Source organism: Theobroma cacao, chromosome 3, assembly GCF_053813885.1.
Source record: "Theobroma cacao isolate CCN51 chromosome 3, ASM5381388v1, whole genome shotgun sequence".
In the NCBI taxonomy this organism is placed as follows: Eukaryota; Viridiplantae; Streptophyta; class Magnoliopsida; order Malvales; family Malvaceae; genus Theobroma; species Theobroma cacao.
In genome coordinates, this window is record NC_142641.1 from 7,788,045 (window position 1) to 7,860,133 (window position 72,089).

General features: G+C 32.6%; 2 protein-coding genes and 1 non-coding gene across 5 annotated transcripts; all 3 read right to left on the reverse strand.

Annotated features, from left to right (window-relative positions):
• Positions 1 to 370: 370 nt before the first annotated feature.
• Positions 371 to 16,026, reverse strand: LOC18604391 (tRNA synthetase beta subunit family protein). 3 transcript variants are annotated; one of them, XM_018118043.2, is made up of 20 exons: positions 15,835 to 16,026; positions 15,688 to 15,743; positions 15,505 to 15,605; positions 14,974 to 15,103; positions 14,775 to 14,890; positions 13,889 to 13,955; positions 13,253 to 13,294; positions 10,247 to 10,288; positions 9,983 to 10,059; positions 9,643 to 9,769; positions 9,381 to 9,548; positions 7,722 to 7,844; positions 7,514 to 7,615; positions 7,238 to 7,372; positions 6,748 to 6,822; positions 5,591 to 5,698; positions 3,481 to 3,576; positions 3,242 to 3,325; positions 1,408 to 1,498; positions 371 to 744 (listed from the first exon to the last, which is right to left on the reverse strand). In XM_018118043.2, the coding sequence occupies exons 1-19, from the start codon at positions 15,890 to 15,892 to the stop codon at positions 1,430 to 1,432; spliced, it is 1,776 nt and encodes a 591-aa protein (XP_017973532.2). In that variant the 5' UTR covers positions 15,893 to 16,026; the 3' UTR covers positions 371 to 744; positions 1,408 to 1,429. The 3 variants fall into 3 exon arrangements, with proteins under 3 accessions (XP_017973532.2, XP_017973531.2, XP_007036912.3); XM_018118042.2 differs by lacking the exon at positions 371 to 744 and adding an exon at positions 808 to 1,174 and having other exon boundaries at positions 15,835 to 16,025; XM_007036850.3 differs by lacking the exon at positions 371 to 744 and adding an exon at positions 808 to 1,179 and having other exon boundaries at positions 15,835 to 16,024.
• Positions 16,027 to 17,224: 1,198 nt separating this feature from the next.
• Positions 17,225 to 32,603, reverse strand: LOC18604392 (Molecular chaperone Hsp40/DnaJ family protein). The gene is made up of 11 exons (XM_007036851.3): positions 32,192 to 32,603; positions 29,120 to 29,188; positions 28,716 to 28,811; positions 28,497 to 28,621; positions 27,133 to 27,328; positions 26,008 to 26,183; positions 25,121 to 25,250; positions 23,331 to 23,491; positions 18,360 to 18,433; positions 18,156 to 18,249; positions 17,225 to 17,535 (listed from the first exon to the last, which is right to left on the reverse strand). The coding sequence occupies exons 1-11, from the start codon at positions 32,501 to 32,503 to the stop codon at positions 17,346 to 17,348; spliced, it is 1,623 nt and encodes a 540-aa protein (XP_007036913.3). The 5' UTR covers positions 32,504 to 32,603; the 3' UTR covers positions 17,225 to 17,345.
• A 31,976-nt stretch (positions 32,604 to 64,579) lies between these two features.
• LOC148763546 (small nucleolar RNA snoR8a) lies at positions 64,580 to 64,672 on the reverse strand. Its single transcript, XR_016025630.1, has one exon. It is a non-coding gene; the product is annotated as a small nucleolar RNA snoR8a (small nucleolar RNA).
• Positions 64,673 to 72,089: the final 7,417 nt, after the last annotated feature.

The window sequence follows — 72,089 nt, forward strand, 5'->3', positions numbered from 1 at the left end:
AATTTTTATTTTTTTATTACATTCAATTAAATTATTTTACTTTTATCTTAAAATCAAATAAACTCTTATGATTAATGTTTGGTTAATTACTATAAATTTAAAACTAAGGAAAACGAAAGTAAAAAGAAACTCTGGAACTGAATATCCTCATGCAGAGGAGAATCAGCAGGGGGCGCTGGTCCAGTGTTAGATTGATTGAGACTGAGCGGCAGAACCAGGCAGATGGGTGGCCCTGGAAAAGATGGGAGTGCCATGCTTATACCTTTCGTCCTCTGATGCCTTTGGCTGTGCTGCTGCGTACTTGATATCATCCTTGCACTTTGCCATCTCTCTTGTTTTTCTTTTGGTTTTTTGTCATTTGATCACATCCTTCTTTTTATCTCGCTAATCGTTTTCTAAGCTCCTTAGAGCTGCATGTGAAAGATTTTGACAGCTGTTGCTTTTGTTCAATACACGACCCTCCCATTTCAACTTCCAACTGATAGAATTGAATGCATTGGACAAATAAAAATGAACGCCTTTCATAGCTTTTCCACACAATTGGGAAGAACCAAACCTTTGAATTCCCGGCCTTCACCCCAAAACTTAGCCATTGCTGCATTTATATCTTCAGAACCATCTTTGGAAATTTGGAAGCAGTGCATGCTAAACAGCTTAAATCAGAAATAGCATTCTAACATTTTACTCATTAGTTAGTGTATGATCCTCTTGCTTGAAGAACCGGATTCAAATCCCCTTCCCTAACTAAAAAAAGAAAAAAACAGTTTAAATCAACCAGCTTTGATAAATTATAATCAAATTCGATCATGATAAAAATCAGATCTAATGCTTGATTTCGACTGATTAATGATGAATGTTTGTCTACACGATATGTTTAAAAAGAAAACAAGAAATCTGCATCGCAAAAATTGCATCTGCCTTGAAGTAACAGTCATAACGCAGTCAACATTATAGCAACTTAGGCCTCAGAGTCAACTAACATGGAAATACTTAATAAACTGTACTCTAAACTTAGCCAAATCAGGTCTGACTGCCATGTCCTCAAATTGATTAACAAATTCCTTTCCATCAGCACTTCTCAAATCTGAAGCAAACATTGTAACTCCAAAGTAAACCGGCATTGAGGTAAAGTACCACTACTGATGTACCAGTTTGCTCAATATGCAAGATAGGTCTAACCTATGTGAACACAACATAAATTATTAAAACTTCAAAGCAAATTAAATAAATAAATAAACAAAGAATTCTTATATAGAAAATAAAGCCTGTAATGAGAAAATAAATCAGAATATTTCATCATAAAAACTGCAAAAACCTAAGTAGAGGAAAACATTTGAGCTTTGAATATGGTAGAACGACTGAAACACAAAAAAAAAAAAAAAAAAAAGAAGGGCGGAGCAAACTTACATCAGCTGTCATGGAACAAATCCTACAAAAAGCTCTCCATGTCAAGTTCCACGAAGGAGCATGGATCCGGAATATCAAAATTGTTCAACACCTGAAGACCATATCGAAAAATATGATCAGATATATTAATTACTACTCACCACAACCCTCAAATTTTCAAGTCATGTAAGTTTGATCCTGATGCAGTAACAGAATATGAACCATAATACGTGAGAAAAATATAAAGATACCAGGGAGAGCAACCTGCTAAAGTAAGAATTTCAAATTAGAGATTTTCAAAAGAACGAAAATGAGAAAAGAAAAGGTTTCTACAAAGTCCCTCATAAATTACATGGGAGCTGAATATACACTGATAAATTGGCAAAACATTTAGAACAAATGCACAAAAGAGAAGTATCAGTCTCATTACCTTGACTTCTGTTTATCTACATAAAGTTGGAATTTTAGTCCTAGGATGGGCTATAAAACAAGATTGTTGTCCTCCCCTTCCCTTAAGCCCCCAAACCTTGGGGAATGCAAAAATTTGATTCCAAGTCTTGGCACAAGCAGCAAAACTATACCAGCCAAGCTAGCTGGACTTATTCTTCAAGTTTGAGGTTAGTTGTTTAGCATAAACAAATGAATTTTCAAAACTTTAAATTAATTCATTTCAATTCCATGGTTTGATATGTTTGGAAACTTTAAAAAGGAAGATGTCAGATTTCAAATCAGTGATTTTAATTGGCTGATTTATGTACGCTCACTATTTCAGCAAGGTTGCTCCAATTGCCACCAAACTTATAGAAATTTAACTGGACACAACAAAAAGAAGAGGGTAGACATTCTGTAAGTAAAACCCAGCCCTCAACCCCCTTAATAACCTCTATCCTAAATTTAATCTCTAGTTTTTTTTGGCCAAAATTTCTTTAGTTTACCACATGGAGTTCCAAACATGAGAAATCTACAGCAAAGGCATGGCGAATGGAAATGCAGGATTTCAACACAAAATTTGCTACAAAATTACAAGTGAGCTTTCAACAATCTTTCAAATACCCAAAAAGGTTATCAGGTTATTCCTACCTTTATTTCAAATTGAATGTCTATCTTACTGTTTTAGGATGTTTCAAAATAATATTCACTTTCCAAAAAAATAAAAAACATTTTGTTAATGTTGCTTTCATTGAAATACTAACTTAGGTGGATCTCACTAGCTTTATGAAACTTAAAAGAGTAAAAGTTGTCAAGAGACAAAATACTCATACCTAAAACTTTGTGCAATTGCTCAAAAAAAATGTGTAATTTAAAAAGTAAACATTAAATTAGAAACAGAGGGTACAATTAGAAGTTCAGGATCTAAAGTAAGTTGAGTGAATGTTAAATAACTGATAGGGTAACGCAACCTATGAATAAAACACCACAAAATTCGATCCTACAATTTCTTGTGTTTGACATTATATTAAAAATTCAACGCTTTTGAACAATCAACATAAAACAAAGGAAAACTTAAGAAAATGACTAGCTGAAATGTAGGTCATTTTTAACCAAAATCTAACAGGAATAAAAATCTCCAATGGGATCCTCTTCACTGGCAAAAAATTGTATTGATTAAGATAATTTAAAAAAAAAATTTCTTGTATCCAAAAAAAAAAAAAAAAACTGAGAGAAAAACACCTCCTAAGCTGCAACAGTAACAGACAATACATAAATTCAAAACCTTTTGCCAATGGATTCCAAAACGCAGAACTGAGGATTTTAAATCTATCGCATCCAGAAAGGTTCCTGCATGACCCTTGTTGATAGGACAAATAAACAAAAATCAAGAGAATGCACATTATCCCAGAATGGAGAACAATACCTCAGGCTGCACAATACCAAAAATGCCAATGCACCTTCCTTTGTAAATTATTTTGGCTTGCCTACCCGATAGAAATTCAGGTTCCTTCAGCAAACATAAGTGTCATGAGTACAACATGAGCAAACAATAGGTGCTTTAAGAAACAAGTTGAAGAACACATCTTTTTCCTTGTATTCTCTCTCTCTCTCTCTCTCTCTCATGCAACAAAGAAAATAGAGAACAGAGAACTAGAGACTCACATCAGAAAGCTCTATATAGTATCCTGTGTTATCTCCAACTTGAACAAAAGGAGTCCCAATTACTTCCATAATTCTGTCCACTAGGCTATGAATCAGCTGTAGACAAGAAGTCATATTATTAGATTCTATCAAAGCAGGAGGAACAAAAACATAAGTAAATAATAACTTGGATCACAGAACAAGATACTCCTCATCCCAAGATTATAATCAATTTTTCTTTTTTTGACTATCCATACAATTTGTCAGCTTTCAATATTAAACAATAATATATAGTGAAATCTCACATAATGTATCATGTCATGCAATAAAATTCAACTTCAAACATTATGCACAATTAACCAGTGTTTTAAAAGCTGGACCAAACTGGCTGGTCAAATCAGTTTGACCCCAACCGTCAACTTCTCCAGGTTGGATGACCTAATCAGGCTGAACCAGAAAAGTTACTCTGACCATTTCAAAGGAGATAAGATTGTTCAGTGTCTAGAAGCATGACATACCAAATCTATGAAACCTTAAATAAATTGGATGAATGCGCATAAAGAGAAAGGCCTCAAATTTGATATCCAGAAATCATTGCTCTGTAGATTCTCATATCAGATTTATAATCTATTTCATCATAGAGAAAGGAGAAGGAAAAAGGGGAAGAAAAATAGGAAAATGTAATCTCTAGCCTCATGCAGTGATGATTCAATGCTGGTTGAATTCTTAGTGACCATTGCTAGCTTAGATATTGACATGGAAGGAAGAAGGCAAGAAGCTGATTGCAGTTTGCAAGATAGCAACTTAGAAGGGGATGGAGAGTAGAACCAAAAAAAATATGGAAGCCAATTGTGGTGCTTTGAATACCCTAACATTATGAAATGTTTAATTGTTAGTGAATAGCTAAATCATGGCAGATAGCTGTAACCACTATAAGTCATGAAGAAATATAGAGGTGTTGGAGGTCTAATATAGCATATAATAAAAATTTTATTTGGCCTATGAACTACTATGTAATGCTGACATTAGCATAAATGACCTGTTCGGTTACACCAGTTGGACCAGAACCCACTGCTTAACTATGCAGTAGATTATCACTTACATGGAACTTTATCCTGTTTTGATTTCCATAGAAGTAAAAGGGGAAGGGAAGTAAAGCAGGTAGAGAACAAAAGAGAGTAGAGTACTCCCTTTCTCATTTGGAAACCTTTTAAGGGTGGGATAGAGGATTTTGAGGGCATAACTTATACCATTTGTATCTCTCCAAACTCTCATTGCCTTTTTTTCCCCCTCAAACTCCCCCAAACGGAGCACATTGGGATGAAGAGGATTCCTCTTCTAAAAAAAAAAAAAATTTTGAGGATTTTTAAGGCATAACTTATCCCCTTTGTATCTCTCCAAACTCATTGCTTTTTTCATTTTTCCCCTCAAACTCCACCGATGGAGGAGATTGGAACGAAGAGGATTCCAATCTTAACAAAATTTCAATCCTACCCCTCTTAGTCAATTTACTTTCAACCAAAAACCAAGCGAACGGTAATAAAAGGCAAGATCACCACATTGGACTCTCAGACTTTAATTGATCAACATTAACAGAAATTGTATTTCACCGTTTTGGGCATTGCCTGCAGTGCAGATTTTAACCAATAGTTCACTTAACGAATTCCACATGTTGCCCAATAATTTACTCCTCTCTTTTTAAATAACACCATCAGCCCAGTGCTACTTAAAGGCAGTAAGCACAACTTAGAAGCCAGTTTTTACCCTCACCTACTTCTTAAATTTGCCCTGCCAACATCATTTCATGGAAGTCTACATCCACGCTTCATGCTCCACCACCAATGTCCATATCTATACCCAGACTAAGTTCACCACAGGCTTCATTCTCAAAGTTCCTTGCTCACTTCTGTTTTTTTTCTCCATTTTTCCTGTTTTTTCTGGATGGATATGGCGGTGAGTTCTTAACCAAAGACCACTCAGAAACATTTGGCAATATTTGAGAAATTCAGAGTTGGAACAAGAACTGAAAATTGAAGTTTTAACTAATGCAGTATATGGAGTCAACTATAATAACCACTCACTGGAAAATCAAAAAATTAATTACGAAGAGCATACAGTGAGCAAATTGTACCTCAAAACCTGAGTTAGCACCACAATATAGTGCAGCAAGTAGGCGACGGTTTGATGCACCGACATCTTTCTTCTCATCCAGAAGTACTACATCACCCACTTCAAAAATCTAGAAATAAAGCAATAAATGTCAAAGTTTCCAAACAAATGGGTGAGAAATAAAAGCAGCAGTGAGCATTTACTCCATCATAAGATAAATAAAATCAAATTTGAGTAGAAAAACACCAAAATAATAGTAAAAGAACAGGACAGGAATATTTCTGCATTCTTGTGTTTGTGAACACCTGTTGATGGGACGGATTAGACTGGGGCAGTCCATCAAACAGGGGTTTCTCTAACTAATACCATAAGAATGACAGCAACAAATATGTCTCCCATAATCAACTAAACTAGGGAATACAATAAATTTTTCCGGCACAATAATACTAAAAGGAGTTCCATTGACAGTAGGCACCATCTTCCAACAAAAGATGATGAAAGCAAAATAGTTAAAACACCTCCTGTTCACAGAAGGTGCCATAGTTTGACGAAGTTTAAATTGCCTAAACTTCAGTACATCACCTACCAAACCAGTTGGGGGAAAGGGATTAGACTGGGGCAGTCCATCACATAAGGGTTTCTCTAACAAGTAACTTAAGAATGACCAAGAAATATGTCACCCATATGCTAACTAAACCAGGGAATACATTAAATGTTTCCAGCACGATAATAGTAGAAGGACATTTCATTAGGAGAAGGCACCATCTTCCAACATAAGATGTGCAATGCAACATAGTTAAAACAACTCTGCATCATAGAAGGTGCCATAATTCAACGAAGTATAAATCACCTAAACTTCAGTACTTCACCTACCAAACCAATCCTTCTTGCACAAGACATGATTATTCTCTCCCCACATCAAGAACAAGGAACAGCCACACTTTTAACTATTTGGAAGGAGGTATTATGCTCCTTTCTGTAGTATTTATATGTTACCAGGAACTGGAAACTGGAATATCAACCAACAATAACAATTCCTCCTACTAAATTTCAAAATAAATCAAAATTTATCAACCATGTGTTCATCCAATCCATCAACACTGTCAACTGCATGTAAAATTCTACAACTATATTCAGCAAGCTTTTCCTCCATGAACAATTTTAAAACCAAAGATGTACCTTTATGGGCTTTGGATGGTCTTTGTTATGTCCAACAGTCTTCAACATGCCAGGCATGAGACTTGTACGTACCACCTGTGCAAACAGAAGGAAATGTTCATGTATTCTTTTAGCAGAAATAGTTCTAGTAAATGCTTTTGAGGAAAAACAGAGAAGAGGAAATTCTTTTTTTTCTCATCCTTCAAATGCACCAAATATGTTTGTTGCTTATCTCTTGAGAGCATTCAGAAGAGCTCCCCTCAAATGGCTGTTTGATTTTCAAATATCAATCATGCCAATTATCAATTTGATTGCCACATATAAGGGCATGCATGATATTTCAAAGAGTCTCAACATTTAAGGTTGAAATAGAATTGTAAAAGCTAATATTCATTCTCCAGCAGTCAAAAACACATCCCTAGTGCAGACACATCAATAATGAACCACAGAAAACTGGAATGCAAAAATATTCTTATACATAATACATGTCATCTGACAGGGAAATACAAACCTCAAAATCAGAGGAGCGGGGGTTTCCAATAATCGCTGCAGTTGATTTGTCATCCTTTCGATTTAACATTTCAAAATTCTCTTTCTTAGAACATAAAATCCATGTCAACACCTCCGAAAAACCGTTCATTGCAATCTAAAAGGAAATTCAATCAGGGCTATCTGAAAAAATTTACAATGGCAAAGAAAATCTACAGACCAGATAAAAAGAACTACTAGTTGCAAGAAGCAGCAGAAAGCTCAATTATTATGCATAGGCAAGTGTGTATATAGGCACCTCATATCTGACAAGATCACTGAGCTGGTTTAAGGGAAGTGGCTTCAAAGACGAAAGCTTTCTCCTTGGAATATTATTGTAGCCATAAGCAATTGCAACATCCTGAAAAAGAATAAAGTGCCATGTCAACATTATGCACAAGGTATGAGCCCAACAACCTTTCACTACAAGATTTGTCAGCTAAATACTATTCCATCACTACCATTACCTCCATAACATCACATGGGTGAAGAATATCACTTCTGGTTGGAGGTACAGACACATTGATATTGTTGTCACCCAATCCAGATTGTTCAGCATGCAATTGCATTCGGTTTAATAGACTAGTGACCTGTTTAGTGAAGACAATGGAAAAACATATGAGCAGTAGCTATACTGCAGTAACAACAAAAGCTGAAACAAATACAGGTACAGTTATGAGATTACTATCATTAACTTAATGACAGCAATAGATAGCCAATGTCACCAATGGTGCCATCAAAACAAAGCAGACATACATGATCATTGAAGACAATGACCATGACCATATCAGACTGATGTAACCTCATCTCAATGCTCCTCCTGCCAAAAACCCCCACCCCCACGTAACGCACGCTCACATACACACAGAAGGATTACAAAAATACTAGCTTATATGGCATGCAGTACGTGTGTGGTAAAAATGAATAAATATTTATATAGTTTTTACTTTTGAGTTCAATTCACTAGAAGTTACAACAGAGTGGAGAATTAAAATACGAGAAAACTCAGTTTCTTAACATACAACATTCAAAAGAGAGGAAAGAGAGAAAAATAGGAGAGTCAGTTTACTAATTTAATTAGAATTTAAACTCAATTTAAATACTTAAAAAAATAATTGAGACCATAATCATGAGTACAGACATAATCTAAAGATCTGAGACCATAATTACCATGTCACACTCTAATCCATGACAGCAATCCAAAAGCACCCTTGAAGATACATTGTTCCCTCACTATCATCAAAACCTTATAACATTATACAAGCAACTATCATTCTACAAGTACTTCACTTCATACCTAAAATATTTGATCATAGTCAGCCCACTGCATTCAATGAGAAGCTTATGAAAAAGTTAGCTTTCTACATGCACACTGGGAAAATCCTCCAAAGGTGTTTACAAGGCGTGCTAAGGCTGGCTTTAATGCACAAGCCTTAATTTGGCACATGCTTAGAGTAGGCCTTATCAGTTGGTTTTGGGTCTTAGATTTACATTGCTTTAAATTACAGTCACAGGTTCTCATTTTATTTTATTTTCTATTGTTCAGTTTTAACTGTCAATGGTATTTTCATAATTTTCAGTTTTGCTGGAATTTTCAGATTTTGTCGTTTTAAGTCAAGTTTGCTAGTTTCTCTATTGGAGTCTAAGTATTTGCCAAAGTTCCAATTGAAATTGGAGTTATATTTCTTTTAGCATTAGGGATACTAGCAGTTTCTATAAATCATTTCTGTTCAGATATGGCTTAATATCAGAGAATTTCCAACACTATTACTTCATCATTGTCTTATGCAATCAACCTTAACTGTGAAACTTAAAGAACCCTTTGGGTGAAGCTTAGGATTCTTCTCTGTCTATTTACTCTATTCAATTTTCCCTGTATTTCTCAGGAATTCAGGAAATTTCCATAAATCCTACTCACCTAGCTGTCCTACATCACTAGAGGAATAGCAATATTAAATGAGCAATTTGCAGAACAAATTCAGAAAAAATTTGACAAGTTTACAGCATGTTAGAAGATCAAAACAAAAACAATCACACCATCACGAGTGGAATTCAATTATTTTCACTATATGATGCCATAACAAATAACAAAGAAGAAAGTGAGAAAATGAAAATGGTAGAAATACCTCATCTACCTCCAAAGGGACTCCAATTGAACCAGTAATATAAGATAGTGGGACTTCCATATTATACTCTGATAAATCAGGATAAACACTTGAGTTTCCATCAAAGGATATCACTTCAACTGGTTCCACCTCAAATTTCCTCTCACAATATGCTGAAAATGCCGTTACCTAAGAAAGAAAGGGAAATTATTCTTACCATTACCCACATACAGGTGAGGACAGAAACATACCAGCCTAATACAATCAGCACTCAACTCCTTACCATTGTATTTAAAACAATTTTGGCCTTTGTTAAATCAGTGGCTGTGCATTCAATGAAGACATTTTTTGTCTTCAAAGTGATTGCTGAGTGTGCGCTATTAATAATTGGTGGTAAGGACAAAACAGTTCTGTGTAAAGAAAAGAAAAACAGAAAATTCATCCAGCTGTAAGCAATATTCAATATCTTTAAACCTAACAAGATTTACAGTATAAATGAACATTGAAGGCATCAAATGTAGGGTAGAAAGCCAAATAGCTTTAATTTAATGTTAAACTGATAGCTGTCAGAAAAGCTAAAAAAAATCCTTAATAATCAGATAGGTATTACCAAAAAACTATACCTGCTGTGGTCATATATAACAGGGAACACTTTCGACTTCTCAATAATGTGCAAGAACTTCTTCAATTTTAAATCTGACTGTTAGATATTTCATAGCAGAACATATATTAGTATAACTCTTCAGTGCAACAAAAGTAGTCCAATGCTATCTAAAACTAGGAGATAGAGATGCAAAGGGTACAGATAGAAACACCAACATAATGATTGCTAAATAAAGCAACTTCACAGGTACGCACAACAAATAAGCTTCATATGAAAGATTTACCTTGTAAAATTCCATCAGCTCATCAGCTCTGAAGTTCTTCACCTAAATTAAATAATCAATTCCAGGACATCAGTTTCAGCCCAGACAACTAAGAAAAGTTTTTCCAATGAGTAGAAGTGTGCAGATGGCTAACAAGAAGAGGAATAGAGGAGTTGATTATAAACAAAGAAATGGTAAGAAGTAAAGCCTAACTCTTTGTTCCTATAACATCTAAGCATTATGTTGCAAAGAGGTGCACACCCAAAAACCCAAGGCACTAATTTCCAAAAAAATTTCCTAAATTTAAAATATACATATACATGAAAACTTAGAAGGGATCATTAGCTGTTGCAGCGATCAAGGTCTTAACCTAAAGTAACATGTACAAGGACAAGAGTACAGGTTCAAGTCTTGAGGTGATTACTTGATGTAAAAATTAAAATGTTAAAGAAAAAGGTGCTTTCCTACTGGATCCAAATTTGTAAGCATAACTTAACAATGATCATTCTACTTAAGAAATTAAACAAAATCAAGAAGGATCTAACATAGTTAAGTCTGTAAATTAAGCTACCACTGTATTAAACAAAACCTTCAGCAAAAGTATTGACATATTAACTAATGCAATAACAACACAAATAGCACAAAATGAGCATCAAAGTAGCTTTAAGGTTACATAGCATAGCTATGTTTGGATTACTTTAAATTACATAGAAGAATAAACTAAAGAAAAAATGAAAAAAATAATTGAGACAAAAATTAAGATTCAACCTGTAATACTTTATTAGGACTGTTCTAAAAGAGTAACACAAGTGAAAACAAGTGACCAGAAAACACTATTATTATTAAAGATAGAAAATATGGCATTACATTTTCTTCATTAATTCCATTGTTTAAAATAAAATTAAATGAGTTTAGAGATCATAATTAACTTATATGAACCTAAAGTTGATCTGAACTCAAGACCTGCCCAACTCAACCAATCTTAGCCGACCGAATTTGACAAAACAACAACCAAACCCGCCCAATCCATACCTGAATTGATGCAAAACCAAATCAACCCAAACCCATTAGACCAAAAATTCGAAACTACCCAAACCCGAGATGATCATAACCCGAAACAACTGAGCTTAAATTGAATATAATTTTATTTTTCTCTTTTAAATATTGATTTAATAAAAAATAATAAATATAACACAAACTATTTACCTATGAATAATTTTCAGAGATGATAAAAATATAAAATTTGTTTTTTTCACTGTTGTATTTTTGACTTCTATATAACTTTTCTATTTTACAAGATCTGTCTTTTGATTAAAAAGAAAGACAAATAACACATTCTTTCTATTATTATAAATTAAAATCAATTTTTACCATTATACATAATAGAACAATTGCATTTCCATTTTTCGTTCTTATTTTTCATTCTTAACAAATAATAAAACAATAAAATAATAATTAGAATAGATAAATAATAACTTTAAAAGAAAAAAGTGATCCATAAACTAGAATAATTAACAATAGAGTTAATTTAGAATTTTTCTTTATAACTATATTTACATTCAAATATTTTATCTGTCACCTCTTAATAAAATTCTGATATTCAAGAAAATAATTAAGATCACTTTTAACTTTTGGAGTTATGATTAACCTCGTATGCCACAACATTAATTCATGGTAAATTTATCTAGTGAATGGTAAACTACGTGGTAAGATCAGTACAATAAAGATGAATATTAAATAGCAATCAACCAGAAATCATTAATGACTTTTTTTTTGGGGGGGAGTTGGGGGAGTGGGGTGGAATTTGTTATTATCTTATATAAAATAATTCCAAATAGATGTTGTTTGATAAACTGGAAAAATTCCCACTAAAATATTAAGCACTGAATTCTAAGTTGAATTTTTACTGTAAAAATCGTTTGGTATTCTACTTAAATTTAAATACTAAATAGATGTTTTATTGATTTATTTTCTATGTATTTTACATTAGTAAAAGTTAAAAAGGAACAATAAATACTTAAAAAGAAAATAATATACGGTTAATGTAATGAAATAACCAAATTTCCTTAAATAAGGACTGAATACATTAAGTAGTTTTAAAATTTTAACTAATTCAAATTTAAAACACATTTTGCATTCAAAATCTTTGATTTAAGTAGTTTCTAAATTGAGTTATGAATCGCATTCAAAGAAATAAATCATCTGAAATTTTCATTTTCAACAGCTTATCAAGCACAACTTTAGAAAATTAATTTTAAATTACTTCTCTTTGTCTCGTTACATGATCTAAGGTTTGTTTAAAACAAATTATCTTTGTCATATCAAAATTAAAGGTATGCCACAACTACAAGTTGACGAAATGTGACTTTGAATAACTTAATTAAGATCCATAAAATTTGACTCGACCTAAATGACCCTCCCTAACTTGACTTTAAAAGTCAAGAACTGAACCCGATCTAAACTTGAAATAGCTGAACTTGAGATGATCCAAACTCAAAATGATCTGAATTTTCATTGACTCGATGTGCCTCGAATCTAAACCTGATATGATCTGACCCGCAATTGCCACATCTATATGCACCAATAACAAAAAAGAAACAAACAAGCAAACAAGAGAAGGGAAAGAAAGAATTCGGCTCCTATTCATGTAATAGTTACTTACGAGAACTAGCTCTTGGTTGCAAGCAAAGCAAGTTCTAGTAGTGAACTCTATTATCTCAAACAAAAGGTGGAATATACACTTTCTACATAAACAAAAAATTTCAATGTAGAAATCTAACTTTTCTCTCAAGTATGTAAGCGTAAGCAAGATCAACTTGAGCATTTAGTACAAAATTGCCAATTGAAGACAGTAGAAGGTTGACAAAATATAGTAGATTAATGCAAAAAAAAATCATTATCTCTCTCTAATATAAGCTAAGTTCCTCATGACTAGATCAAATGGATCTCAAACTAGCAAGATAGCAATATATTTTTAGTTAATATGTATACTGTAAATAGTATAATTCCAAAAAGTTACAAATTTACCTGTTTCAGTGGCACGAAATTTATCTTTGGAGGTGGCAATGCCTGAAAGAAACCAACAAATTTAGATTATTGCTTACAAGTTATGAATATGATTGTGAGAAGTTGACAAGGATAATTATGGGATCTTAAAAGAGCAAAACAAGTTTTTATATGGGCTCAACGATGATCTTATCTATAGATACGATCTTATCTACAGATACTTTAAAGGGGTGGGGAAAAGAAGGGTAAAAAGGAACTAAAGAGCATTCAGCAAACTATACAAATTGTGACAATTACACTGTCAATTGACAAACTAGAGAAAGAATAATCATTACTAACATTCAACACCAACTCGACAATCCACAACTTGGTTGACACAAAATAATCAAATAACTAAGAAATAAACCACTACCAGCCCAAGAAAATAAGCCAAATGAAAAGAAGCTCTCGTCCATTGCATAGGCTGCTATTTGACCGAAACAACAACAGAGCCCAAGGTATCAGCCTTAGGCTGCAACCTTCCTTTTACCCCCAAGGATTGACCTTCAACAAAGGATCTAAGCATCTTTATGTATTTATTACAATAACCATCATTTTAACAATGCATAAAAAATTAATAGAAAAGACTATCAATAAAATAAGTATTAGGAAGCCCACCTCATATGTAAAAGGCCCTTGTAATGTATCCAAGTCATGAGTTCCAATAGCAACTAGGGCTCTTTTCCTAAAACCCACAAATTGAATGTAAGCAGTACAACTTAAAAAAAGTTTAAAAAAATTCATGAAATCTCTGTACAACAATAATTTAATGCTTTAGAAAGTTTTCAAGAATCAGCACTCAAGAAGTGAAAATCAAAGAAAACTATCTGAAAATAAAAAAATTAAGGTCATAGTAAACTAGTTAAGATGGCAAAATACAGATTTAGCAGTCATTCCTTATTGTTGGCACTTCCTTTTCAGCAGTATAATTTGTTTGCATAACTTACCAATTTGAATTACTGTGATAAAACATAGATATTAGTTAAGCTTTGCCCAACACATTTCAAGAGCACAGTGGCAATCAAATTCACTTTAACTTCCAGTAAACATCAGGAGCAAGAATCCTACCCTCAATTTGGATGGGGAGATCAATTTATGTGCCAAAACTATTATAAAAGGATGCACATGTCCCAAGACACCCATTTCAACAGCTGAGTGCAGCCATCACTGGACCTAAAATAACTGGCACATAAGTTCTAATTGATTCTTGCGAGAAATACTGCTAAAATTGTTCTATATAGAGGTTTATTTAAAGTTCTATATAATGATGAAAAAACTAGATACTTTGTGCATTATACCATAGTATGTGCACAAATATTCACCTTGTTTCTCCTCCCCCTGGTCATCACGTTGCTATCAAAGATCAAAAGAAATCGTTGATATATCTTTTTACAGTTCATGCTAATTTATTTTCCAGGTGCAAAACCAATCACAAGTAGGAAAACCAAAGAAAAGAAGGCTATACGGAAAGTAGCAAGCAGAGCTACTAGTTAGACAATGTTACCTGCAGATATTTTGGTGCAGTTTATCTTGGAGATCAATAAAACTGTTATAGATTGCCTCATCAAAAGTTATGCCCCTCAAAACCGCACAAACAACAAAGGGCCGGATTAGAGATGTCTGCAAGCCAAGGGAGAAGTATGATGTTATCAATAACCTCCAAAATAATGGCAATACCCAAAATTGATTTTTCAACCAGTTACCTCTCTTTTGACATGCATTTTGAGCATTGATTCCTTACTAACATTCGCAACTGTGTATCTAGGTATCCCTTCCTGTCCATTGAAAATGCGAAGGGCTAGTGCAAGCCCTTCCAAGCAAAGCAAATCGTACCTGCCAGGAATCAAGCAAAACCTTCATCACTATTTCCTTTTCTCATTTACCTCAATTATCAAGTTTCAAGCAAAAATAAAATTGAAATATGCTTCTCTTCCTCCGAGTAATTCTCCCCAATTTTCAAGTCAGCCCAACTAGATGAACTCCAACTTAAAGCTAGCTTGCAAACAAATCGCAATAGTTACTAGACCTATAATTTTTTTAGTGAGATTAAGTAAACATATGAGCAACATTCAAGAAGGCTACCAAATTACTATTAAGGAGTAACCCAGATTTTTATGCCAAAAGGGGATAAAAAAAAATTTTCCCTCACAATACTACATTGGTGATACTAGTAAATTCTATCAAAACAAAAATTTGAAGCAACATCAAATTTTGTAAAGATAAGCAGTGAAAACCTGTTAGCGGGAACTTCAATCTTGTAAATGACTTCATCATCAAGACTAGGTTTTTCGTCCTTCAAGTTCTTCTCTTTCAAAATTATTGCTTTCTCCGTTGTCTGATTCACAACAATAATATTCCATCAAAATTTAGGCCTATCTATAATTTTCCCAAAGACCAAAGCGTAAGAAACAACTCACCACATCGTCAAGTTCAATTCCAAAATTGAAACATAGATCCTCAAACTCTTCTTGAGCTGAGAATGTATTATTTCGGTTAGTTACTTCAAAAATCCAAAAGAAATTTCTTAAGTAAATAAAAAAAAGGCTTTTTCATTAGAAACTCACTGTAAGATCTGCCCAGGGCAGCGAAAAGACGATCCCTCCCTACGCTGACAGTAGGCATGGCGGCGGCGGCGTCTCTCTTTCTCTCAAGCAAACACAGCCACTCAGGATGTTAAGCATTCAACTTCCGAACCTGTTCCCGTCCAATTTGCGAAATGAAGCCAAGACTTAACTGAAACCGGCCACAACCCCTTGTAAAGTTTCATTTTTTAAGAAAGAAATGCAGATTTCGGGCCTGGAATGCTTTTGGCCCCTTGGCCTCTTTTCTTTTTACAAAAACTTGGACTTAAAAAGGATTTTGGAGAAAAATAAATGATATAATATTTAAATAAATTTTTAAATTGTTAAAAAAATATTTAAATAACATTTTATTTTTTTTATTGTATTTAATTAAGTTTTTATACATTATTAAATTTTTATGATTAATAATTGATTAATTATCATTAGTTAAAATACTCCTCATCATTTTGTATTCACATGAAACTTATATGACATTGATGTGAAAGGTAAAAAATATCATAAGATCATAGTTCATGTCAAATTAATATGTCACATTATTATCAATTATGATATGTGAACATATTATATCAATGTTACGCGATATAAAAGGACAAATGACATTTTAACTAAATCAATTATTAATCATAAAAACTTATTTAACTCAAAATAAAAAATTCAACAGTTTATTTAATTTAAAATAAAAATATAAAGACTTAATTGAATACAACAAAAATATAAAGGTTTATTTAAATTTTTTTCAAATAATTTAAGAGTTTTTTTCGATATTATGCCTAAATAAATTGAAATTAAATCAGAAAATCGGTTTGGAAAGTGAAAAAATATTTTCAGTATTTTCTAGTAATTGGCAGAAGTAAAAACGGATGTGGATGTAAAAATAATTTCGAGGTCGACAGAAAAATCCTCTACTCCAGGAAATTGCCTTATGCCCTCTTACAGATTGTTTCATCTTTCGTATAGCTTCTTGATTTGACCTCTGACTAGCTATGGACTTATTTGTTTCAATTTTCTTAATTATTTTGAATCAGATTAAAAATATAAATTGGAATCAAATCCGAGGCCTCGTTTGGAAATTATAAAATTAGTTTTTGGAAAATGTTTTCAAAACTTTCTTGTGATTGGAAAGAATAAAATGGGACCTGGATGTAAAATAGTTTGGAGGTCAACAGAAGAAACCATCAACCCTAGGAAATTGTCCTGTATTGATCTTCTTCATTGCCTCTGGATTTGACCTCCGAATAACTATGGACTTATTTGTTAAAATTTACTTAATTATCTTGAATCAAATTACTTATAGATTTCAAACTAGAATGGCTTAGCTTCCGAAATGCAGTTTCGGGAAGCCAAACCCTAATCTGGAAATGCAGATTTGGCATTTATATGAACCTGTGATTTATACGATGTCAACAGTCGCATGTCTAATACAAGTTTTGAACCTGTTAGATTCCTCTAATTACTCATGTCTGGAGATCTCGTCTTAGTGCTCTTTTAGTTTTCTATGATGAGTGTTCCCTTCGTCTCAACCGCAAGTCGTTTTTGATCCTATGAGTACAGGTAAAGATACAGGTATATAAGAAAATCGCAAAATATGAAACTGTTAATACGAGATCTGGCTTGCTGCGAGACCACAGTGATGCTGATGTGACTGCAGTAATTGATGCAAACCCTTCTCCCGGCTGCCTTTGCCTGCAAGTTTTTAGGCAAATCAAAGAGGTGGATGAGCAACAAGAATAGACCTGTGTTAGAAGGGGAAAAAGCTAAGAAATTTGACATAATGAGAACATAGCATCATAGATAATGGGCATTGAATTCAAAACAACTTATATTTCTTGCATTTAAGCAAACACTGTCTCGAGGAATTCAAAAGCATACATCTGAATTCGCTGCAAACACAGAAGTTGCACATCTGATATCTCACATTAGATATTCAATGATGACTATTTAGACCATACCAGTGCTTAATAACTTTATGCACCGTATCTAATTTTAAGTAGGTAAGTAGCCCTCTCAGTTCCAAGATACCCTGACATTTTGTGTTTCAATTTAAATTCTGAAAACCCCAATGATCAAATTAATCTAAAATATAACATCCGAACATTTGACTCATTAGTTGGTGCATAATCCCTACTTAAAGAGCAAGGGTCGAATCCCCTTTCTTCCAATTAAAAAGAAATTAATCTAAAATGTAGGAGAATGAATGCCAAAAAAACGAAACAGACTCAGGCATGGATTTTCTTAGGCTCTATTTTGGAAGATCTAAGAATTCAGAAGCAATTTTATATTACAGAACTGCCAGTAAAATATACCCCAAGAAGGCCTTAATTGAGTTCCACAAAGATGAAACGCCATTAACCCTTTTGCTTGAAGCACACACTTTTGATGCACTAACTTCATTCATCCCTGGAAGATACAATCACATAAAAGAATAAATGAAACCAATAAGTTTTTAAAATACATCCACCAATAATCTCTTTCAATTAGGAAATCATAAATGGAAAAAGAGCCAATACCATCAGATGAAGCATAGCTTTTGCTAGATGCTTTGAGTGAAGCCAATTCCTCAACAAGTGCACGCTCTTTGTTACTATCATTACCATCATACCAAGTCTTAGGCTCCAAGGGCAAAAAAAACTCTCTCATGACAATTAGATAAGAAAACTATAGTGACAACCAAATTATAAAAACATATGTGTTTACCATTTCATGCTTAAGTGGTAGAGGCTCAGTTTCCCATTCAACCAGGTCAATTGAATGGGTAATATTATAGTTAAAAAGATGATTTTGTTATTAAATTAGTACATATATATATAAATATATATATATATATGTACACACACACACAACACACAAACACAAATATATATATATATACACTTAAACAAACTCTTAGGAGGTGTCTGTTTTGTCTTCCGATTAACATTTCATGTTTCACCCTCAGTGTTGTTGTCATTTATCAAAATTCGTCTCAATTATATCTAGAAATTGTAAATAAAAATAATCTTCCATTTTGCCTTGTCTTATGCTCTCTTATTTTCTTTAACTATTCTTTTGACAGATTATCGCATATTTTCTCATAAATCTTTGTCATTCTATGATGAGTGAATAAATAAGTTTACTTAATTTATTATCTTTTTAATTTCAAAATATTAGTTAAAGTATTAAACTCACACAAAGCACGAGCATGTTGCTAGTTCTAGCTATGAGAGACTAGATTAGTCTGCAGGTGTCTTCTATTATAGAATTAAAATACATTTCCTTTCACCAGGTATCCTATAAAATCTTGCTTAAATATCAGTGACTTAACAATGTATATCGGGCTTTGTCTCGTTGATAAGCATAAAAATCATTGTCAGTTACTTTCTCAGTAATGTAAAGCAAAAAAAAGGAAAAATAACACAGTGCCTGTCCACTTAGATAGCCTCCCGATCTCTAACATTGACTTAACAGCTTAGGGTGATATACTAGTTTTGACATGACACAACTAGTACGAGTATGATATGGTTCTGACACTGCATTGAAAATTTAATCATGGCTTCTTCATAGATAGATCAGACCAAAGTCAAGCTCAGGTGGTTGCAAAATAGACAAGTCAAGCTACTTGCGAGCCTAAGTAGCTCAGCTTAATGAATACATGAGCTTGACTTGTTCACCATCGAGCTACTCAAGCAACAAGGCTAGCCAAGTTCGAACATTTTACCACTCGGCTCAAGTGGCTCTCCAGATTAATCTAGCTTCTGATTACATATTTTATACAATATAAATAAAATATGTCCCCTTCGTTTCAAATTGAATCACTTTGCATTTTTATAAGGTCAAATCTAACCAACATTAACCATAATTTTTTGTGATACTATGTGGATTTAAAATTAAAAAAACTAAGATTTGAAAATTGATTTTTTAAATTTTAATTACACATGATATTATAATAAATAATGATCAAAGCATTTAGCCTTTCAAAAAAGAATACTGATCAAAGTTGGTTTTGTTTAACTAAAGAATTGTAAGTTGACATTCAATTTGAAATAGAAGGAATAATATTTTTTACATATTTTCAACTTTTACTTGAGTTTTGAATTGAAGCTCAAACTCATAACATGAATTGAGTGTCAAGGTCTTTACATGGATTGATGATAATATGTAATTGTGCCAAATCAAGTTGAGCTTGAGTAGCTCGATTAGTTTTCAAGCCAAGCCCAAGTTAAAAAAATAAAACTCCACCACGCTTGAGCCTTGAGTTTTTAATTGAGTTGTTCTAAGCATGGCACTATATCAACACAACTTCGCTTGGTTCAATTACCCCCCAACGTAGAGGTAAAGGTTGGAGGAGATCGAAAGTCCATTTTTGTTTGAGCACCATCAGTGCTGGTGAGAGCCAGTCCTCTAATAAGTTTCTATCAACTAGTATCTAGGCTCAAAAAATGGAAATAGCAAAGGTTAATCCAAGTTTGCACAAAGAGGGAGAGAAGAGAGGGAATTCAAGTCTGCAACTGAAGCTGCAATAGTAGGAAGAATAAATTGAGGGCATTGGCTGTTCTTTTATTCTAACTTGAGCTTGGAAAAGAAGTTGATATTTGGACCTAGATTTCATTTATATGTGGCTTCATCAAACAGGGTTATGGTGAAGGATGATGTCAATCTGGCCAACAGCAACAGGGTTAACAACTTGAACTTTTTTATGTTTAGGGCTCTTAACTAGTTGATTATATATGGGTTTTAGGTTATTGAAAAAAAAGTATTTAATTATTTTTAGACAAAAGCAATCTTTGAAATCAATAATAGTTAAAATAAATCTAATAGATATAAAGTTTTAAGAGAAAAGTTATTTCTTTTATTTTTGTTCAATACAAAATAAAAAGAAATCTTATTTATATGAGGAATTATATTTTTTAAATCTTCAAGACTTTTCAAGACATATCCAAGTATCTATTTCCAACTTTTGGACCCTTTTTAGTTGACTTTGCAAGTCGAAGTCTTTAAGAAAAAGGCAAGTCGAGTATATAGACACATATAGCATAGCTCATGATCTCAATATCAACCATTATGAATGACATTGTCATCTAAGGAACTGTTCAATGGCTACCTAACCTAATATAGCTACTCCTTAATAAAAAGGTTATGCAATTGTGAATGAAATTGTCAAAATTTAAATTTACCTGAAATTCCAACAAATAATAAAATCACATCATAATCAATGCATCAATCTCTCATCTAGTGAGTAGCAATCCTAAAATGATAGCTCTTCCTTAAAGAAATACCATCCATTATGAATGGAAAACATCCTAATTAATCTTCTCAGAAAGTAAAAAATAATCTAAAACACATTGTCAAGCATTTCATCAACTCTTCAAAGCATCAATGAGTAACTAACTACCCAAAATCATAGTAGGGAGCAACACAAGGATGCCTGAACGACTACCAAACCAGACATTCAATACCATTCCAGGTTTTAGTTCAAAAAGAGGTATGGTTTGTGTTAAGTCTTTTTTTCCACATGAATTGTTTTCGAGATTTGTTACAACTTTTTACTTGAGTAAGGCTTCCCACCTTATGGACAATCGATTTTATATAGGATGCTTAACGTGATATCACAGCCAATTTGTCTGTTTACCTGTTTATTATGTTAGTTGCTTTTTCTTGCTCTGAGTTCATTATCCCATGCATAAGACTTATTTGTCTCCATAGTTAGTATTAGGCCCATGTGTGAGAGAGATAGCTAAATGGTGTCATTCCATATCAGTTGAGTATAGGTTTTGATGGCATTCTATTCACATTCTACCTCTCCACCAATTGTCAATTGACAAGTTGGACACCTAAATCCGCTTGGCATTGAAGTGAGAAGCTGCTTTTCAACCTCACGCCAATGGCAAACAACCAAAAGATTTTGGCTTTTGAACCACATCACCAATTTTTTGTGGTCCCCGACAGCCAATAATTTATATCCTTGCACAACTCAGCATTTCATTTTTTAAAGCCTTTTTGGACACTTTAACTCATCACAACACTTTTTCACAGTAATGCCACACTCAAAATTTTAAATCACACTTTTCCAAGGCAGCTTTCCACAATAGTTTTCCAACCATACATTTAAATATGTAATTCACTGAACATGGTTGACAATTTTTTAATAATTTCGAACAGGATAAAACAGTTAATCAAGTACTTTGAGTATAGACAGTTAACTAATGTTTGCTGAAATTTTGTATCTTGAAGAGTAACTCATTAGAAAAGCATAGAATTTGGTTTTTCTAGTTAATAAGTCCTAGCCTTAACTGAAATTGATCTTGACAATTGCAGGATCCTAGATTTCAGATCTAGCAAGCAAAGACAGAAACAAAAGGAAATATCTCTTTTTTCTGTGATTTGTCCAAAAACAAAAAGAATCAAAAGTGTAGTTCATTGGCAAGTTTTAGGGACATGATTCGACATTGTATATTAGAGGAACTCTGCCAACCCTAGCAAAAGAAAATAAATAGTAAGAAAGTCCAACGACGACAACTAAATATCCAGTGTGCTCCCGTTTAGTTGTAAAACTAAACCCTTGCATCCACAACTAATGGTTTTTATGGAGTAGGCAAAGGATCAACTGATTAAACCCTATTAAGGTGGGAAAGCTAATTATGGAAAAGCTGTAGGAGACATTCACGTGGTACCCTAAACCCTGACACTAAAGATATTAAAAAAGAGATTTTATGACCTCACCTCATCGGTTAACTATTATTAGGATCTAAAGGTAATTGACTAACAGTTCACACCATGAACATCAGGGACTAGTGTAACCTGTCACTTCGAGACCATTTGTTCCAGCTAACTGCAACCTAACATGCTACTGCATTCAGAAGTTCATGTTTTGTCAAGTAAACAATCCTCACCTGGTGGAGATTCATGAACTTTTGCCTTGGTCTGTAAGAAAGAAAAAGAATACATATTTTCACAATCGGATGAAGAATCTCTCAGCGTTTTATCTTATTGGAGTTACTAGGTTATATTTGGTACGTTGTGTTGTTATTAGGGTTTTGGTTTAGTTTATTAAATACTTCAGTTATTTCAGTTTCGGGTAGGTTTTGGATGATGAATAAAATTGAGTATTGAGATGTTTTACCCTCTGTTGATTATTCTGGTTTTCTCACCCTACATCTTCTGTTTCTCCTCAATTTCCACTGTTCCTCTCTAATTTCTTCTGTCTAATTCTAATTTGCCATTTTATCTCTAGTTCCAGCTGTTCTACATCACAATCACCTTGTTCCAAGGCAACCCCACAAAGAAAGAATTCCAAGCTTTATTGTCAATGTAATCTCAGAATAAAACAAAATTGTTACCGTTCCCTATTGTAACTATAGAACCAAGTCTCAATAATAAGGTTACCTCAACCCTTCTTCTGGAGTGAAAAGAAATTTCGAAACAATGTCCACAGAAACAAAACCACTGCACCTGTAACTTTTGAAGATGCATGAAGGGTAAACAGGTATTACCCAGATAAATACCTGATATCTTTCGGGATCAGAACATTCACGATAAAGTGATGGTCACCTCTAACTGAAGGTTTATTGACATCTGGAATCCCCAGGCGTGAGAGTTTCACTTTATCACCAGGCTGAATCCCACAGGGGATTTGAAGATCTTTCATACCTTCAACAGTTTCTACCTGAAGTTACTTTAAGATTAATGATTAGAAATTAAAGATCAGAAAAGATCTCTCAGACACATAGAAAATTAGAGACCAGAAAGCTTAAATCTATGATGAGCTTGATCACACACAAACCTAAAAATATTAAACATAAAAATAAGTGTATACACGCTTAGCTTTGTGGTACTTGATATGAGCTCAAAACATTCAAAGCATGTGAATATGAACTCAAATATCTCAAAACAAAACTACTTTTAGTGGTTTTATCCTATATTGTTTAGTTTGGAGTCCATTGTGGCCTTGTATTCAACAAGGGCTCTCCCACAAATGCCAAGTCATTTTAGATTGGATGCCTAACATGATATCATAGCCCAAGTAGTTTGTTACCATATTTGTTCTTTGTAGCCCTAGTTTTTTAGTTACTTTGTCTTAGTCATTCCAGTAGAGCAGTACTTGAGAGAAAGTCCTTAAGTATTACTATCCCACATAGGTTTCCTTTGGAGTTTATTGTGGTCTTATACTTCGTTGGGCCTCTCAACTTGTTCCACCTATAGCCAATTCATTTTGAGTTGGATGCTTAACAGCTAAGCAAATGCAAAAAGGTTGGTTCTTGGGCCCTAAGCATCACAGAAATAGGTTATATTAAGAATGTGAGTTCTTAAAAAGTGATGAATACAAACAAAATCAGGCTTGTAGAAAGGAAAAAGTTTGAAGCTGAAAACCAACATAATCTTTTGAATCTATTTTCTAAGTGCACCTTGAAGCAGGGACAGTTCAAATGCCTGGGCTGCCGCGATAATACAGGACTCCACCTTAGCATGAGCTTCTTTTTTCAGGAATAATATGGTGCACTTTCAATTATTGTTTGCATGTGGAGTGCGCTAACTGTCTCCAGTTTGTTCAGACATAAATTAGACATAATCCAACCCATATTTAGAAGGTAAAGGCAAGCCATACCCAACCCCATTCTTAATTCACGCTTTCCCTGCAAGGGTTCAGAAAACAAAAAGTTGAAAATGGCATAGCTATCATCTTCAACTGTTATTTGTAACTCGTGATTTTTTTCCTTTGCTTTTTACTTATTTCATTATTTAAAATGAGTTATGATCTATGTTAAAAATAAAGCATCAAATAGGCTTCTAGAGTAAGTAGATTGAGGAATTTAAATGTGTTCCTGCCACTGTTTTGTGGGTTTATTTATGGTTCTAGCAAACTTAGTTAAAGCCTGTAAGGGCAAGAAAGAAACTTCTAACTTTAGCATCTTACAACTTTGTTCACTATCAGTTTGAAGCTTTATTTATTTTTTTTTATTTTTTTTTTGCCTTTTAAGTATTTCCATGTGATGTTTTCTGAGGTTTTGTGATGATGTGTGTACATTCGATTTCTGAACTTATGTTGTTTAACTTTTATACTAATTTAGTTATCAGTGGAAACTTGTATCTTCAATATGGGATAAAGCTATGCACACAAATTTTTATTAAATTAATTCTTTCTAATATGTTTTTAATAAAAAAAAGACTCCAAAAAAGGCTTACTTTTCTTAAACACCTTGCCTTATACATTCAATTTCTTAAACATAGATATACTAGCCATAGGCATTAAGGTTGATGATTAATTGAATAGGAGGATAAAAAGTCAAAAGAGTACCTTCACCACTGTCCCGAGTATTGCCTCGGTGTAGTCAACATTGATCTTTGAGTAAAGATTGAGGCCATCTCTCCAAATTCCTTGCTTTTCACGTATATGGAGGACTATGAAGAGATCACCAGCTAATCCCCTAGAGAGAGAGATGTGGTTGTATTTTCATAAGTTAAAAGTTTCCTTGCTATAATTAACATAATAAACCAGAATGTATAAGATAAAACAAAGGTTAAAAAATTTGAATCATTAAGATTTTCAAAATACAAAATGACCATGGGGAACAAGATAAGATGCCCAAATCTCAACCTGAATCTTTTTCTCTTTGTTTCTAATAAGAATGTAATGGCTGAGGAACCTTATTGTATTCAAAATTAACAAAAAGCTGTACGTCTGAGCAATCACCGTCCACTTTTATAGCATTAACTTGGATAACAGTAAAAACAAATGAAAAGTTGAACAGCAAATAAATGACGGAGAAAACAACGTGAAGAGTCATTTATACCAAATATTGAAAAAACAAATGATTCATGAACATGAATAGTTTCAAAAAAAAAGGAAAGACAAGATACAGCAGCTTGAACTGACAGGAGAAATAGCCTCTTTCACAAAACAGAAGCCAACAGAACCAGTATTTCTAAGTTTTAACACATGCTTCACTTCTTGATATTGCTTTCCACTTCTCTCAATTCCACCCCTAAGATCAATCTTACTCAATTTGGGTGCCATTAGCCCATTACATAGCAGAAACCAGAGAATCACGGTAAACATCTACAGTCAACTCACCCAACTTCAGATCTCCAAATGCACTTATCCAAAAAAAAAAAAAAAAAAGAAAAGATCTCCAAATACAAAGACCGTACTAACACCAGCAAAATCTCAACTAGATTATATACCTTTTCTTATCAAAATTGCCCTCTCCTTGTATTCGCATTGTGGAACCGTCACTAACACCAGGCGGTATGATGACTCTCATACTTCGTTTCACCTTTACTTTACAGCTGCCACCACATCTTCGACATTTATCAGTGATTATCTTGCCATTGCCACCACATTTTGAGCAAGTAGAAACCTAGAAAACATAAGGTATGATTATAGAGTATATGCCAAAGATAGGAAAGGAATTCTAAAATTATAGGAGGGTCAAGTAACATATTGTTAAAGTTAAACAATTGCACCTGTGCTTACTACACTTATACTGGACTAAATGTCTTAACCTATGAGCCTATGAAGCATATGCAATGCCGGCTTGAGAGCATTAAACCAAATATGCAATCAATGACAATAATGGGGCTAGCACAAATATAAAACTCATGAGAAGGAAAAAAAAGTAAGCATGGGATAAGATTATTTAAATCTTAAACTACATGGTACAATAGAAAAGGCAGACACTTATTAAGTCTCAAACCAAGAGGGGGAAGGCTTATGACTTTAGAAGTACACAAAGCTGCATCATATTATTCCCAAAAAGATAACTCTCTGCATTTAGGAATCATCAATTTGGAGGTATAATGCTTCTTTCAGACTGCAGATTAGCCTTTATTGACATAATGGAAATTGTAAGCCTTTCCTTCCATATCACACTGTCCCAACTGCTTGCTACTCATCCTAAAGTCATACTAAAGCAAACCTGGAACCAAGATGTGATCACTGTCAAAAGCAAAAATAAGAAAGGGAGGGATGGGATGTGGCAAGCCTATTTTTGACATATGTCACAACCCTCACTCAACCTCAATAATTCTTATTCTTTTCTTTTTTTTCCCATTTTAAGTGAAATTTCCAAGTTCAAGACAGACTTGAGCTTTGGTGCCAAGGAGCTCAATAGGCAGCATGGATTAAACTTATGAACTCAGGTTCCATATAAAGTATGTAGATGGTAAGATAAAAAACTACTAAAGTTCCCTCTATAAGTTGGCAAGAAAACCTCCAATAGAAAATAAAAATTTAGAAACAAGAAAACTTTAAGGCTCAACAATTATGGCATCATCAATCACTTTAATGCTGTCATCATGTTAATGTACCTGTGATACCATTCCAAACGGAGTCCTTTGAGATTTCATGACCACTCCTCTACCCCCACAACCACTGCATGATTTTATGCAACTACTAGATTTAGCACCTGTTCCACCGCAATCATCACATGTTTCAAGACAGGATATCTTAATTTCATGCTCTCCTCCGTACACGGATTCCTCAAAGTTCAAATAAAGGTCATACCTGCAACATTATGAAATTCAAAGTGAGAAAATGAGAATTATGTACCAAAAAAGAGGGTTGCTGCCCCAAATCAGTTCAGATAAAAATTAATTGCATGGGGAACTATAGCTGATTGCAAGTAGCAGCAGTCTTGTCACAGTTGAAGGACGGTCAAGTTATATGAAAAGAGGAATGTTTGAAGACAAAGGTTCCATCAGTTTCAGCAGAAAACTTGTGGAAAAGAATATATATTTTCATCAAAAAACATTGTCCCCAAAAGAAAACAACTGCTGTTACTTGGTTTAGGGGCCTAAAACATAAAAGACAAACATGAAAATGAACCAAATCCCAAAAAAAAAAAAAAAAGAATTAAATTAATTATAATCCCATTGTATAGTTACTAAGAAAAAAATAAATTACAAATGCATTTAATGTTTCCAAGGGTGCCCAGAATCAACTTCACCATCATCTTTACTATACTTTTTAACCACTTGCCTATAGTCAATAGGGTATAGGTATATAATCAACAAGGCACATGAGAGCATATTATAGACAATGCAACATGATTTGGTATAAAAAGACTTCACGGCTGATTACAACACAAACAAATTTTCTTTAACAACCCAAGCTATCAACTGAAAATAAAAGTTTTGAGACACATTGAAGCATATTACGCTTAGGGTGCACATTGACCCATGTTCCACAGAGAGAGAGAGAATCAAAGGCACATTAATCATTAAGCCTAAAACAAGAGGAGATACATTTACTGCCAAGTAATTAGGATAAAGGGTGTATTCTGTACTTAATATTTTAATATAAATATGTAGGAGACCATGGCATTGGTAGACTGTCTAGTTATTCTCAATATACGCTCCCCCACAACATTCATTTTATATATAAAAAAATAGAAGTTAAAAAAAAAAGATGTGCCATAAGGAGTTGCCTCAATTTTTTAATTGATCATATGCACCATTCTTTGACTTGTTCCTAGCTTCACTAGAGCCTCATTTAGTAACTGAAAGTAAATGATGAAACAAATGGCAAACCATTAGAATGCATGTTAAATTTGTTATCAACCTTATAAAATATTATTTCACTGCTAAGATAATGGGCCACAACTTTAATATCAGAACAAGAAGGGCAGCAATAATAAGTAACAGCCAACAACAATCATCCAAGTAGATGTTACCGAATGTCAAGACTGTTGTTTCCCTTATTTCTCAAATCGAAGCTAAAGCCTCCTGGTTCACCCATTCCACCAAAGAAACCATCTGAACCGCCAAAGAATGCATTATACACTTCAAATGGATCAACCTAAAAATGAAAATTTGATCAATCATAAAATGTGAAGGATAATCATGCATCATTCAATACTTGCAGTAAGCAGTAGAATTCACTATGATCTTACCTCTGGTGAAGCACCACCTGATCCATCATATCCTCCTTGTAAACCTGCCTCACCAAGGCGATCATATAAAGATCGTTTCTCATTATCTGATAGGACCTACATAAATGCTTCATTACAACACAACATGAAAAAGAAGAATAAATTGCAAGTACAATACCATCAATAGAATCCAACAAAATTTATACTGTTTTATCTACCGCCTCAATTAAAAAATTATGGAAACTAAGAAATCTCAGTGCAGAAAACCATACTAAATGAGTGAAAGACTGAAGATGAACAAAATGACAACAATAAAATTTTATCATAGCGACTGAAAACAATGCAATACGACAAGGAAAAGATTTTGGGATAAAAAAATAAGAATACTAATAGACAAAGCAGCATTTTAAAACAATAGTAATTACCTCATATGCAGCACTAATCTCTTTGAACTTCTCTTCTGATCCAGGACTCTTGTTCATATCTGGATGATACTGTTTCAAAGGATATATCAATTATTTCACAAGATGTAACCTAAAGAATCAATAAGTGAAACATATACTCGCATAGTCCAATAACTTGGACTTGACCTAGCAGTTCTTAACCCTCCAATGAAGGATCAACATTCAACGTCTAATTCCCTTATCCCCCCTTAGCCCTATTAGATTTATCAAAAATAAAATAAAGTAAAATAAGTAGGAATATACCAAATGATCAGAACTTGTGCCAACATATTTCCTATTCAATCATTTTCAAATTATTCATGTTGAGAGAGTTTTAAGGCGAGACTTGAAAGTACAGTTTTGCTTCAAGTAACAACAATAAAATACTCGTTTGGCGAACCAAGAATGTCTTTACAAACATATGCAATATGGGCAGGTCTGTCCCATAAAGAAACAACATTCGTTCTATATTCCTACACAAACACTTTGCTATATAAAAGGAAAGGGAAATAGGGGAGGGAAAGAAAATATCAGAAGACTGTTGAAAACTCTCTTCTTTTCCCCTTTTTTAGTCAAGATTGTGGAAATAGAATGAAGGAGAAAAGGAGCTACCCAGTGAATATATTTACTATTGTCTTAATCTTTATTAGTCCATCTACTTTTCAGTTAATCCTGTCGTAACCTAGGGAAGTCTATCCACCCAAATCTGTTGCAATCTATAGCTTGTTAGGTTGTTGCTATTAAAAGAACCAGAGACAATACAATTTCCTAACATTTACTAGTTTCTCTAGCACAGTAAAATGATTTCTCCTTACTTATTTCTTTTGGTGGGGTAATCCAATTGTTGGTTGCCAATCTTTCTTGACCATCCCAAATGGTAGGATTTGCATGAACTAGCCCAAACTGTGGGCCAGCAGCCTTGCCTCCCAACCTTCCCTTCCCCGCCCGCCCCCCCCCCCCCCCCCCCCCCCCCACCCAAAAAAACAAAAGCAAAAGAAAAGAAACTGTTCAAAATCCCAATGCATCAGAGACAAATTTAAAGCTAGCCATTCTTAGGGCTCCATCAATTGAGCAGTTTTATAAATCTACAATAATACAAGTTCTTTTTGATTGCAGATCCTTCTCTTCATATCTTCTTGGACCAGCAAAGCTGTCTCTCAATCTCTAACACAAGTTTCTTCTAAATCCCATCAATTGCAATGCAAGGCAGGCCTTTTGAATCTTATTCCAAAATCCTGTAATTTAAGCACCTCCTATAGTTAGTTTACTGCATACAAGTATTTTTGCATCCTGGCACCTATCCTTGTTGATTTTCTACAATCATATCGTTATTATGATGAAAATTCTAGCAAAAATTCTTCTTATTTGTAGACATCATTTCACCCTCAAACTCCGATAACTATACATCCCTTATTCACAAAACAAAAACCTGAAATTCCTGATCTCTTAAGCCAAATCCATATAAGCTGATCATCAGAAACCTGGCCTAGATTCAAACCCAGATAGTCTAGTGCACTGGATGCAATAGAAAGTTTTTTAAAAGATAGCACTAATAATTTTAGGGTTTTTTAATTATTTTTATTCTCCCCATAATTAAAGAGACCTCGGTTTTTTCTACATATTAAAGAAGTGGATTTACCTGCTAATAAGACAATGATGTCACTTGACACTGGCATTAGAGCCAAAGAGAGTCCATAGCTTCAGATCAAATTCAAAGACATTGAATGCAACTAAAATACACTATTCCAATTATCTAGAAGCTTGTGCGGATATCTCAGAAGAACACTCACTATTCAAAGCAACTAGTTGACTGGCATGACATCAACTTGAACTCTCTCTTTGAAGCAGTTTTGAATGAGTTGAATTTTCTCAAACTTGATAACTTGACTTTTCCCTCTTTATTTACTCATTTTCTCTTGCTTTAAACATAGTTATATAAAATAAGGATCATTTCTTACTCTTTCTCCGCATGTACAGTATACTAAAGTTGAAGAGCAGGCATTATTATTAGAACAGTGCCTGGTTCTTTCTGCATTTTCACCTGTTTTGAGTACCCTAATTGGCCAAGGAAGGTAAGCACAGTTTCTACTCTTTAAATTTTCCTATTTTTCTGACTGTAATGTGCCAATAGTATTAGGCCTTGGTTCTTTCTTTTTACAAATTTAGGCTTCTTTCTCACACAACTTCTTAGTTTCTTTTTTTTTCTTTTTTAGCTTTAATTCTCAGCATCTTTAATGGTCTTTTCTTTTCAATATAACAAAATTGCAACACTTGTAACTTAAAACTTGCCTAAAATATCCCATTATAAAAAACTTGCCTCAAGTAGTTCCTTACCTCTAATTCCACAACATTAGAATAAAAATCAGTCAAGTAGAATAATTGAGAGATTTATGAGTTTTACTATGAAAATTGAGTCCAAACATTAGGAATTTATGGTATGAATAAGGCAAAAAAAGAAAACATATTAAAGATATTTTATGAAAAAATTAAACATAGAAATCGAAAGGTGACAACATCACTTTTTAATAGAGAATGATATATGGTAATGGTATGTAAATATTAAAAATTGGCATATTTTATAACATTTGGGAAAAATTTTTAAGCATCTTCTTCTTATCAAGCTTTCAATTACTTAAAATTTTGAAGGGTACAACTCCTTGATTAGGAGTTGAATCTATAACCAAGTGTTTCTTTTCTTTTTTCTTTTTTTATACTTTGGATTAAGAAATCATATGCAGATTGATTTCTAAAATGGTTAATCTAATATCAAATCAATCAATTAATTAATCCACTATTTTATATTTCTTTTCAATTCATTACATTTATGATGCAAATAAAATTAAAAGAGAAATTGCCCGCAGCAATGCAATGCGTGTTTCCAAATTTCAAAGTTCAATCACTTTCACTATTATTTGTTGTCAACAATCTACAATCCTTCAGAAGCAATGAAAAGGCAAATCCAATGATTGAATTTCGCCAAGCAAAGATCCAATAAAATCTGCCAAAAGATAAGTAATAGGCAATTGCAGACAGTGCAACTCATAAAACAAATACCTTGCGTGCAAGCTTCCTGTAAGACGCCTTAATCTCTTGCAAAGTGGCGCCGGGACTGACGTTCAAAGTGGTATAGTAGTCAGAGCCAGCGGCCCTGATAAGGCCGCTGCGACGGCGTTCCCTCTTGATGACACCAACACCCAAATTAGGGGTGTTGCAAAAGAATTGAGATTCGCTGCAACCCAAGCCCAAATCAAAGCTTCTACTGCCACTGCCAATGCCATGATATACAAACCAATTGTGTCGTCTAATTGAACAGCTTTGAATTGGCAGGTTTACATTGGCATAGAAAGGAAAGGAGATTATGGGCATTTTTTTCCTTAAGAGGCTTAGGATTTTGCGATTTGTTGGGTTTTTGCTCTTTCAACGAGCTTTACTTGGCTTGCTGGCTGCTCACTCTGCTAGGAATGTACTCTTTTTTCAACAAAATAAAATATATATTTTAATTAGCTTTTAAAACTTTTTATTTGCGAAAAGTATCCACTCACATTTTGTCCAATTTAATTCATATATTCAAAATTAAAAAAATTTAATTATTTAATTTTAAAAATTATTCTAATTTAATCCCTTTCTTTAAGCTAATTTGACCATTAAAATGCATTACATAAGTATTGACATGGCACTTACGTGGCACATTTCGATAATGTAATAATGGAGAAGTGACTAACACGCTGATATAATAGTATCATATCAATATTTCAAAGTGACGTGGCAATCCATATTGAAAATGGTAGCGCCACATGGCACTAACATACTGACATGGTAGTGCCACGTGGCAAATCAAGAAAAAAAGTTTTCTCCACCTAAAAAAATCAAAAGGACTAAATTAAAGGGAAAAAAATTACGATACAAGTACTAAATTAAAAAAAAATTGATATACGGAGATTAAATTGAATAAAATTTAGGGATTAAATTGAAAAAAATATAGATAACTCACTTTTCATATTATTAAATGTCTTTTGTTGTTGGTATCATTTCAATGATGCATATATTGGACTAAAATAAAAGTAAATGGAGCCATATAGTAGCTTTATTATTGCTTTAAAAAATACTTCAACAATTATAATATGAAAGAAGAGACAATAAGAACATTTATCTTCTTAAGAAAGAAAAGGCACTTATATATATATATATATATATATATATATATATATATATGCAAAAACAATTTACAAAACCTTTACAAGAGGCTTGTAACATGACTTTGACCAAAATCAAATAAAGCCCTTGTACGATACATGCTAATTACAAAAGAAAGCCACTTAGATACATATAATATTGATAGAAACATGGTAGCAACATTTACACAACATTTAAGTACCTATTAACCAAACCAAATATACCATATAATTATACCAAGACGGCATATAAACCACACAACAAACCACAACAAGTTCTAGTAATTTTTAATGCTTTCATGAGTGGGCAAATCAGCAACCGAATCCGATCTCTTGGGTTGCTTTTATTTTGCAATTTCTCGCGGTTAGAATTGCAAAAATAATGCTAAAGCAATATGATCATAATGCAAGTCACAATTTTTCTCACCAATAGCTGCCTATTGGATATGAATGACCTTGAATCCCTATGGTCGGTTGCAACAACCAATTGATTTAGCCTTTCAACCTATTGAAAGATGCATGCACACTAAATCTTTAAATATCCATCTAGCAAAATCATTAAACAACATGACATGAACAGAGACTAAATTGTTACTCACATTTATAACAAAAATCTATTTTGGAGGAGATGTAGGTGTTGAGACAAATTGGGTTTAACGTCAATAGGTTGCTATCCTTACCTTTAAGGGCTTGCATGCTTCAATTTCAGTCTTAGGATAGCAACATCATCTGAACTGAAGCCTTCTGTAGTTGAAGCAATAGATTAGGTTCTTTTAGTAACCCCCACTTTTTTCCTCTTGATAGCGATAGATGCAATGGACCCAGCAACACCTTAACTTGCATTAGTAGTAGGTTGACTTGCACCAGCAGCAAGTCATTTGGTGCACCAGTAGTAGGTTCACTTGGTGCACCACTAGTAGCTTCATTTGCTATACTAGCAGAAGATTTCCTCTTTCGACTATGACTTTTCTGTATGCTTGTCTGACCCTAAACATGCAAATTAGAAAAAGTAAATAACCAGCAATATAAATAATAACTAAATAAAGCAACAAGATACATAAAGATAACACTTATTTGGTGCATAAGATAATTTGACCTATTATGTCTTTCTTGATGGCAAATAGAGCATTTCATTATCTTTCCAACCCTCAGTATACTTTTCTTTAGCCCTTCACCTTGTTCTTTTTTTCTCTTTTTCTTGGGTCGTCTAGCATATCACTTCATACATAGAGGTAAGACAACCTCCACATTCCACTAAGGCCAGAACAATGGCCCTCTAACAAGATTAAGCAATTGTTCATAAGCCTTAAGGTATTCACTTTTTTAAAAATAGTTTGCTAGATACTTTGTATAGTCATCTCGCTCATAATAGATAGCATTGATGGCATGCAGCATGGCACTCCACTAATGTCTCAAGTTCAACAACTACATGTTACATGCTACAAAGATATCGTGTAGCTCTCCCTTACCTATTTTTTAGGATTTTCCTAGAAGACTTCATACAAATGGGCCTGATTTTGATCCACCTCCCATTTAGCTACCAACCCCTTATACTTCTCTAATTTAGTGACTACACGAGGGCCATACTCAATTTTCCACTTCATCCCATATTCCCTATTTTAAACCAATCTCCTCATCACATAAAGCTTGATATCCTCAAGCATGCTGATGATTGCTTTTCATCTTACTTCTATTATAACTCTATCAAATGTCTCACACACATTGTTGTTAATGACATTACACTTGGAGAAATCGAAGAAGAATGCTTGACATTAGTGCACAACGTCCTAGTTCTCAATCAAGTGGTTGTATACAGCCTCATTCATGGAGCACAGAAGTTCAATTTACCTCTTGAACTCTATTTGGTTTGGAGATCTAGCACAATGCCAAAATTAGAACTTTAAGTCTTCATCTTTGAACTTTTTCCCCCACCTCATTGTCACATCTCATTTTCTGAAGGGATCGTAATCGGTGCATGGACCCAAACAAGCATAACTCATTAAGCCCAAGCAAGCCCCTCATCATAACATTATTAAACATTCATCATTACATGCAGAAGCATCTCATCCATTCATTAACATACATAATTGTAGTACAAGTATTCATACATCTTAGTGCACAATTAAGAAACTTCTCAATTTAATTGTGAAAACTCAAGAATATATATATATATATATATATAAATATATCAATAAGTGCCACTGTTAAAGTGCACATTAACATTTAATATCAATAGCTCCCTTGGGTGTCCATATAGGCTCTCGAGCCATTATCATAATCTCATACTTAATATTATCAATGTAAAATGCCCAACATTGACAACATCAACATAAACATGTTCATAATTTGAAATTATAACATAAAGTAAAGACCAACTCATCAACAGAACGTGACTGACCTTTTATGCATCAAGTAGCTATTAGACACTATCACTGATCTGCAACAAAATAAATAGGGAAAATAACGTGTGAGTCACAAAGACATCTGAGTAGATACGAGAAAGGGATAAGTTAGGGAATAAAAGTATTTCGTAAATATGCACTTGTAGTCTCATGACATTCACAAACAATTTAATCATAGAATTCATAAAACATGTTATTTGAACACATTTGAATAGCATTCATTTGAAAACTTGTTAATATAAAACCTTTGAAAATCCTTTACCTCTGAAATTCTCATCAAATTCAATAAAACAACCTATTCTGCACCAAACATATCAATACATTCTTAAATGTATTGATGCTTTCAAGCATCTATCGATACATTAGTAAAATGTATCGATACATTTCACACAAAGAGCCTCCTGAAGCATTCTATTTAGAATGTATCGATACTTAAACCATATGTATCAATACTTTCAGCCTAGAACCCAAATTTTTGAGCAAAATCTTCCATTTTTTTACCATCCTTTAAGTTTTCTTACCTCTTGGGACTTTCTCCAATACTCAGTCTTCTTCATTAAGCACATTCTCATGCCATCATAGAGTACAAATCAAGAATAATGCTCAAACAACATTAGTGTGCAACATACCATGAACATAATAATTATGATCATTTCATTAACATTAAACTCATACGTTGTGATGGTACATTCCCCATCACTTTGGGCGATAATGTACATCCCTATTACCTTTGGGCATTTATGATGCATCATAGGAATGAAGTCGTCATTTACACCTTGTGAGAGTGGAATCAATTACACTTATAGAGTTCTCCTACTTATAGCATTAGGTATACGAAATGTCCTTCACATACAAGCTTACTCATCTCATAAGGTATATAAAAAATACATCAAATATATAATCTCATGGCATTCATCATGCTTTCTTAATCATCTCATGTAGTAAATGGAATATGGATCATATACATAATCTCATGGCATTCATCATGCTTTCTCATCAACTCATGTAGTATGTGGAATATACATCATATACACAATCTCATGGCATTTATCATGCATACTTAATCACCTCATATAGTATGTGGAATTTACATCATATACACAATCTTATAATATACACCATGCATATTTAATCATCTCATATGGTATATGGAATTTACATTATATACATAATCTTATGGCATTTATCATACCAAACATGCATATTATAGCATCTATAAATAAACATACAATATCTTGTATCCACATTACTTCGAAGATAGGAGTAATCGAGTGGACTTCAAACATAAGGTGCTTGTTCCCTTTGTTGAAAACTAATACATAGTATTATATTTACATACAAAGTAGATTTGTCAACAATTTCAAAGTCATTGTATTAATCATATCATAATCACTAAGAATTTATTTTTCTTAGAAAATCATTTTCATTCTTGAAACTCAAATCTTTTGATAAACTATTTTAAAGATATCATTTCAACATACATAAATAATCCTTTCTATAGAAATCATGCTAACTTTACATATCGAAATAATTTGAAAGTGGTGTATCCGCTCACCTAGTTGGAGATTCGATTCCTAACTCCAATCACAACTTTGTTTCAGCAAAATCTGTGGAGTTTTCAAGTGTTCTTATCATACAACAATCATTACAATCATTTCCTAGAATAAAATTCTCATAATAATTATTCTAAGAACTTTCGAAACTACTTGCTTTTAGCTAAACTAATATTCTATCCAAAACCCATGCTTAGAAACCCATAAATATTTTATTCTTACCTTAGGTGAGCTTTGATGCTATGGAAAATTACAAAATCATTGAGCTTTAGTGTTCAACAGAAAATTTGGGCATAAAAATAATATTTTTAATGCTGAAAAATTCATAGATCAATATTTAAAAGTTGAAAAATGTCACCTTTATTTGAAAAACCCAAAACCAAGCTTTAAATCTTCCAAAATGATGATTTGGGGTGAAAATGGGTTTGAGAGAGCTTAAAGTTGCTAAAAAACTGATGGGAGACGGCTTATAATGAAAACCTTCAAAGTTAGGGTCATATTTATACTATGGGATGTGAAAATACCCTTTTACCCTTTTTATTTTTCAAAAAATCAGCGAAATGTATTGATATGTTTGGCGATGTATCGATACTTTTTGGTTCTGAAAAAATTGTATCGATACATTATGAACATGTATAAATACACATTCATTAGAAACCCTTTATGGGCTAAATGTATCGATACATCATGCACATATATGATACATTTGAGGCAGAATGCTTATAAAACTTGCTCAACTTATTCACATTTGCTTCTTTCCTTGTACTCTCTATTTACTTAAGATATTCAATGTAAATAAGCGAACACCCCCCATTTGGAATCAATTAAAATATCAAAAAAATCAAAATCTATGAGAATCAAAATCTAACTTTTGGTTTTAAGAACAAAATTGAAAAAGTTCGACTGAAATTAAATTTGTGGTTCCCATTTACCATAGCAAAAGTACTCTAAAAAAATGAAAAAAAAATCATTTTTGGTCATCTAAAAATCAAGAAAATTATTACCGCTAATTTTTATTTCTAAAAAATTGTTCTATACAAATCACATATTTTGAACCTTTTTAGACTTAGAAAATTTTCTGATTCAAATTTGACAGACAACTAAAAGTGTCAATGAATTATTTTGAAGGTTAAAACTAACTTTGATGTTGAAAACCTGTAATCTATGTGCTCACCTAAGGATTTCCTAACTCATCCTCTTACTCAAGGTGGGATTTGGCACTCGTATAGATGTCTCATGCACACCTTTGTTGTTTAATGAAAGGAATAAGCTCATTTATAGCACTTGAAAGCCCCTACAACAACAAAATAAATTGGGTAGATAATAAGATAATATATATTAAAAATAAATTTATTATCACGACCCAAATCTAAGGGGTTCGTGACTAGCACATGAGCCTAGTAGGCAAGCCTACTAGACCCAAGCAAGTCTCAGAATCCAAAATCATATAACATAAGCCAGGGGATTTAATAATCAAATATTCATAATAAATTCAAACATAAATACATTATCCTTGGCACATAGTTTATACAAATGTTCAAAAGGCCATACATTAGCCAATTAAGGCGGGTTCATACTGATGGGTTTGGCTATGGACAGTATGCTTAAAATACGCAGCGAAAAAAAAATTAAAACTTTATAACTAAACAACCAAAACATGCCTCAACTTATCACCTTGGTGATATTTAACACATAAAAGCACAAAATAAATTATTATTCAGAAAGTTACCTTGCCAAGTAATTTCATAATCACAATGGCACTTCTCGAAGCAATTTCGCGAACACCACAAGGAGCATAAACCCTAGCCAATCAAGTGCTTGGCCTCCAACGGTAGTACACACGATTGCACTTGAACCTTCAACAAAAGAGGGAGTTTTTAACTATACTTTGTGTTAGCAAAGATGACAACAATTGTCCTTTTCTTCTTTTTCACAATCTTAGTCGAACTTCTCTCAAAAATTGCTTCATAAGCAATTTTCTCTTTCACACAAAGGGAGTGGTGGCAAAGAAAGAAAACATTTTTCTTTTTCAGACAAAACTGGGTTTTCTTCAATTGTGAAAAACTCTCATGAAAAATAGTTAAAATGTGACTTATATAGTTAGGTTAAAATAACTTCAATTTTGCAATTAAGCCCTCAATATTATAACACATTATAATATTGGACCCATTACTTAATTAAACTCTTTTAATTAAGTCCTTGGAAATTGAAATCAAAATTAATTTCCTTTATATTTTGCAAACAATGCCTTATAATTATAACTATTTATAATTATGTCTAAAACTTAATTAAACTCTTTTAATTAAGTTTATAGAAGTTAATTACCTAGCATGTGATTTAAGTCTAACTTAAATCATCACTTTCTCAATTTAATTCAAATGCAATCATTGTGTGTGACCCATTAGGTTCTCAACATGTTGGCAATGGAATTGATTAATGACTTAATTGATTAATATAAATTTTAATTAATTAATTTATAATCAATTCCATAGACCAAGATTGGCATCTAGCAATGGATCATGGCCACTCAATTTTTAAGAGAGTCAAAAGGCTCTTTGACAACCTTTTAATGTACAGTCTATCAGTATAATTGATTCCCTCATCATATATCCTAGATATGATAAGAGTTTGGTACAGTGTCTACTCTTATTGACCTCCATATTTGTTCCTACATTATAACATTAGCTTTATAGAGAGTTATGAAACCTTTTTCATAATCTTCATATCGCCTTGGCCAAGGACTTCAATAAGCTAATGTTAACCAAGAATTGATAGGATATGTTCTCTAAAACACTTGAGGTGATGATTGCTATCTTGACCATTCATTTGCCTTCACATGCTACATACTATACCCAAAAGCATCCTGTTTTGGCATCCTTGGTTAAGCACCCGTAGGGATGAAATCAAAGTATAACACTCTACATAAAAAACAACATAGTGTCTCAAGTCTAGGGAGTATTTACACGACTGACACATGAGAAGAGTTGCATAGACATTGGAGTGTATTACCAAATGCATTTCTCACGGCGAGTCATGTTCAGTGAACTTGCTTTCCAAGACAAACACCTATATTCTAGTTCCAAGTATCTCTATACTTCAATCTATGAGAATGATTGCTTACTTCCAAAGTAAGGAACATAGAATATACCAGTCTCTAAGCATCATTGATGTCTAGTCTCAATGATACATTGACCAGGAACATTTTAAGATTATTCTTTGATGCATAAGGATCTCATAACTACAACCCATTATAGTTCCTTTGCAAGGCATATTAGTCTCATGGACTTCATCCAATTAGACTTATAACTCATTATAATTGATGTCTTATTGATGAAAGAAAACCTCTAATCATTCAACATGAATGATACTATTGCATGATTGGAATCAAGCCTTAACCAATCCTAATTGGCTACAAGGCTCATCCCAACATGTACATAACAGCCCTTACACACAAGTTCATATGGCACATTGTGCCTACAAACACAACAAATTAAGTGTAGAGCGGAAGCTCATGATTGATGCAACAGAGTGATATAACAGATGGGAACCTACACGTTGCCAAAATTGATTTGTCGTTGGACGACCTTTATCACACAACTTTATGGCCTATTTATCTGCACATGGTATACAAATGGGTGAGTACTATAATACTCAGTGAGTGGTGCAAATAAACAAAATCATATATGTTTATATAAAATACATATATAAAATATATGAACATTCCATGCAACTAGATATTCTAGCAAACATCTCTAAATATAGGACATATCATTATCCCTAAATCTCCAATATAAGGGCATAGCATCATCTTCAATGTCTCCAAAGATCATCACACATATCATTAGGCTTATTCTCGAAGTTGATCAAAGTTGTTCACATTATTCTTTTCAGCACACTCTAGTCACCAGAGTCTCACGTCAAAATCATACCACATTTATCTAAGCCTCTCTATGGCTGTCTCACATCATATGCAAATTAAAGCAACTAGTGGTCTTCCCTTGGACATAGTCAGATCACGTTTGGTGGCCAACTGACAGAGAAACAGATCACTCACATGCTGAAGTAATGGATAGAGAACAGATCATGCATAACGTCGAAGTAGCTGTCGGAGAAACAAATCATGCTCAACGTCGAAGTAGCTGACGGAGAACAGATCATCGACCAGAGTAATCTCTCGACGTCGACCTCACCCGGAATAATCTCAATGGATGTCATCAAAGCACTATAGGCGAGAATCACAGGTGAGATTAGTGCCACTGTCCTTGCTTACCACCATCTATGCATGCACATACATAGTCACAGGGGGATGGAACTCGACTTCATCACAAATCAGATCAACGTCCTAAATTCATTCCTCGAACGAAAACACAAATCCACAAGTAAGGCCATTATGCCTTTATCATTCACATTTTCCTTATGAAACCTCAATTCACATTTATCGAGCTTCAATTATCTTAAGCTTGGTTAGGTTTTAAGTGTCTTTAATCAAATTGCTTCAACATATCATTCACCTTGGGTAATCTACTCTTAAGGGCTCATCATAGCCTCTAGACATCCCAGTTTAGACACACATACAACATAAGCCACCCATGTAAGTCACATCACAGCACATAATCACACATGATTTGTATATATACATATATACATATATTGTTCTCTAGCCTAGGTTCATTCGTCTAGGCATACATATTTCATTCTAATACCATGGCAGTGTATTTATCATGCATCATGCATTACATGCATTTTATTTAAACCCATTCATAGTGACAAATTGGAAGTACTCCCAACGATGCTTTGATATTTAGCCTCCAATCGTCATTTAGCTTACCAATGAGTTGATTTAACTTTGTTTCACCCTTCAAACACATTAGAACATCAACATGTTAATTATTCCTAGCTTTCGAAAAAATGCCAACTTTTGCACAATTAACCAAATCTTAGCAAACCAACTAGTTATGCTCAAAATTTTCATTAATAAGCTAAACTCATACCTTAAAAGCTGGATTGCATGAGTCTTAGCTCCAAATTCTCCAATCCAAGCCAAGGAGAGGAAAATAACAAATTTGGAGAAAGTTAGATTTCAAAGTTATTTAACACCCCAAAATCATTCCTTGTTAATATCACACCTCATATCTTTTATTTAACTTAATCCTATACACATAAATTCACAAACATAACATCAAACTTAGATCAAAACCTCAAACTATGGGATTTATCACATATTTTCTCAAAATTTTGCTTAAGTGTCAATATATGCACTCTCAAACCCTTGGCATACATAGCATATCATCAAAGTCCTCAAAACTTCACATAATTTGTAAATCATCTTTAGTTTACTTAATTTATGTAAAAAATTGGGAATGTTACATTTATTGTGAGCCTTATTTACAAGTTTTTCAATCTTAAATATCATGCTATAGCAGAAAAGTGCATATATCATAGTATAGAAGCTTTACTAATTAGATGTGGCAATATCAGCATGAAGTTACAATAGTAGTCAAAATGGAAAAAGGAGCTCACTTAAAATAAGTTCAAAGGTGAAAGGAAAAGCAGGCTACTGTTGGAATATAAATTTATTCTGGGGGTTGAGACATCTTAATGAAAACAATTAATATGGTTTTTTGTCAGGTGAAAGTGGGTTCAAATAGCATGACCCAATTTTATGTAATCTTTAGGCCACATTTTAAATTTTAATCTTTAGAACTAATTGAAGCAATTTAGTTTTGTCTTGCTCAAACACTAAGTGAGATATTTTTGGTGGCCTTAAAAGTTAAGACAATTAAAAGATTCAAACTTACTTTGGGTAGATAGTGCCAAATGTTCTATTAATAATCTTAATAACTATGCAAGTCTAGCTAAAAAGGGGTTCTTTTTGTCGATCTTAAATATCTAGGAAATTTTAGACATATATCATACTATAAAAGCTTACAAAGTTCATTAGTTAAAGGCTCATTTAGGCATGTATTTCATCTTTATCTCTATCTGCCTATAAAAAATTCCAAAAAAGTATAGTAGACATATATTTATTCTATATCTCATTAATACAAACACATTAATAACTCAAACTAAAGTAGACAAAGTAGATAAAGTTCTGAATAAAAGAAATACTAGAAGGAGGAAAGTTAGGATTACAAAGCAATAAAGCAGTTCATTGATAACTCAAACTTTTTAGTTTTTATTTAAAATAGTCACATCCTCTTTTAAATCTGTGGACAATTAAGAATGTTTTGAAAGATCATGCATAGATGACAGCCTATGCATGAGTTTAGGAGTTGAAATTTATGATCTTGATGGTGGAAAAGGATGCTTAGATAATTTGCAACATGTGTTTATTTATTTCAATGTAAATGTCACGACCCAGCTTAGGGGTTCAAAACTGGTGCGCGAGCCTAGCAAGAAGCCTATTAAATCCAAACAAGTGTCTGAATCCAAAATCACATAACATAAAGCCAAGGGAATTAATAGTTAAATATTCATAATAAAATTCAAATATATTACATCATCCCCAACTCCTATTTTATACAAATATTTATAAGGCCATACATTGGCCATCCAAGGCGGGTTTGTACAAGTTAACCCTTGCACCAGTTCATATGGCACAAAGTGCCTAAATACACCAAATCTAACCATAAGAGAAGCTCGTAATGGACTCAGTGAAGTGACTGAAATAGCGGACCTACCGAATGCCAAAATTGGTCCGTTGTTGGATGACCTGCCACACAGCTTTGTGGCCTATTTATCTACACATGGTATACAAATGGGTGAGTCGTCTAATACTCAATGAGTGGTGCAGATAAACAAAATTATATAAATATATAAACACACACACATATATATATATATATATATATATATATAAATATTTCACTATCAGTGCATTTAATTATTCTAACAAAGGCATATCATTATCCCTAAGGTCTCTAATGTGAGGGCATATCATCATCCTCAATGTCTCCCAAAACTACCACACACGTCATTAGGCTTGTTGTCAAAGACAATCTAAGTTATTCAAATCATTCTCCATGGCACACTCTATGTCACGACCTGGTACTCCCCTCGAGCCAGTGACAACCGTCGCGACGTCCTGGTAGACATTCGTTACCCAGAGTGCCAACCGGAACCCCGCAAGGCTTTAGTACCATTTTTTTCTTCTCCCCTATGAGTAATCATCGCCAAACCTCGTTTTTAAAGAATTTCGCCTCACAGGGGCGTTTTCATCATTTTTCCTCAAAATTTTTCAAACCTGATTAAAGATGTAGTAGATGAGCGAAAAACACATATTTCATGATTTAAAATAAATTTGGGTGTCTAAAATATTTATTAAAAATGATAATGCAACTATTTGAATAAAATAAAAATATTCAATAAAATATTATAATTTCTTGTAGAATAATATTTATAGAGTCATCGGTAAATAATGTTTGTAATGTAAAAGTTAAATAAATTCATACGTACTATAATACATATAACCGAGATATGAAATTTACTTTATAGTGACACGTGGGCCCACAAGGAACAAAAGTGCACAAAGGCAGTAAACCTACAGTTTTTGGAGTAGTAAAGCCGACTATAATCCTTGACGATATCTACTATCCATAGGCTACCTCGGGCCTGAAATGGTTGAAAAGGAAGGTGGTGAGATTATAAAATCCCAGTGAGTAAACAGATACCATCTAAATCATATAAAGTTGAGTAAATGGAGACAGATAAAATAGTTTAACATACTAAAATTCATCACCTTTCAACTTGTTTCAACCAAATAAAATCAATTTATATAAATCGAGTAATCAATAAGGCTTATGAATTTCTTAAAACTTTAGCTCGTGCCAAAATCATTATCATACTCAGTCATCAGGGATACCTTGGCTGAGGGCTATCCCAAACTGAGTCCACCAAGGCTATTAAAAGGTTATGTACTCATAAATCATGTTTTTATTTTGAAAATATAGCCGTTCCTTGGCGTTGGCTGAGTTGGCCCTCACGTGGTGGTTTGGCGTGAAGTGAACTCTAAAAGCTATACCTTGGGAGTTACCCTACTTGCCTCTCCAATCGAGGTAAGAATATGACCAGGTTCCGTGCCCCTCTAATAGGCTAGTCCACAGAACCAGCCCACTGCAACAAGCTAAACCCACCATACAATAAAATTTAACAACATGACATGGTAATTTTATCATTATCCAGCCTATCAAGGCAAACAACAGTTTATACATTTTCAACGCAAATACCAATTCAGCCATTCATGCCAATATTGCCATAAGCCAATCAATTAGAACCATAAATTCACAATACATCAAATGGTCTCCAATTACTCTATTTTCAAAGCCATCATTTAATTTCAAAACAATTTATAAAATCATTTCATTTAAACACATTTTATTTATAAAATCAAAAAATTAATCATTTAATTCATTTTCCATAAATTTTATAAAATCAAATAAAAACCACTTTAGATAATTAAGATGATAGTAAGGTTACTCACAGTACTAGGAGTTCGATATATGCCTATTCCCGATCTTCGGGCACAATCTCTTTACCCTTGTTAGAGGGCTCACCACCTATACATCATACGTGACACGAATTTCAATAAATTATGTCAATTTATCATAAACTATTTCAGGCTCTATAAATCTATATGAATGTACGAAATGTGATGCAAAATGTCCGAATAGCCGTTTAAATACGGTATTCGACCTAATTCGCACTATTCTCGATGTAATTGGCTAAAACCTCTAATTTAACTCCAAATCGATTTCTTTCACTTTCTACACTCCAATTATACTTAAAATACCTCAATGACTGTGAATATGATTCAATTTATTAGTCCGAACTATAAATCACACATGTCTATACATTAGGTAAAAATTCAGATTTTCATACCAAAATTTCCCATTAAATTTCTAGCCTCACCAATCATTAAATACCACCAAAATATCATGAAATATCATCAATTTCAGCCTCAATATCCTCCCTAAAAAATTCAGCCACTTGTGGGTTTGTGAAGAACAAAGTGATTCCTTGCTAGATTTTCATACTTTCCATTACCAAACAACCAAAAACACTTAATTAGCTTGAAATCTAGCAAAATCAATGCTCAAAACCTCTCCTCTCAAATTCGGCCAACATGGGTGCATCATGCAAACTTGAGTTCTAAGCATGAAAAATGAAAAAGAAAGCATGGGTAGTGTAAATCACAAGCTAAAATGACAAAATTTTACCTTTATTAGCTTAATCCCTTGAAATCCCACACTTTTTCTTCAATTTTCCTACCTAGGGTTTGTGTTCTTTCCTTTCCTCTTCACTTCATGCTTTGGCCGGCCATATGGGTGTGACTAAGAGAGTTTTAAATAGATTTTACAAGGAAATTCTAGAATAATCCAAGCTTGACACATGGCATGTTTCCATTGGTCCATGTGTAATACTTATCCATTAAGCAATCTCTCTCCACCACATAAAATGTTTCAGTTATCCACAATGTAAAATGTTAATGGCTGAAATCCATGGGCATGACAAGTGTTAGGTGATGTAAAATTTCAAAATTCCAACTTTGCCCCCGTAAACTTGTAAAATTACTGTTTTGCCCCTAAGACTCCAAAAATGTCAGAATTTAAATTTTTCACCTCTCAAACTCAAATCATACTCTAATGAGTCAAATGTGATCAAAATCTTTTCTAAAAATTCCCATTTTATCCTCGAGTGATAAAATTACCATTTTACCCCTAGAACATGAAAATTCCAAATTGACTCCAATTTAGCCCTCAAACTCCAAATCATCTTTTTAAGTCATTCTAGGGTTTTAAAATTCTCAATTTCATCTTAAGATCTTTATTTAGACTAGTTCAAGGCTTAATTCAACTTAATAGTACCATTTGATACAATATCGACTTTTGATAATTTTTTCGGGGCTTTCTAAGTATGTAAGCATATTGTCAATCACATGAAAGACATGGCAAGTACTTTATAAGGTCGGATTTGACGCTCTAGTAGCCGGAGCATCACATCATATTCATACCATATTTATCTAAGCTTTTCCACAGCTATCTCATGTCATATACAAGTCAATTCAAATCAATGAGTGGTTCTTTCTTGGGCATAGTACAATCACACTTAGGGTAAAGCCATTGGCAAAAAATTAAATCATGCATGTGCTAAAGCAAAGAGTGGAGGATCAAATCATGCACAACGTCGAAATAGTTTGCAGAGAAGCAAAGTCATCAATTAGAGTAATCTCTCAATGGTCGACATCACTCAGAGTATTCTCAAACGAGTGGCATCAAAGCACTACAAGCGGGATCACAGGTGGGATTAATGCTGCTGTCCTTACTTACCACCATCCCTACAAGCACACAAAGGTCACAAGGGAATAGAACTCCACTTAACCAGAAATCATATCAACGTCTAGAATTCATTCCTTGAATGAAACACAAATCCCAAAATAAGGCCATTGTGCCTTTATCATTCACATTTCCTCGTCAAACCACCAATCACATTCATTGAGCTTCAATCGTCTACAAGCTCGGTTAAGGTTTTAAGTGCCTGTATATCTTTAAGGCATCATTTGATCAAATCCTTTTAAAGTCTCATTCGCCTAGGGTAATCTACTCCTAGGGCTTTAACATAGCCTATAGACATCCTAGTCTAGGCTCACACAACATAGGCCACTTATGTGGCTCACATCACAACACACAATTGCTTAATCCATATTTTGGTTCTCTAGCTTAGGCACTTACATCTAGGAAACTATATATATATATATATATATATATATGCATATATACATACACATATTCTATTCAAATACCATGGCAGTGCCTTTATCAAGACGTCTTGCATCACATGCATTTGTAATTAAAACCTGCTAATAGTGACAAATTGGAGGTGTTTCGATCTTAGCCTCCAATCATCTTCCAGCTCACCAACGAGTCAATTTAACTCTATTTCCCCTTTCAAACACATTAGAACATCAAACTATTAACTATTCCTAGCTTTCGAGAAATGCCAACTTTTGCACAATCTACCAAATCGTAGCAATCCAACTATTTAAGCTCAAATCCATCAACAATGAGCTAAACCCATACCTTAAAATTTAGATTACACGAATCTTAGCTCCAAATTCTAGCTGAATCGATGGAGATTCACCAAAGTTGAAAAAACTAGATTTTTTAGAGTCTAACTGATTAAATTAAAAAATAATCAATAAGAATGCTTAATCTTACCTCAATAATGTTTCCTTAAGCTCAGATTAGCTCTAAATTGCTCCAAGAATCTGTTTGGGGCTTAGGGTTTTGAGATGGTAAAGAGAGAAAGGGTTTGGTGTTTTTTTTTTAAATGGGCGAAATGCTTGTGAACCATTTTTTATTTTTACTTTTCTTCAGTGATATGTAGATACATTTGGCAATGTATTGATGCATCTGCTTTTATTTTGACTTAATATATCGATACATTTGGCAATGTATCGATTGATTTTGGGTAAAATGGCTCATTGCCAAACATGTATGGATACATGGGGGAAAAGTAGCGAAACGTTTTCCCCTAGGTGCTTTTTGCCTCAAATGTATTGATACATTTGGATAATGTATCCATACATGTTCATCCTTGGCTAAATCTATCGATATAATTCCTCTTGTAGGCCTTGTGTTGTTCATCTTGTGATGAATGTATCGATACATTTAGGGATGTATCGATACATTTTCCTTTGTAGGCAGTTTTCAGCTTTCCAAACCTCCAAAAATTCAAGTCTAACACTCAAATTTCATTTCTTGTTAAGATCAAACTTCAAATTAATCGTTTAACTTTATCCCATACACAAATATTCACAAATATAATGTCAAACTTAGATCAAAACCTCAAACTATAAGATTTATCACTTAATTCTTCAAAATTTTGCCTAAGTGTTAATATGTGCACTTTCAAACACTTGACATACTTAGCCTATCATCAAAGTCCTCAAGACTACACATTTTCATAAATCATCCTTAGTTTACTTAATTTACATAAAAAATTAAGGGTGTTATAGTAAAAGCTAAACACAAAATTCATATCAGAAGTTCTAGCATGTGCTTATTAAAAAGATTCATACAAAAGATACAAAACATACATCAAATTATGTTAAAAAAAGCTCTAATAGTCTTATTTACTGTTTTATATTATAAAAATACCTTTTGCATGTGGCTCATGATAGTCCACCCATTCCATCTTCGATGCCCAAATCAACATATAATAGCTCCAAAACCTATTTACAATGGTCTTTATTCTTGACCCTACTAAGCATTGTCCATGCAACGGGGTAGATTTGATTGTTCACATCTCGGCGAACAACCAAAAGCTATCCTTTTATTTAACCTTTCAAGAAACAACCATCCAATCCAAATATACATCTACAAGCTTTTAAAAAATTATTCTTCAGTGCTCTTAAGCAGATATTCATTCAATGGGACACTGCTGCCTTATTTGGTGTAGACTTATCCACCTCTATTTTAATGGTTGATCCTTTATTTGTCTCTAGAAGCTCATCAATAGACTATCTTTGTTACAACCCAAATTCCCAGGCCATGACCGGCGCATGGGCCCAATGGGCATAGCCCACTAAGCCCAAGCAAGCCTCTTTATGCAATTTCGATTATCATTCCCATCCATCATCTTTAAAATAAAGTGTTGTAACTCTCAAAAAATAAATGTTCCAGTAATATTTTATAACAACTGAATATTCATAATTATATTATATCAAAGTACTGTCATCATCAATCCAATATATACATACTTCATTTATAACATGACTCTTAGTAGTTTACATTACATATACATGTTCACAAGTAATAGACTCGAGACTGTCAGCGGAGTGACTCTGAGTGAAGATATAGCTACTGAGATGCCATAGTACCTACCAAGAAGACGAGCATATGTGTGCAACTCAATCTAGGTCCCAACTGCCTTCAAATATGAAAACATGACTTTTAAAAATGTGAGTACGAAACTCAGTGAGTGAACATAAGAAAGGGAACAAGCAATCAATAAGAAGAATTTGGAAATCATGATGCACTTGTTTCAAAAACAATGCAATTGATTTAATTTCTTACTAAAAACCCCTCATTTGAAACTTTGATTAATAACCTCATAGTGTTACAAAAACCCAAGATCAATCCATGAAGTTAAATGGGTGAAAAATATGTCAAAATCAAGTAAGGAAGCAAGCATGGTAGCAAGTTTCTCACTGTAGCAAAGTTCATTCTCGCTGCAGCGAGATTCAGGCAGCCAAAACAGCAAGTTTCTCGCTGTAGTAAGAAATAGTGTTAGTTTGCATGTGTTTCAGTTTTTCTTACATATCTCTCGTTACAGAAGCTCAATTGACTTGATATTTGGACCATTAGAAAGCTAAGAGATAGAGCTACAACTTTGATGTTTACCACTTCTCCCATTTCGGAAGGGAAGATGGTTGAAATCTTTATCAAGTTGAAAGTATTGCACTAGAACCAGAGAGTTTCTTGATGCAGCGAGATTTATTCTTGTTGCAGCGAGTTTCTGGCTGCCAAAACAGAATGTTTCTCACTGCGGCGAGAAGCAGGGTACCTAAATGTAAAATGGACCTCTTTTACACTAAAAATCCATTTGGTGCCGCAATAAACTTAATTTGCAAGAAAATGGGACATTCTCAAGACTTATCATGTCAATTTCAACATGAAATACTTAAAATAAATTGCCAAAGTTCAACATGCCAAATTTTCACATGCATTACAACCATATACTATATTCATGAACTTTTATTTCACAAACATATATATATATATATATATATATATATATATATATATATATACATATATACATAATTAAACACCAATACTACTATCATCTCACCCAACTCATGTGCATCCCCCCACATCGTGCACATAGCCGGAGTCATCGTGTGCATCCCCCCACATCGTGCAGAGTCAGTGCCATCGTGTACATCCCCCCACATTGTGCACACGGGCACTATCATCATCTATCTCCCTCACCACTGTCATCACCCGCATGTGCATCCCCCCACATCGTGCACACACACGGTTATCATTATCACACAATATCAACCATCAATGCACAACATATGTATATATATAATATATGTACATATCAACATAATGTAGAACAAGAATCCATAACAGCCACATGTCACACATAGAGATAATTTATCAAGGGCTTGCTCCCAAGGCACCATTTTTAAGAAAAATGGGATAAAATCATTCAAAGGTTTTGTGCAAATACATTCACATTCCTAAAAAAATTTTGAAATGCAAGTTCACTCACTGAGATTGTTGAACCTCTAATCGACTCTAACTTCAATTATTACTTCAAATGGACATGTGAGGCCTTGTTCGAACCTATCACCCAATATAACTATAAAAAATATAACAGCCCATAAATTAAATTTCTAGCCATCTCTAACAGCTTAAAATCAAATTCTAACTCATTTCTCACCTTGGTGGTTTTTTGTAGTTGAATTCCTTTTTAAAAGCTTCCAAGCTACTATGGCAAGTCTCTTTCTCTCTCTCTCTAAAACTTTCAACTAGTGAGAGAAAGTGCTGAACAAAGACTTTTGATGGTTTTAAGGTGTAAAAGTGGAAGAGCATGAAAAACCTTATGAAAGAGTGGGCAAAAGCATGAAATTTGGAGCTAGAGAGAGAAAGTTATGAAAGTTGCAAAGCAAGCTTCCATGAAGGATAAAAGGAACGTGAAAAGGGAGGAAGAATAAGAAGGAGAAGCTGCTGGAAGCTGCAAGAGCTCAGATATTTATGCTTTAAGTAAATCCAAATTTCCATCAAAATCACCAAAATGCCTTTAACAGGTGGCTTTGTCTTCCTCCCATCTTTTGTACAGCCTTTTTGCTCTTTTGACACCAAAACAAAGTCCATAATAGTCTAAAGGTACTCGGGTTCACGAAACAAAAAAATTTAGACCCGAGATGCAAAATGACCATTTTGCCCCTTACCGTGGAAATTATCACTATTTTTAATTTTCTCATTTATTTTACCATCATAAACATCATTTATTCATTCCTTAGGCCTATTTAGACCTTAATAGCATAAAAAAAAACCCACTCGTAAGAGCCTATCAAGAGAAATTATGAAATTACCCCTAGTCCGCATTATCGCGTCTACTTCTAGTTACGTGTTTATAGAGGTCGAGATTTCGCAGGTTTACTTTTGAATTACCCTTTTAACTCAGTAATCAACCTCAATTGGCATCTGTAAACTTTATTAGCCACCGTATCAAAATACATGGTATTACAGTCTTAATCTTCTAAACTCTTCTACATAATTATCTCGCACTTCCTTCATCACTATCAACTTGGCTCTTCTAGCCTTTGTTAGACTAATTGCCACACCTAGTTGTTTTTTCACAAACACTTTAAATTGTCTTGCCCTTATGAATGACATTTTGATGATATCGTCTTTCAACTTCCTAGCCTAAACCTTTATGTTAGCTTTAAAATGATTATAGTTTTGAAATGGCAAAAGTTATCAAAATTGCTTTAATGATCTTCGAACTTGTTTGAGTGATCCTTGAATTGATTTGAATAATGTTTGAAGTTGTTTGAATATATTTTTGAACTTAATTTATTAAGGTTAAAAACTTTCATACATTTGCTTTTGAACTGCATAAGTGTTTCAATGTGAAAAATGATGAAAATTACTTGAATGATCTTTGAACTTGTTTGAATGATTTTTGAAGCTGTTTGAATGAGTTTTTGAACTTGTTTGAATTATTTAATTAAGTTTTGAAGATCCTAAGTGTTTCCATGTGAAAGTTTTAAAATTGTTTGAATGAGTTTTGAAATTGCTTGAATGATTTTTGAACTTGTTCGAATAGTTTTGAAACTTGTTTAGATTAGTTTTAAACCTCCCTTGTATTTGATTGTGAAATGTCTAAGTCTTTGGCATCAAATTGGGTTTAAAAAGATGAATGTTCTATGTTTTAAGCTACAAATATCAATACTTTGGTCAAAAGTATCGATGCATTTTAAATAGAATGGTTTTGCCCAAAATGTATGAATACATTTCAAAATGTATCGATACGTATGTATCAATACATTCCAAAATGTAGCGATACATTTGATCCAGAACTAGTCGTTACACATGAAAATCAAAGGAAAAATGGCTATTTTCATCACCAAACCTTCTCCAACGGCTCTAAAGATTCTCTAACTATAAAAAGGACTTCTCTAACACTTTTACAAGGTAAAAAGAGTGGAGAAAAACATCATTTGAATAAAAATCAAACCTTATGAAGGAAAAGAGAGAGAAACCAAGCTAGAGCAAGCAAATTCAATTCTTCCACTAAGCTTTTAAGCTTTCTTGTGCTATAATTCCTTTGTGTCTCCATTCCTATCTTTTGTAATCATTTTTATACTGATCATACTTTTCCTACATTGTACTTACTTAGCAAAACCCACCTTCTAGAGGTATCCTTACTATTCAAAATTATAAAAGAGAAAAGGTTGTACCTTGGCCTTTAAAGGCATTGTGAAGGTTGTGCTTGATCCATAAAAGGCATTGTGTTGAAAGGTTGTGCTTGATCCTTGAAAGCCATTTTAAAAGTTATGCTTAAGCATTAAAAAGTATTTTTCATAGTGGATTTGAAATTCCTTAGTGAGCTAAGGGAGGGGATGTAGGCAAGGAGGCCAAACCTTTATAAAAATATTATGTCTTCTCTCTTTATTTTTCACTCATTGAATTTATGCATTTACATTAAATAATTTATCAAATTTGTTCTTAATTTGTTTGTTCTTTAATTTACTCTTCAAATTATTATTGACACACTTTGATAGAAAAACAAATTTATAAAAATTATTTTTAGCTTGACTTGATTGAAAGCTTGTGAAAATTTTACACTAGTGCATTTTGCTTTAAAGAGTTTGAAAATTTATTTTCAACGTGTTTGATTATTACTTTACTGAAATTACTTTTGACATGTTTTAAAGTAAAAAAAAAAAATTGAGAAACTTGTTTTCAAACTTGCCTTCATTAAAAGTTTAAATTTGTTGAAAAGAATTTTTAAAAATCCAATTCACCTCCCTCTTAGACATTTTTCTCATCATTATAGAGATGACACTTCTAACAAGTGGTATAAGAGCTTAGACTTAATTTTGTAGGTTTAACAGCCTTTGAGTGATCCTTGTTAGCTCCAAGACATGGCCATGAACTCTGTTACAACAATTCTTGGTGAAAGGCAATTAATTGTAGACCCTTCTCTATTTAATAGTGAGAACTACATTTATTAAAAGATTAGAATAAAGTTCTTTGTTCAAGCCAACGATTATAATTCTTGGAGTACAATTGTTGATGGTCCATACAAGCCAACCAAGGAAGAAAAAGAGTGGGATACAAGTGACATAAACATGGTACAACTCAATGCTAAAGCCATGCACATTCTCCTTTGTGCACTTGAGGATAAAGAATACAATAGAGTTCTCAAGTGAGAAAATGCCAAAGAGATTTAGGAGAAATTAGAAGAGTTGTATGGGGAAGCAAAGAAGGAAGAGAAATTTGAAGAAAGCATTATGAAGGTCAATGCGCAACAAGTGGCAAGGCAATTAGAGATAAGGAATCAAGTGAAATTCAATCCTTAATCAAACTCGAATCATGCCTCATGGCTCTTGAAGAGCTTAAGGTAAGGTCAGAAGTTTGTGAACCTTTTTCATATTCTTTTGGTGAATTGCAAAATGCCTTTGAAAAATTAGCTTGTGATTTTGAGAAAATGAATTTGAAACATAAGAAAATGATTTCAAAACTTAGTATTGAAAATGAATTTTTGTTTAAGGCAAAAGATGATTTGGAAAAAGAAAATTAAAAATTAAAAATAAATTTTGAAGCTTGCCAAAAGAAAATTGAGGTTTTAGAAAATGAGAATTTACATGCGAAAATGAAGCTTGAAGAATTGACAAATGAAAAGCAAAAATTTCTCATAAATTCCCCACTTTTAGAGTGACCAAATGTAATTATTGTAAATTTTATGGTCATTATTCATGCACTTATCCAATTAAAAACGTTTATCTTATAGGATTAGGCAAGTGTGGATTCCAAAAGGAACTATGTGTTATGAGACTAACTTTCAAGGATTCTAAAGAAATTTGGATACCAAAAATCAAATGAGAATGTCTCTTGTAGGTGTGCTAGCATAAAGAGAAACAAACTATTGAAGATTAAAAGCTCTCAAGACACATAAAGAAAATGGGCGTTTTTTTACGAAAAGTCTTTTATTTGTCAAATTGTGAACTTTGATTGGTTGCTTTTGTTTTGTTTTGATTGAATTGATTTATGTTGATTTCTCAAGTTATTTGCTTTTTTTTTTATTGAGAATTTGATTGCCTTTTCTTGCTTGAATATTAAGTGCGTAATTATTTGTCTACTCTCCTTGAGCTTTGTTGATAAATTTTGGTTATGCAATTTGATTTAATATGATACATGCTATAAATTGCATAATCTTGAAGGAAGTATGAGCGCATATATTAAGTATGTACTTATGGTTGATCTTGAATATATCCTTATGCTTATGCCAAAAGTTATTAATTTTTTTTTTAGAAAATTTCTTGTTTTTCTTTTCTATTTGAGTTTTATTGATTTTGCTTAACTGTGGGAAATTGTTTTTATATAATTTCCTCATGCTTTGTGAATTTGATTTCATATTTTTTTTGAAAAAATGATTTTTGAGCATATCTTTAGGCATAAAAGGTTTGATGTTGATGGTATGTGAAGTAGCTAATGTAATTAATAGATTGATTTGCATAATTGCCTATTCTAGTAGTCCAAACAAGGAAAATTGAGTTTGCAAAGTTGATCTTTTGTTTTCCTTGTGACTAAGATAAGTTGACCATTTAAACAATCTTGGTTTGCATTCTAGAACTTGCTTGAATAGTTCAAGATGGTTGATAATGAGTTTGAAAGTTGTGACTACTTGAATTGGTATTTTTCAAGCAAAAACAAACTTATAACAAAAATGCTTTCCATCATTGAGCTTATCATGGTTTATGAATTGAACCAGGTTGTTTCATGATGAAAATACCTATTGACTTGGTACTTGCTTGCAAACTTGAATGATCATAAGGGCATTTTTGGTACATGATTATTGGATATTTGAAAATGACTGTTGACATATATAAATATGATTCATTATGCTCATTACACATTTCATATATCATTTATAGCATAATTGAAGAAAATTGAGTGACATTGAGCTCATGATTTTATACTAAGCATGTCCAACTTAAATCTTGTATGTTTCAAGGACAAACTTAAAAAAAAAACTCAAATCTTTTTAAATGATTTTCTTGAAAAACCTTTTTGTTTGTTTTGATTAATTCTTTGATCTTGATGACTATAGCTTGCTTGAACAAAATTTATTTGATATATGTATATAAATTGCACAATTTTCTTTTGCTTGGGAATTTTTCTTATGATTTGTGAAATTGATTGAAAAGGTTTTTCTTAAGCATGATCTTAAGTGTGAAATTTGACATTGATGGCATTTTTCAAGTAAGTGAACAAATCTATTTGCACTGTTTGTCAGTCTTGAGGTTATAATGATTTTAATGATATAAAACTTGAACAAGTATGTCTTGTGTTGAAAATGCTATTACATCTTGTTTTCTTTGTAAATGAATGCTTAAATGACCTCATGGGCATTTTTGTCTATATGCTAGAAAAATGTTGAAAATGTTAAATTTGATGCTTATTATACTTAAATGTTAACTAATATGCTTGTGGTACGTTTTATAAATCATATTCATCCATCATGATGAGAATTAAGCATGATTGAGCATATTATAGGCAAAATTCTTCAAATGAGCTATTCAACCTTTTAGTACTTGTGAACATGAGCAATGAAAGAAAAATTTTGAGTTCACAAGCTTTTGCTAAAAAATCTTAAGGTATACAATTTCGTAATGATGCTTTAAACATGGCTGAATTGAAAATCAAACTTGTCTTTATATAAATCCATGGTTTTAAATCATTGCATCTTGGCAAGTTGCATTTTTTGCGCTTTTTCTAGTCTTTATGCTACAGGAATGTAATGAAGTCGACCCCCAAGCATATGAAAGTCGACCATTGGAGAACATAATGTAAACAAGGTTGCTAAAATGACAAAAGATCGACCCTTAGGATTATGAAGTCGATCCTTCAGTACTCTAAAGCCACAATGGACATGTTTTAAGTTCTTAAATGTCTTCTTACCTCACTTTTTGTCCATTATACTAAATTCTTTCATGAATTTATTTTCAAAGATAATTCTTGGTTTCTAAAAACATGCATTACGACCACTTTCATGATCATTTGGTGCAAATACATGTCCTTGAAATTGCAACACTTGTTGAAAAATGGGAAAACTCTCTTAAATGCTTGAATTTATCAACTTCCAAACATGGCACTCATATTAATCTTATAATTTCTCATATACTTACAATGAAAAAATTGAAAATATGAAATTGTTGAAACTGCTCATGAGTGTAGAATTTATTGCTTTTATCATTTCTCATGTGCTTACATTGAAAAATCATTTCTTGAGAATTGAAATGTTCAAATGCTTAATCTGGGAACGTTTCTTGAAATATGCTTTATGTTTGTGCTTAAATGATTGTTTCAAAAATGATTTCTTAATTATGCATATGAATTTGATTAGCATGAACTCATTGAACTTCATGAAAATTATTCTTGATTTATCTATTGCTTTGGTTAACTTACATGCTTACATGCTTTGTAATTTTGCTTGACCTTAATGATTGAAGTCTAAAGATTTGACTTAAGTGATAAAACTACTTCAAGTGCTTAATTTCATAACTCAAGTCAAGTTTAATCATAAAATATATTGTGTGTTGACATAGTTAAAATATTGTGTAAATATGTACTTGAATGTTGACTATGTCTTCCATGAGTTTTATTGTATACATAATCTCAAAAGAGGATGCACATAAATTGGTCACATTAGCTTATAGGTTATCAGTTAATGACTTAGAGCCTCAAATTAAATATGACCTATAGCTTGGGTTAGCAATGAATTCCAAATATGCTTAAATTAAATACTCATTTATTGAATCTTGACAATTGGTATTCATTAATGCTTGGATGTTCACTTTGAAAGTATTCACGAGTTGAATGCTTTATTTCAATATATACATAACAATTGGAATAACTCATGGAATATAAGAAATAACATGTACGTTGAATTTCAAATCTTACATATTTTTTTATAGGTATATGTCTAAATATTTTTGAAAAATTGTAATCATGCTTGGATTTTGGAATCATGATTAATGAAGATAACCATATCATTTCTTGTAACCATGCTTGTGCTTACTTGATCATAATATTCTCTTACATGATTGCAACAAGTGCAAAATGCATTGGTAATGCTTCATTGATAATGATATATTTTTGATGTGAAAATTCTCCTTCAATTGTTAGTTTCATATATAATTTGGAGAATATTTCTTGAAATGCTTGCTTGACAATGATTTGGAAGAATGCTTTCTATATAAAAATTGATGATATTAAGAGTGCTAAATGATGATATTCCTTTGATATGGAATTTCTCTTCGAGTTGCCATTTTCATATGAATTGGAGAATTCCTTAGAAATAATTGATTAATATTACTTGGTAATACTTGCTTGTTGATGATGATGATTGAGAATACATAATGAATGCTTGATGGTACTCAATGATGGATAATGCTTGATGAAAATTGAGAATGCTAAATGATGCTTGATGATGTTTGAGAATGATGCTTGATTACTAAGGATGCCTTGGACATGCATTGGAACTAATTTGCATAAACTTCTTGAAAATATGAGTAATTGATGCACGTGTAGAACATCTATTTAAATGCTCATACTTATCTAGTTCCATGAATACATGAGTATTAAATGAACATGTTTAATATCAACTTTAGTACTCATTTATTCTAAGCTCATGATTTCTTTTCTAACGATTGGTTTCATAACAATCGGTAACTTATTAGTTTCATGATTTCTCTAAGGTGGAGTAAGATTATGCTTTAAAGTGGTTATCTCCTTTATCCCTTCTCCTTTTTGAATCATGTTTCCTTCACTTACAGTTTGTGTTGATCTTATGATTTCTTAAAGGGAAGTTTATCATTGATATTTACATATGCATTGTCCAATGTTTCATTCAATCAAAATTGGTGCCATTAACACTGGATGTCTTCAACAAGTTGTGGTGACAATCCAACATTTGGTGTCTTTCACTATTGGTAATATCGTTTAACACCATAATTGGTATTGTGCTTTACATGGATTCTATGCTTCTCACTTATGCTTAAATGTTGAAATCAACAATTGATATCAAGTTTTTAAGTTCATTCCAAAATATCGTTATCAAGCTTCAAGCTGGCTCAATTGGTATCTAGCTTAAATTAACATCAAACGTTATATTGTTTCTTATCACTTGAGATTTAAAATTGATTAAATCCTTCTTAAATGTGTTTGGGCCTTACAATTAACAAATTGGTATGCTTGGTATGCCTCATGTCCTTTTAAAAAGAGGGAGTCTTTACTAATGTTTTGCTAATTGATATAATGAGCTTTAAATGATTCTATCCCTCATAATTGATTTTGTGCTTATTTTCTTTTACAATGGGGGAGCTTTTACTTATATCTATCAATTTGTATATTGAGTCTTATATTGATTTCTAACAATTGGTTTTGGTGTTGAATATTTGTGATGTCATATCTTTCACAATTGGAAAAGAGATTAAAGCGCTTATTGAATATTCATTTTTAACAATTGGTATGTTCTTTAATGTGTTTCTTGTGTTTTGCAAATTGTGCTTATTGTGTTTCTATCTTCCTTTTTGATATAACAAGAAGGGGAGAAATATTGAGAAAATTTGCATTTTAAAAAAGGAATGATTGATCTTGTAGTTTGACTCAAGTTTTAAACCTTGCAACTATTGAGGGGGAGTTTTTGAACCTTCCAAAATGTTTTAACCTTTCTCAAAGTTTTATAAAAGCTTAACATTTAAAATCAAAGTCCTTGATGATTAAACTTAGGAAAAGTATTTTTTTTTACAAGCAAATTTTGCTCAAAGTTTTGTCATATTAAAAAAAAGGGAGATTGTTAGCTTTATTAGCTTTAAAATGATTATAGTTTTGAAAAGACAAAAGTAATCAAAATTGCTTCAATGATCTTTGAACTTGTTTGAGTGATCCTTGAACTTGTTTGAATGATTTTTGAAGTTGTTTGAATATGTTTTTGAACATAATTTATTAATGTTAAAAACTTTCATACACTTGCTTTTGAGGTGCATAAATGTTTCCATGTGAAAAATGATCAAATTACTTGAATGATCTTTGAAGTTGTTTGAATGATTTTTGAAGTTGTTTGAATGAGTTTTTGAACTGGTTTGAATAATTTTAAACTTGTTTAATTAAGTTTTGAAGATCTTAAGTGTTTCCATGTGAAAAGTTTTAAAAATTGCTTAAATGAGTTTTGAAATTGCGTGAATGATTTTTGAACTTGTTTGAATAGTTTTTAAACTTGCTTAAATTAGTTTTAAACCTCCATTGCATTTGATTTTGAAATGTCCAAGCATTTGGCATTAAATTGGGTGCAAAAAGATGAATTTTCTATGGTCAAAAAACCCTTCCAGTCCCTATACTTTTCAATTTTGTTCAATTTAGTCTCTGTACTCAAAATCGAAGCAATTTAGTCTCTTGATTTTGGGAATTGTGTCAATTTAGTCTCTCCTAACGACATCCAATTTTGTAGTTAAAAATGACATCATATGATGGCATCTAATTTAGTCTCTTCAATAATGCTAGTGATGATGTGGCAATGCCATATGGCACCATACGATGACATGGCAACATTGACGTGGCACTGATATGCTAATGTGGTACTATCACGTGGCAGATAAAAAAAATTCTGCTATGTCATAGAGACTAAATTGAACAAAAATATATAGTATAGGGATTAAATTGAACAAAATTGAGGGACTAAATTGAAAAAGATATTTGAAAAGTACAAATTTTTAAGTAGATCATTGATATGCTTATCAATAAGCCAAATATTTAAGTGTAAAAGATTTATGGTGTTAAAAAATATATATAAATATTTTTTTATTTGATTATTTGATTCTAGAATATGTAAATTAATTTATATTTTTTACAAAAATTAAGTTTGAATTCTCTTTCTATTAAAAAATTTTTAAAAAAATTCATACCTAAAGTCAAATTTAGATGAATAACTTGCACTACGTTAAAATAAAATAATATAAAATGATTAAATATATTGATTGAGTTGTAATTTTCACAATTTACAAATACACATTCTTTTAAAATTATTCAGCTCATACCCAATTTACCTTTTATTTAAATTTACTCAAAATTTCTTATAAAATGATTTTATTTAAATTCAAATACCATAATCAAATTTTTTTAAAAATTTGTTAATAAAATAAAATGGTACAAATATTTACAGTTATATTTAACTTTATCAACCATAAATACAGTCTTTAATCTAAGAAATTTCAACTTAAAAAATATAACTTGAAATATTTGTCAAACCTTGCTTTGTTAAATAATTATAATGTCATTCACATGCTCGATAGAATGTTTGTATATTTAGGAAGTTCGAGAAATCATTAAAAGACAATATTGCCCGTAATGGTACCATTGAGTCGATTAAGCCTCGAACTAGTTCAAATAGGAGTTTTAAGGTGAAATTAAGAGTTTCACAGTTCAGGGATGACTCAAAATGGTAATTCGGAGTTCGAGGATCAATTCGGAGTAAAACCGAAATTTTCACTATCTAGGGGTAAAATCGTAATTTTTCCACCTACAGACAAATTTTGAGATTTTGAGAGAATTTAGATCACATTTGACAAATTGGAGAATGATATGAGTATAAGGGATGAAAAATATGTCTATGGGTAATTTTTCAGTTTTTGAGGTAAAAATATAATTTTTCACTTTACGGGGGTAAAAGTGTAATTTTTAAAAATTTACTCCACCAAAACTTTGAAAAAGTCTAGAAATTTCATGGAAGACATGGATAAGTGAAGAGGATTGAGTGGTAGAAAAAAAAAGTCAAAAAGGTGGCTAGAAAAAATAAAATAATAAAATATTCAAAAGGTAAAAAAATAATAATATTTTATTAAGCCTATTAAAAGGTTTGAAAATTCCAGAATTCTTCATTGGGAGGGTCAGCCAAAACCAGCAGGGGAGAGAGAGAAATAAGAACAAACACTAGAGTGAGAAAATTTGAAGTGTGATTTTTCAAGGAATCAAGTGTTTAAAGGTATGATTTTTCAAGCTTAGCTTAAGATTTATCATTTCCATGCATTTCTCCTTATTTTTCATGGTTAAATTATGTGTTTTGATGATGGATCCAAATCTGATCATATGAGTTTAGAGAGAGAAAGTTGTTAGATTAATTTGATTTTGAACTATGTTAGTGTTTAGTGTTAGTTTAGCATGTTTATGAGTAAAACAACAAGAAAAATATTCATTTTCTCCATGAATTTCTCTAGGCCGAATCTAGCCAATGGTGTGTGAGGATGAGGTTGACTTTATTTTAAGAGAATTAGATGGAAAAATGATGAATTATGAGGTTGAAAATTAAATGGGAATTTTTGGTGTAAAAAAATTAAAATTTTTACCCACTAGGGGTAAAAGCATAATTTATGGTTCGAATTGATAAATTGGACCACATTCACAATCATTGAGGTATTGTGGATATAATTGGATAATTGAAATTGAAATGGATGGAATTGGAGTTGAATTGGAGATTTTAGAAATTTACACCGTGTATAGGCAAGTTAGGTCGGACACTGTGATTAAGCGATTGTCCAAACATTTCACACCCTATCTAGTGCATACGCATGGATAAGAGCCTGAAATAATATATATTGATTTGACACAAATTATTGAATTTTTGTGTCATGTATTGTGGATAGGTGGTGAGCTATCTGATACGGGGTAAAAGACTACACCCGAGGATCGAGAATAGGAGTATATCTACTCCTAGTACAGTGACTAAACTTACTATCGTCTTAATTATCTAGAGTAGATTTATTTAATTGTGTGATTTTATGAGAAAATGGTTTAATTGGAAAATTATTGTGTTTCATGGGAAAATGAGATTTTATAAAATAATTTTATAAAATTTTTTAAAATTGAATAATGATTTCAAAAATAGAGTACTTGGAGACCTATACTATGATTGTGTTGGTTATCCATGATTTTACATTAAATGGCTTATGATAAATGTGGGTATGACTGGTTATTTTTATGATTTAAAGAATATGTGAACTGCTTTGATTTGCCTTGAATGTGTTAAGTGAGCCATGTCATACTATTGTGATTTTATTGGTTAGTGGATTATAAAGTGGGCACTACAGTGACGGGGGTTCTGTGGGTCAGCCTAATTAAAGAGGCACGGTTCCCAATTATTGAGCTTACCTCGATTGGAGAGGCGCGTAGGATAACTCCCGAGGTAGGATTTGAGTACACTTCACGCTAGCCACCACATGAAATTGGGACTCAACCAATGCCGAGGAACGGATGTGTTGCCAGAGGTGAAATGTGTTTTTGTGTGTGACAATAAACAGCCTTGGAGGTCTCGATAAGATGCCTTCGCGGGGTATCCCTAAGAATGGATTTTTGGCAAGGGCCAAGTTTTTGAAAAGTACATAAGCCATGTTGAGTAATTGGATGAAATCCAATTATTTATATGGGTTGGGATGAATTATTTTAATTGTCTCCTATTACTCGGCTTTAGATTATTTTGATGATGTTTGTCTACTCACTGGGATTTTATAATCTCACCCCTTCTTCCTATACATTTTAAAGGCTAAGAATAGGCAGTAGATTGTCAATTGCATCGAGAAGTAAATTTCGGAGTTGCATCCTAGAAAGCAAGGTTATAGACTTAAACCTTCTCAGTTATTTGGGGGCCCACGTGTCATTGTAATTTAAATTGCATACTCCAGTTTTCTTTATTACAGTATGTATAAATTTATTTTGTTTTTATGTGCAGAAAATTAATTTTTGATGTTTCAAAAATATATATATATATATATATATTGTTTTACATTAAAATGGATTATTTTAATTAATATTTTTATTTTATTTTATTATTCAAAAAAAAAGAAAAAAAGAGAAAGGAATGGAAAAACTGGTACAAAAGCCTTGCGAGGTCTCGAAAGGCATTCGGGGGAAGAATGTCTGTCGAGGCTTGTGGCGGTTGTCACGGGCTCGATGGGAGTTCCGGGTCGTGACAATATTAAACAAAATAAAACCATAAAAATGAATAAAAAATTGAAAGGGTGAAGCTTAGATTCTATAGTTGTAATAAGAGGTTTGTCATGTCTAAATTAAGCAAGTCAAAACAAAGAATTAATTTTATAATCATCGCTAACTCCATATCTCTGTTCTTCATTTTTTTAAAAGAAAAAACTAAATCAACATATTTGGCTAATTTTACTTTAGTTCAAGTTAAAAACTAAGTTAAATAAATTTCAAATTTTTATGCTATTAAAAATAGAAGAAATAAGAATTTATTTAGTCATTTTATATTATTTAATTATTCATCTAAATTTGTCTTCAGGTATGAAATTTTTTTCAAACTTTTTTCATAGAAATAGTATTCAAACTTAATTTTTGTAAAAAAATATAAATTAATTTAATATTCTAGAATCAAATAATCAAGTAAGAACATATATATATATATATATATATATTTAACATCATAAATCTTTTATACTTAAATATTTAGCTTACTAATAAGCATATTAATAATCTACTTAAAGATTTGTATTTTTCAAAATTTTTTTCAATTTAGTCCCTCAACATCTTAATATTGTTTAATTTAGTCCCTGTAGCATAATTGTTTGTTCAATTTAATCCCTATGAAGTGGCAAAAAACTTTTTTTTAAATTTTTTTTGATCTGCAATATGGCACTGACTTGTCAGCATGTTAGCATTACCATGTCATCATATAGTGCAACGTGGCATTGCCATGTCACCATTAGTGTGTCACATGGCATGCCACGTCATCATCTTAATGCCATGTCATCAAAATATGACACGTCAGCTTGATGTTAGCGCTGATGTCATCCTTTAACAGCAAAATTGAATGTCATTATGAGGAGGGACTAAATTGACGCAATTCCCAACATTAAGAGACTAAATTGCTTCGATTTTGAGTACATGGACTAAATTGAACAACATTGAAGAGTACAGAAACTGAAGGGGTCTTTTGACTAATTTTCTATATTTTAAGCTACAAGTATTGTTACTTTGGTTAAAAGTATTTATACATTTTAAATAGAATGGTCTTGCTCAAAATGTATGGATACATTCCCAAATGTATGGATATATTCCAAAATGTATTGATACATTTGGTCTAAAACTAGTCGTTATACATAAAATCCAAAGGAAAAACAACTATTTTCTTTACCAAACGTTCTTTAACGGCTCCAAAGCTTCTTTAACTATAAAAAGGACTTCTCTAACACATTTACAAGGTAAGAAAAGTGGAGAAAAACATCATTTGAATAAGAATCAAACCTTATGAAGAAAAAGAGAGAGAAACCAAGCTAGGGCAAGCAAATTCAATTCTTCCACCAAGCTTTTAAGCTTTCTTGTGCTCTAATTCCTTTGTGTCTTCATTCCTATCTTTTGTAATCATTTTTATACTCATCACACTCTTCCTACATTGTACTTACTTAACAAAACCCACCTTCTAGAGGTATCCTTACTATTCAAAATTGTAAAAGAAAAAAGGTTGTGCCTTAGCCTTTAAAAGGCATTATGAAGGTTGTGCTTGATCCATAAAATGTCAAGCCCAGCTCTATAATATATTTGCCATATTGTATAGGTACTTGATAGAATGTCTGCATACTTGAATATCTCAGAAATTGTTAAAAGACGATATTGTACCTAATGGTACAATTAAGTTGAATTAAGCCTCGAACTAGTCCAAATAGAGATTTTAAGATGAAATTGAGAATTTTAAAAACCCAGAATGACTTAATATGGTGATTCGGAGTTCGAGGATTGATTTGGAGTCAAATTGGAATTTTCATGACGTAGGGGCAAAATGGTTATTTTGCCACCCAAGGGCAAAATTAGAATTTTACACCACCCAACACTTGTCATGCCTAAGGATTTCATCCATTAACATTTTATATTATGGATAATTGAGATATTTTATGTGGTGGTGAAAGAAAGCTTAGTTGTTAAGTGTTAAACATGGACCAATGGAATGGTGACAAGTGGCAAGCTTTCATTTCTTTATAATTTACATTAAAAATCAGCACATGACTCTCCCATTTCACTCCCATATGTTCGGCCTCACTAAGGAAAAGAGGAAAGAAAGAAAGAACAAAACCCTAGTTAGAAAAATTCAAGAGAAAATTTTGGAATTTCAAAGAATCAAGTGACGAAAGGTAAGATTTTTCAATTTTAGCTTGAGATCTATCTTTCCTAAGCATTCTTTCTCATTTTCCATGGTTGAAATTCATGATTTCATGATGGATCCCTTGTTGGCCGAACCTAGGGGGAGAAGATTTGATGATGAATTTAGTTGGAAAACATGTTATTCTAGTATTTTTAGTTGGTTGGTGATGTGTAGCATGAAAAGCAAACAAGAAAAATTCATGTTCTTCCATCACCCTCATTGGCCGAATCTTCCTTATGGTATGTTGATGGTGGATTTGATTTTATTTCAAGTGATTTGGTTAGGAACTAATGATTTATGGTATAAAAAAATCAAGTATGAAAAACCATAGTGTTTATGCACCCACCATGGCCGAATTTTATAAGGAACCTAGTGATGATGATTCTTGTGATATCTTGTGTTATTTAGTTATAATTTAATGAATGGTGGTGATGGAAATCGAAAATGGTAATTTTAAAGTATAGTTCTTTAGTAAATAAGTTGAATAGTAATGAGAAAGTCAAGCTCATTGAGACGCTTTGGTGTATTTTGGGACATTGGAAGTGTGATGAATATAATTGGAGTCAATTTGGATGTTTTGGTTAAATCAAAGGTGGAGAGTTCGAATTAGGTCAAAAATCGATCCATTCCAATCACAATTGAACCAACGTGTAACACCGTCTTTAAGTGACTATCCGAACAACCTCATGCATTCATATAGAGCTTGAAATAGATTTATAATGACATGACACAATATATTGAATTATTTGTCGTGTATTGTGTATAGGTGGTGAGTCTTCTAACAAGGGTAAAGACATTATGCCAAAGGACCAAGAATAGGAGTATTTCGAACTCCCGATATCGTGAGTAACCTTATTATCGTCTTAATTATCTAAAGTAGTTTTTATTCGCTTTTGTGATTTTATAGAAAAATGAGTTTAAATGGTAAATCCTTATGTTTTATAGGTAAAATGTGATTAAATGAAATGAGTTTTATAAATCATTTTGAAATTAAATGATGATTTTAGAAATTGAGTAATTGGAGACTGTTTGATTATGTTGTAATTTATGGTTTCAATTGAATAGCTTATGGTGATATTGGCATGAATGGCTGAATTGGAAATTGTGTTGAAATTGTATGAATTGTTTGTTTTGCCTTAACAGGTTGGGTAGTAATATAATTGCAATGTCATGCTGTCGAAACTTTTATTGATTTGGTGGGATATTGATTAGTCACTGCAGTGGTGGGTTTCAGTGGACCAGCCTATTAGAGAGGGGCACGGTAAACCCGGTTATATTTTACCTCGGTACAAGAGGCGCGGAGGGTATCTCCTGAGGTAAAGCTTTAGAGTTCACTACAAGCTGAACCACCACGTGAGGGTGACCTTGGCGAACGCCAAGGAACGACTATGTTTTAAAACGTACAAATATGATTTATGGATATACGACTTTTCTTTAACAGCCTTGGCGGACTCGGTTGGATGCTCCAGCCAAGGTATCCCTGAGAATGAGTTTTGGCACGAGCCAAATTTTTAAGAAATTTATAAGCCATGTTGATTATTTGAGTGAAATGAATTTATTTTGTTTAGTTGAAATGAGTTTGAAACGTTATGAATCATAATACGATGAACTATTTTAAGTTGTCTCCATTTTCTTGACTTTAGATATTTTAGATGATGTCTGTTTACTCACTGAGTTTATATAAACTCACCACCCTCCTTTCCACTCATTTCAGGCTCAGGTTAATCTGTAGATAGCTGATTTCGTCAAGGGCTATAGTTGGATTTGCATCCTCAAAAACCGTAGGTTCGCAGCCTTCGTTACTTTTGGTCATTCGGGGGGGGAGGGCCCACATGTCATTGTAAATTAAATTACACACTCTGGCTCACTGTATTACTGTATGTACGAATTTATTTTGCTTTTACATTACAAAAATTATTTACGGATATCTCTATAAATATTATTTCATAAGAAAATTGAATATTTTATTGAATATTTTTATTTTATTCTAATAGCTATCAGTTCACTTTAAATGAATGTTTTAGACAACTAAACTTATTTTTGGTTATGAAATATGTATTTTTCACTCATATACTACATTTTTAGATGGTTTCGAAATTTTCAAGGAAAAATGACTAAAATACCCCTATGAGATGAAAATTATTTTTTTATTGTTTTGGTTTGGAAATAGCTTATAATCTTTTAAAATATGATATTAGCAACTGTTGCTCATAGGGGAGGTGAGAAAACTAATATTAAAGCCTTGTGGGGTTTCGGTTGGCATTCCGGGTAATGAATGTCTATCGGGACATCGCGACGGTTGTCACGGGCTCGAGGAGAGTACCGGGTCGTGACATAAAAGGCATTGCATTGAGAGGTTATGCTTGATCCTTGAAAGGCATCGTAAAGGTTAAGCTTGAGCCTTAAAAAGTATTTTTCATAGTGGATTTGAAATTCCTTAGTGAGCTAAGGGTGAGGACGTAGGCAAGGAGGCTAAACTTTTATAAAAATATTTTTTCTCTCTTTATTTTTTACTCCTTGAATTTATGCATTTACATTAAAGAATTTATCAAATTTATTCTTAACTCATTTATTCTTTATTTTACTTTTCAAATTATTATTAACACACTTTGATAGAAAAACAAATTTATGAAAATTATTTTTAGCTTGATTTGAATGGAAGCTTATGAAAATTTTACGCTAGTGCATTTTGCCTAAAAGAGTTTGAAAATTTATTTTCAACTTGTTTGGTCATTACTTGGTTTAAATTACTTTTGGCATGTTTTAAAGTGAGAACAAATTTGGCAAACTTGTTTTCAAACTTGCCTTCATAAAAAGTTTAAATTTGTTGTCACTCATTATTATAGAGCTAACATTTTTAACACTTTGTTGTCACTCACTTGTTCTTAATTAATTTTAGGTAGACAATTATGGGTTCTGAGATAGGTTTTCACTCTAAACGAGTTATCATTTCCATGCTTCAAAGCTAGTATCTCTCACTCACAACCAATTGCAACACATTTAGCTCTAACTCTGATCCTGTTATTTTTCTTGAAAATGAAAGAAAACTGCTTAGCCATACTATACTCACATAGAACAGCTTTGAAGTGTACTAGATCTTTGAATAATTGACCCATAAAGAAGTTCGTTATCATCAATTTGAAGTACAAAACCTCTCACTTGACTTAACCATTTGTGCCATATCAGCTTCAAACGTAGAGCTGGTAGAAATATAACTCCTTTGGTCACTAAAGTCAATATAATCAATATGCTATTCTGCCCTTGATGGTCTAGTAGTTGGGCCTCCAACATTTCCAATAACTTTAGATTGGCCTCCAGTAGCTTTAGATAAGCTTCTAGTTGTTAATTCATATGGCTTTTCTACATTAATTCCTCTTATGCAACAGCCAATAACCTATTTCTATTTGCCTTAAATTCTCTTACGTTTTCCCTAGTCATTGCCAACTCATCCCTCCTTTATCACTTAACCATGTTGTATCAAAATAATCTTCATTTTAACCTTCTTCATCTTCAGTTAAACTTTCTTCTTCATTATCATTTGTTTGACTATCATCGTCTTCAAGTTCATCATTTGATGATAGAAACTCCACATCCTTATTCAATGCTTTAGGCATTGGAGTACCCTGTTGAGCATTGTCCCTATATTCAATGTAAACAAAAAGAACACCATTTTCCTTAAGTAATCCACACATATCAGTGACACTTTTGTCATATAAAATTGCTCTTAAACCACTCCCATCTTCATAATATAAGCTTCTAATCAATCCTAAACCATATTTTAAAGCCTTTACCATTTGTAATAAAGTCCAATAACAAATGGTATTTATAACACCTCGTATCTTAGTGAACTATTTAGTAGAGAACTTGAGGGTGATGGAAAGGTCAAATGAGATGATTTGAAATATTTAGAGAAGAAAGGAATATTTGTGAATAGAGTTGAAATGGTATTATTTGGCTCGAGACCAAATTTTGGTTATAAAAGTAATATATAAGCTTACTACAAGTGGGGGAATAGTAATATGCGTATGAGTATGCACTACAGTATTTCACATTAAATAAGCTTCATTAAGTAAGCTTAACTGCGTATAATGATATTATATATTATATATATAATTGAGACCAAAATAAATGAGAAAGAAATATTACATTGAAAGGTGATTAAGTGATAATGTGTGTGTTTATATATATATATATATATATATATATATATATATATATATATATATATATATATATTCTTGTGATATATTGGTGGCATGCAATTTTGCAAGTGCAAGGATAAAGAAAGCAAAATAAAATGTAGTTGATGTTAAAAGAATGGTCGAAGGACCTAATTGAAAAAAAGAAATGTTTAGAGGGTTGATCGAGAAATAAAGAAAAGATCGATGACTAAAGGGAAATTTGAAGAAATTAAATATGTAGATGGAATGTGAGTGAAATGCCATGCAAATGCAAATGAAATGCAAAACACAAATGCAAATGAGAAAGAAATGAAATGGAAATGAAGTAATGAACTTGATACGACAATTTAAAAGAAAAGAAAAAAATAAAAGTGATTGGAAATTAGAAAATATTGGGCAATCCGCCCATTGCTTAAGAAAGCAAGTATAAATAGCAATTTCAAGGATTATTTCAAGTAATGCTCACCCATGTTGAGAGAGGAATGAAAGATTTAAGCCTTTGAAAGCTTGCACCCGAGAGAAGAGAAAGAAACAGAGAGAAAAGCAAAAGCCAAGTTGTGAGCTTTTTCTTTCCTATATTTGCCATATTCTTGATATTTCACCTCCCACTAAGCTTTATATGCTGAATAAATTCAAGAAAGGCCAAGGAAAAATGAAAGTGGGTTAGAAAAGAAAGGTTAACCGTGAGCTTTAAAGAGGTTTTCAAGAAGAAAATTTCTAAAGTTTGTGTTAGGTGGGGGGGGGGGGGGGGAAGGAAAGAGTTTGATTTCTACATGTAATCTTGTGGTGCAATTTTTGTTAAGAATAATCACTAACTTTGAGGTTTTGTTGAATGCATGAAAGAAAACCATGCATGCAACCATGGATTCGTGAGGCTTGTGGAAAAACAAAATTGGTGAAGTGGAAATCCCACCAAATCAAGGTGAGTGGGTTGTGCCTATTTGAAAATATTATTTTTGTACTCGTATATATTTGCCTTAATGTTTGGCATGCAATTGTGGAAATTTGTTTGGAATGATCCAGTGAGCCTTTGTGATTGTGGTAAAGATTTTGGAAATGGGTTTTCATACTATATGCATACTATTATAGTAAAGAGTTTTCAAAACGAGAAACAAGCCTTTATCTCACGATTTTGATTCAAAAGTATGCCATGCAAACTATTGTGATTATTGTGTTTTGAATGGTGTTGGAAGGAC

Bases quoted from the DNA above. Each gene is read 5' to 3' on its own strand.
- LOC18604391 (XM_018118043.2), bottom strand. From the start codon at position 15,892: ATGCCTACTGTCAGCGTAGGGAGGGATCGTCTTTTCGCTGCCCTGGGC. The intron at 15,744-15,834 runs GTGAGTTTCTAA...ATACATTCTCAG, and splicing joins TGCCCTGGGCAGATCTTACA to CTCAAGAAGAGTTTGAGGAT. The intron at 13,956-14,774 runs GTAACATTGTCT...TGTGGGTTTTAG, and splicing joins CTGCACCAAAATATCTGCAG to GAAAAGAGCCCTAGTTGCTA.
- LOC18604392 (XM_007036851.3), bottom strand. From the start codon at position 32,503: ATGCCCATAATCTCCTTTCCTTTCTATGCCAATGTAAACCTGCCAATT. The intron at 29,189-32,191 runs GTATTTGTTTTA...CCTTTGAAACAG, and splicing joins ACAGGAAGCTTGCACGCAAG to TATCATCCAGATATGAACAA. The intron at 18,250-18,359 runs GTATTGGCTCTT...TGTATCTTCCAG, and splicing joins AAGCTATGCTTCATCTGATG to GGATGAATGAAGTTAGTGCA.